At 47.3% G+C, this 71,483-nt stretch overlaps 1 protein-coding gene across 1 annotated transcript; it reads left to right on the top strand.

Moving 5' to 3' along the window:
* The first annotated feature begins 13,336 nt into the window (after positions 1-13,336).
* PLK1 (polo like kinase 1) lies at positions 13,337-54,331 on the top strand. The gene is made up of 10 exons (XM_030213106.1): positions 13,337-13,849; positions 14,582-14,750; positions 19,711-19,855; positions 24,230-24,323; positions 36,829-37,048; positions 37,128-37,280; positions 45,271-45,348; positions 45,898-46,052; positions 50,201-50,383; positions 53,418-54,331. Exons 1-10 carry the CDS (start codon positions 13,448-13,450, stop codon positions 53,622-53,624), a joined length of 1,806 nt encoding a protein of 601 aa, XP_030068966.1. The 5' UTR covers positions 13,337-13,447; the 3' UTR covers positions 53,625-54,331.
* Positions 54,332-71,483: the final 17,152 nt, after the last annotated feature.

Below are 71,483 nucleotides of genomic sequence, written 5' to 3'. Positions count from 1 at the left end.
CGTGGGTATTTACTTGGTGTAAATGCCGGCGACTAAGGCACAGACCGGATGTACTCTAACAGTGCGCATAGCTTTCTGAACCATCCATGAACTTTGCAGAATATGCTTAGCAACTTTTTTTTTTATTTTTTGTTACATTTGTACCCCGCGCTTTCCCACTCATGGCAGGCTCAATGCGGCTTACATATTGTATACAGTTGGGCGCATAAATTCTGATTAATGACAATTAGTGTCAATAATTGCTTTGAGAGGCAATTATCGTTGCTGACTGGCTTGTTAAGATAATTGGGTCACGTGCGCAAATCAGAATGCAACCTGATTTGCGCAGCGAACTCTGGTCACACTATATAGAATCCGGGAGATAACATGACCAACAATGAGGGTTCTGATTCAGCAGTGCTCAGCGTCCTGAGGTTTTCTGCATCTCCTTCCACCCTTCCAACATTGTTGCTATTCTCCCTAGGGCCCACTTGAGAGGAAAGGCCTAATGGTCAGTGCAGCAGGTTGTGGACCTGGGGAACCAGGTTCAATTCCCGCTGCTGCCTGATGGTTGGCAGTGGGTTGAGATCCTGAGGAACCAGGTCCAATTCCCTCTGCAGCTCTGTGTGACCCTGGGCAAGCCACCTAGCCCTCCATTGCCCCAGCTACAATATATATTAGGGACAGTGCAAAGTACCTGTAATAGAAATTATAAACCACATAGTTACCTCAGGGATCACTTGCAGTATATCAAGTGCCAAAAATAAATAAATGTAATGTATTTAAGCTGGTAACAAAATATCAGAAAACAAAAAGGTGAAAATTTTTAAGACTAAGAGGCGTATTTTCAAAGCACTTAGCCTTACAAAGTTCCATAGGTTTCTATGGAACTTTGGAAGGCTAAGTGCTTTGAAAATATGCCTCATAATCTCTTAAGACAGAAATAGTTTAAACTAATAAGTCTTCAGATTCTTACAACATTGCAAATAATTGAAAGAACTTTGAAGTGTAACAGGAAGAGAAAGCCAAAACTGAGGAGCTAAATAGCAGAAAGACATCCCTAAAGTTTTCTTGTATTTAACTCCTGAAAAAGATGGCATCAGCAAACACAAAGGGTATCTAGATTTAGATAAACCATGAACATTGGGAAATTAGATCAGATTTAAAAGGTACTGTGGAGATGAACCATCAAACAGTCAAAAAAAAAAAAAAACAAGCTACCTTGAAAAGAGTTCTACAATTAATAGGAAGCCAGTGCAAAGATGTCAGAGCAGCAGTAGAACTACCATATCTCAAGTCCCAAAACAAGTTTGGCTGCTGTGTTCTGTGGTAATTGTCATTTAGATTTGAGACACATGCACGAACCAGAGTGGCAAAATGTGAGCTATCAAAGAACCAACTAATGTGGCGCAGCTGAGGTAATTAAAACAAATTATTTGAGTTAAGTGATTTGTGGTATCAATGTAAGTGAAGGGTCGAGTATAATTCTAAAAATCTTAGAAGTCAAATAACATTTCTGCAAATCCTTCTTAGCTAACCACAATAATTTGGTTTTATCAGTGTTTAGCTGAGGAAAGGCTAAAGCGGCTAGGGCTCTTCAGCTTGGAGAAAAGGCAGCTGAGGGGAGATATGATAGAGGTCTATAAAATAATGAGTGGAGTTGAATGGGTAGATGTGAAGCGTCTGTTCACGCTTTCCAAAAATACTAGGACTAGGGGGCATACGATTAAGCTACAATGTAGTAAATTTAAAACGAAACGGAGAAATGTTTCTTCACTCAACGTGTGATTAAACTCTGGATTTCGTTGCCAGAGAATGTGGTAAAGGCGGTTAGCTTAGCGGAGTTTAAAAAAGGTTTGGACGGCTTCCTAAAGGAAAAGTCCATAGACCGTTATTAAATGGACTTGGGGAAAATCCACTATTTCTGGGATAAGCAGTATAAAATGTTTTGTACTTTTTTGGGATCTTGCTGGGTATTTGTGACCTGGATTGGCCACTGTTGGAAACAGGATGCTGGGCTTGATGGACCTTTGGTCTTTCCCAGTATGGCAACACTTATATAAGTACATAAGTAATGCCATACTGGGAAAAGACCAAGGGTCCATCGAGCCCAGCATCCTGTCCACGACAGCGGCCAATCCAGGCCAAGGGCACCTGGCAAGCTTCCCAAACGTACAAACATTCTATACATGTTATTCCTGGAATTTTGGATTTTTCCAAGTCCGTTTAGTAGCAGTTTATGGACTTGTCCTTTAGGAATCCGTCCAACCCCTTTTTAAACTCTGCTAAGCTAACCGCCTTCACCACTTTCTCCGGCAACGAATTCCAGAGTTTAATTACACGTTGGGTGAAGAAAAATTTTCTCCGATTTGTTTTAAATTTACTATACTGTAGTTTCATCGCATGCCCCCTAGTCCTAGTATTTTTGGAAAGCGTGAACAGACGCTTCACATCCACCTGTTCCACTCCACTCATTATTTTATATACCTCTATCATGTCTCCCCTCAGCCGTCTCTTCTCCAAGCTGTATAGCCCTAGCCTCCTTAGTCTTTCTTCATAGGGAAGTCGTCCCATCCCCGCTATCATTTTAGTCGCCCTTCGCTGTACCTTTTCCAATTCTACTATATCTTTCTTGAGATGCGGCGACCAGAATTGAACACAATACTCAAGGTGCGGTCGCACCATGGAGCGATACAACGGCATTATAACATCCTCAAGCCTGTTTTCCATACCTTTCCTAATAATACCCAACATTCTATTCGCTTTCTTAGCCGCAGCAGCACACTGAGCAGAAGGTTTCAGTGTGTTATCGACGACGACACCCAGATCCCTTTCTTGGTCCGTAACTCCTAACGTGGAACCTTGCATGACGTAGCTATAATTCGGGTTCTTTTTTCCCACATGCATCACCTTGCACTTGCTCACATTAAACATCATCTGCCATTTAGCCGCCCAGTCTCCCAGTCTCGTAAGGTCCTCTTGTAATTTTTCACAATCCTGTCGCGATTTAACGACTTTGAATAACTTTGTGTCATCAGCAAATTTAATTACCTCGCTAGTTACTCCCATCTCTAAATCATTTATAAATATATTAAAAAGCAGCGGTCCTAGCACGGACCCCTGAGGAACCCCACTAACTACCCTTCTCCATTGTGAATACTGCCCATTTAACCCCACTCTCTGTTTCCTATCCTTCAACCAGTTTTTAATCCACAATAGGACATTTCCTCCTATCCCATGACCCTCCAATTTCCTCTGTAGCCTTTCATGAGGTACCTTGTCAAACGCCTTTTGAAAATCCAGATACACAATATCAACCGACTCCCCTTTGTCCACATGTTTGTACTTATGTAGCTTAAAGCCATGAATTGAGCTATGATATTTAACCAGCTCAATACACTGAACTATCTTAGAGGCAGTATCCAGCCAATTCTCACTAACTGGGACCAGAAACTCCTATTAAGCTTCAAATGGTCTGCTGAACTGAGCACACCCTTTGATGACCTCTCTGACTGTGAAGAACAAGCTGAAAAAAAAAATCCCATACAAAACAAAAATACAATCACCTATAGGTTGTGTAATGATGTGGAAAATGGATCAGCAAAGACATCAGTCTTATAACCTCCCCAGTCCATCAAGTTGTTGACAGCACTGTCTCCCTCACTGTGTACTTATGAAAACATAACAATTATGTCCTACAGAAGGCTGGTCTGTAGATCTATATGTGTGCTTAATTTTGATAGCTGTCGGGGAGAAAGATTTATCACCCTCACTGCAGCGGTTCTCAACCTTTTTTTCAGTTGGGACACACCTGCTGGGACACTGTTCACATATGTGACACACTTCATACATGACCCTCATGGAGCTTTACTTTGGCAGGTCTAGGTTTTCTGAAAGCTTTTGACAAAGGTCCTCAAGAAAGACTCCTGAGAAAAATTAAGAGTCATGGGATAGGAGGTAATGTTCTGTTGTGTATTACTGGTTAATGAATAGAAAACAGAGGGTAGGGTTAAATGGCCATTTTTATCAATGGAGGAGGGTGAATAGTGGAATGCCGCAGGGATTTGTACTAGGACCAGTGCTATTTAACATATTATAAATGATCTTTCCTATTTTGTAAATATGTTGTACCTGGAGCCGAATTAGATTATTGTTTTTAGTTTGTTTTTTTGTTTGTAGTAAGCAGTTTTGTTTAGCTTCTTGAAGAAATGGTTCAATTTTTGTTAAATCTTATTATCTTTAGTGAACTATTTCGGTATCTGTGGGCTATACGCTTTCTATAATATAATGGAATGATCTGGAAGTTGAAATGACAAGTGAGGTGATTAAATATGCAGATGACACAAAACTATTAAAAGTTATTAAAACATATGTGGACTGTGAAAATTGCAGGAAGACCTTAGGACGTTGGAAGATGGCAGATGAAATTAATGTGGATAAATGCAAAGTGATGCAGATTGAGAAAGGGGAAAAGGAATGGGACTTGATATCTCACCTTTCTGGTTTTTTTTTTTTTTTTTGTTGGCAACTAAAAGCAGTTTACATAGTATGCACTGATACGTATTTGTACCCAGAGCAAAGGAGGGTTAAGTAACTTGCCCAGAGTCACAAGGAGCTGCAGTGGGAATTGAACCCAGATCCCCTTGATCAACATCCACTGCACTAACCACTAGGCTACTTCTCCACTAGCAACAAACTTCTTCAGGTATATTAGTGAAAGGAGAAAGACTAAAAACGGAATTGTGAGACTAAAAGATACAGCGAAACGCTATGTAGAAAATGATGAAGAAAAAGCCAATTTGCTTAATAGATACTTTTCTTCTGTTTTCACTGAAGAAAATCCTGGAGAAGGACCGCGAGGGACTTGCAAAAGTACACCTGAGAATGGAGTGGACAGAGCACCGTTCACGGAAGAGAGTGTGTATCAGCAACTTGGAAAGCTAAAGGTGGACAAAGCCATGGGACCGGACGGGATTCACCCCAGGATACTGAGGGAGCTCAGAGAGGTTCTGGCGGGTCCTCTTAAAGATTTGTTTAATAAATCCTTGGAGACGGGAGAGGTTCCGAGGGACTGGAGAACGGCGGAGGTGGTCCCTCTTCACAAAAGTGGTGATAGGGAAGAAGCTGGAAACTACAGGCCGGTAAGCCTCACTTCGGTTATTGGAAAAGTAATGGAAGCCATGCTGAAGGAAAGGATAGTGAATTTCCTGGAAGCAAATAAGTTGCAAGATCCGAGACAACATGGTTTCACCAAAGGGAAATCGTGCCAAACAAATCTCATTGAATTCTTTGACTGGGTGACAGGAGAATTAAATCAAGGACGTGCTATGGACGTAATCTATTTAGATTTCAGCAAAGCTTTTGACACGGTTCCCCACAGGAGGCTCTTGAATAAACTGGATGGGCTGAAGATAGGACCCGAAGTGGTGAACTGGATTAGGAACTGGTTGACGGGCAGACGCCAGAGGGTGGTGGTGAATGGAGTTCGCTCGAAGGAGGAAAAGGTGAGTAGTGGAGTGCCTCAGGGATCGGTGCTGGGGCCGATTCTGTTCAATATATTTGTGAGTGACATTGCCGAAGGGTTACAAGGTAAAGTTTGCCTTTTTGTGGATGACACCAAGATTTGCAACAGAGTGGACACCCTGGAGGGAGTGGAAAACATGAAAAAAAGATCTGAAGAAGCTAGAAGAATGGTCTAACGTTTGGCAATTAAAATTCAATGCGAAGAAATGCAAAGTGATGCACTTAGGGAGTAGAAATCCAAGGGAGACGTATGTGTTAGGCGGGGAGAGTCTGATTGGCACGGACGGGGAGAGGGATCTTGGGGTGATAGTATCTGAGGACCTGAAGGCGACGAAACAGTGCGACAAGGCGGTAGCCATAGCGAGAAGATTGCTAGGCTGAATAGGGAGAGGTGTGACCAGCAGAAGAAAGGAGGTTTTAATGCCCCTGTATAAGACGTTGGTGAGGCCCCACCTGGAGTATTGTGTTCAGTTTTGGAGGCCGTACCTTGCGAAGGATGTAAAAAAAATGGAAGCGGTGCAAAGAAAAGCTACGAGGATGGTATGGGAGTTGCGTTCCAAGACGTATGAAGAGAGACTTGCTGACCTGAACATGTATACCCTGGAGGAAAGGAGGAACAGGGGTGATATGATACAGACGTTTAAATATTTGAAAGGTATTAATCCGCAAACAAATCTTTTCCGGAGATGGGAAGGTGGTAGAACGAGAGGACATGAAATGAGATTGAAGGGGGGCAGACTCAGGAAAGATGTCAGGAAGTATTTTTTCACGGAGAGGGTGGTGGATGCTTGGAATGCCCTCCCGCGGGAGGTGGTGGAGATGAAAACGGTAACGGAATTCAAACATGCGTGGGATATGCATAAAGGAATCCTGTGCAAAAGGAATGGATCCTCAGAAGCTTAGCTAAAATTGGGTGGCGGAGCAGGTGGGGGGAAGAGGGGTTGGTGGTTCGGAGGCGAGAATAGGGGAGGGCAGACTTGTATGGTCTGTGCCAGAGCCGGTGATGGGAGGCGGGACAGGTGGTTAGGAGGCGGGAAAAACTGCTGGGCAGACTTGTACAGTCTGGGCCCTGGGAGAGACAGGTGCAAATCAAGGTAAGGTAGACACATGAGTTTGTCTTGGGCAGACTGGATGGACCATGCAGGTCTTTTTCTGACGTCATCTACTATGTTACTATGTAACATTCTGTGTAGAATCTCCAGTGGAGAAAGGGGATGGGACTTCATATACTGCCTTTCTGTGGTTATTTATGTATTTATTTATTACATTTGTATCCCACGCTTTCCCACTCAAAGCAGGTTCAATGCGGCTTACATAGTAATAGTTAAATATAGATAGAATGATAGAAGAGATGAGTAGGTAGAGATAGGCAATGGAGAAGGGAGTAAGGTAGGAGATACAGTCTAGGTCAGTGTCGTTGTCGTTACAATCAAAGTGGTTTACATATTATATACAGGTACTTATTTTGTACCTGGGGCAATGGAGTGACTTGACCAGAGTCATAAGGAGCTGCAGTGGGAATCAAACCCAGTTCCCCAGGATCAAAGTGTGCTGCACTAACCACTAGTTACCTGATGATAGGGTCCATCTTGGGAATCATCACCCAAGAAAAAGATCTAGGTATAATTGTAGACAATATACTAAAATCTTCTGCTTATTTGTGGTGGTGGCCAAAAAAGCAAACAGGACACAAAGAATTATTAGGAGAGGGATGCAAAATAAGACCAAGAATATGATTATGCCTCTGTATTGCTCCATGGTGCGACCTCACCTTGAGTACTTTGTAAAATTCTGGTCGCTGTAACTCAGAAAAGAAAAAGTGGAATTAAAAAAGGTTAAAAGAAGAGCGACCAAAATGATACAGGAGATGGAACTCCTCTCATATGAGGAAAGGCTAAAGAGGTTAAGGTTTTTCAGCTTGGAAAAAAGATGGCTGAGGGGAGATATGACTGAGGTCTACAAAATCCTGAGTGGTGTAGAATGGGTAAAAGTTAATTGATTTTTTACTCTTTCAAAACGTACAAAGACCAGAAGACCAGAGGACACTCAGATTACATGGAAATACTTTTAAAACAAATAGGAGCACATTTTTTTCCCACTCAGTTAATAGTTAAGCTTTGGAACTCATTGCCAGAGGATGTAGTGACAGCAGTTAGCGTATCAGGGTTTAAAAAAGGCTTGGACAAATTCCTGGAGGAAAAGTACGAAGTCTGCTATTGATATAGACATGGGAGAAGCCAGTGCTTGCTGTGGGATTGGTAGCATGGAATGTTGCTACTATTTGGGTTTCTGCCAGGTACTTGTGACCTGGATAGGCCATTGTTGGAAGCAGGATACTGAGCCATTGTCTCTGACCCAGTATGGCTGTTCTTAGGTTCACATATTCTGGTCATATTCTGAACAGTAGGAAGTTTCCTAAGCCCACTATGGAGAATATTACAGTAATCAGTGTGGGAAATAAAAAACTTAGGAGCAGTAGCACAAGAGCATCCCTGTTCATAAACAATTGAAGAGATGGAATTTGTCTAAGAGTTGTTGTGAGGCAGCTCCTGTGACAGTAGTGTGTGTGTGAGTATTTGTGATCGCACTGTTTATAGGTGGGAGTGTCTTGTCTGACAGTAGTGTGCATGTACTAGTGACTGCACTGAGTGTATGTGTGGGACTGCCTTGTGTGAGACACTAGTGTGTGTGTGTGTGTGTGAGTACTTGTGACTGCAGTGTTTGTAGGGGGGAGTGCCTTGTCAGACGCTAGTGTGTGTGTACTAGTGACTGCAGTGTGTGTGTGTGTGGGACTGCCTTGTGTCAGACACTAGTGTGTGTGTACTTGTGACTGCACTGAGTGTATGTGTGGGACTGCCTTGTGTCAAGCAGTAGTGTGTGTGTACTTGTGACTTCCTTGTGTGAGACACTAGTGTGTGTGAGTACTTGTGACTGCAGTGTTTGTAGGTGGGAGTGCCTTGTCAGACAGTAGTGTGTGTGTACTTGTGACTTCCTTGTGTGAGACACTAGTGTGTGTGTGTGAGTACTTGTGACTGCAGTGTTTGTAGGTGGGAGTGCCTTGTCAGACGCTAGTGTGTGTGTACTAGTGACTGCAGTGTGTGTATGTGTGGGACTGCCTTGTGTCAGACACTAGTGTGTGTGTACTTGTGACTGCACTGAGTGTATGTGTGGGACTGCCTTGTGTCAGGCAGTAGTGTGTGAGTACTTGTGATTGCACTGTTTATAGGTGGGAGGGAGTGTCTTGTCAGACAGTAGTGTGTGTGTACTAGTGACTGCACTGAGTGTATGTGTGGGAGTGCCTTGTGTCAGGCAGTAGTGTGTGTGTGTACTAGTGACTGCACTGTTTGTAGGTGGGAGTGCCTTGTCAGACAGTAGTGTGTGTGTACTTGTGACTTCCTTGTGTGAGACACTAGTGTGTGTGTGTGAGTACTTGTGACTGCACTGTTTGTAGGTGGGAGTGCCTTGTCAGACACTAGTGTGTGTGTACTTGTGACTGCACTGAGTGTATGTGTGGGACTGCCTTGTGTCAAGCAGTAGTGTGTGTGTACTTGTGACTTCCTTGTGTGAGACACTAGTGTGTGTGTGTGTGTGAGTACTTGTGACTGCAGTGTTTGTATGTGGGAGTGCCTTGTCAGACACTAGTGTGTGTGTACTTGTGACTGCACTGAGTGTATGTGTGGGACTGCCTTGTGTCAGGCAGTAGTGTGTGTGTACTTGTGACTTCCACATGTGAGACACTAGTGTGTGTGTGTGTGTGAGTACTTGTGACTGCAGTGTTTGTAGGTGGGAGTGCCTTGTCAGACACTAGTGTGTGTGTACTTGTGACTGCACTGAGTGTATGTGTGGGACTGCCTTGTGTCAGGCAGTAGTGTGTGAGTACTTGTGATTGCACTGTTTATAGGTGGGAGGGAGTGTCTTGTCAGACAGTAGTGTGTGTGTGTGTACTAGTGACTGCACTGAGTGTATGTGTGGGAGTGCCTTGTGTCAGGCAGTAGTTTGTGTGTGTACTAGTGACTGCACTGTTTGTAGGTGGGAGTGCCTTGTCAGACAGTAGTGTGTGTGTACTTGTGACTTCCTTGTGTGAGACACTAGTGTGTGTGTGTGAGTACTTGTGACTGCACTGTTTGTAGGTGGGAGTGCCTTGTCAGACACTAGTGTGTGTGTACTTGTGACTGCACTGAGTGTATGTGTGGGACTGCCTTGTGTCAAGCAGTAGTGTGTGTGTACTTGTGACTTCCTTGTGTGAGACACTAGTGTGTGTGTGTGTGAGTACTTGTGACTGCAGTGTTTGTAGGTGGGAGTGCCTTGTCAGACACTAGTGTGTGTGTACTTGTGACTGCACTGAGTGTATGTGTGGGACTGCCTTGTGTCAGGCAGTAGTGTGTGTGTACCTATGACTTCCTTGTGTGAGACACTAGTGTGTGTGTGTGAGTACTTGTGACTGCAGTGTTTGTAGGTGAGAGTGCCTTGTCAGACATGAGTGTGTGTGTGTACTAGTGGCTGCACTGAGTGTATGTGTGGGACTGCCTTGTGTCAGGCAGTAGTGTGTGAGTACTTGTGATTGCACTGTTTATAGGTGGGAGGGAGTGTCTTGTCAGACAGTAGTGTGTGTGTACTTGTGACTTCCTTGTGTGAGACACTAGTGTGTGTGTGTGAGTACTTGTGACTGCAGTGTTTGTAGGTGGGAGTGCCTTGTCAGAGACTAGTGTGTGTGTACTAGTGACTGCACTGAGTGTATGTGTGGGACTGCCTTGTGTCAGGCAGTAGTGTGTGTGTACTTGTGACTTCCTTGTGTGAGACACTAGTGTGTGTGTGAGTACTTGTGACTGCAGTGTTTGTAGGTGGGAGTGCCTTGTCAGAGACTAGTGTGTGTGTGTACTAGTGACTGCACTGAGTGTATGTGTGGGACTGCCTTGTGTCAGGCAGTAGTGTGTGTGTACTTGTGACTTCCTTGTGTGAGACACTAGAGAGTATGTGTGTGTACTTGTGACTGCAGTGTTTGTAGGTGGGAGTGCCTTGTCAGAGACTAGTGTGTGTGTACTAGTGACTGCACTGAGTGTATGTGTGGGACTGCCTTGTGTCAGGCAGTAGTGTGTGTGTACTTGTGACTTCCTTGTGTGAGACACTAGTGTGTGTTTGAGTACTTGTGACTGCAGTGTTTGTAGGTGGGAGTGCCTTGTCAGACACTAGTGTGTGTGTACTTGTGACTGCACTGAGTGTATGTGTGGGACTGCCTTGTGTCAGGCAGTAGTGTGTGTGTGTACTAGTGACTGCACTGAGTGTGTGAGTACTTGTGATTGCACTGTTTGTAGGTGAAGTGCCTTGTCAGACACTAGTGTGTGTGTACTTGTGACTGCACTGAATGTATGTGTGGGACTGCCTTGTGTCAGGCAGTAGTGTGTGTGTACTTGTGACTTCCACATGTGAGACACTAGAGTGTGTGTGTGTGTACTTGTGACTGCACTGAGTGTATGTGTGGGACTGCCTTGTGTCAAGCAGTAGTGTGTGTGTACCTATGACTTCCTTGTGTGAGACACTAGTGTGTGTGTGTGAGTACTTGTGACTGCAGTGTTTGTAGGTGGGAGTGCCTTGTCAGAGACTAGTGTGTGTGTGTACTAGTGACTGCACTGAGTGTATGTGTGGGACTGCCTTGTGTCAGGCAGTAGTGTGTGTGTACTTGTGACTTCCTTGTGTGAGACACTAGTGTGTGTGTGAGTACTTGTGACTGCAGTGTTTGTAGGTGGGAGTGCCTTGTCAGAGACTAGTGTGTGTGTGTACTAGTGACTGCACTGAGTGTATGTGTGGGACTGCCTTGTGTCAGGCAGTAGTGTGTGTGTACTTGTGACTTCCTTGTGTGAGACACTAGAGAGTATGTGTGTGTACTTGTGACTGCAGTGTTTGTAGGTGGGAGTGCCTTGTCAGAGACTAGTGTGTGTGTACTAGTGACTGCACTGAGTGTATGTGTGGGACTGCCTTGTGTCAGGCAGTAGTGTGTGTGTACTTGTGACTTCCTTGTGTGAGACACTAGTGTGTGTGTGAGTACTTGTGACTGCAGTGTTTGTAGGTGGGAGTGCCTTGTCAGACACTAGTGTGTGTGTACTTGTGACTGCACTGAGTGTATGTGTGGGACTGCCTTGTGTCAGGCAGTAGTGTGTGTGTGTACTAGTGACTGCACTGAGTGTGTGAGTACTTGTGATTGCACTGTTTGTAGGTGGAGTGCCTTGTCAGACACTAGTGTGTGTGTACTTGTGACTGCACTGAGTGTATGTGTGGGACTGCCTTGTGTCAGGCAGTAGTGTGTGTGTACTTGTGACTTCCACATGTGAGACACTAGAGTGTGTGTGTGTGTGAGTACTTGTGACTGCACTGAGTGTATGTGTGGGACTGCCTTGTGTCAGGCAGTAGTGTGTGTGTACCTATGACTTCCTTGTGTGAGACACTAGTGTGTGTGTGTCAGTACTTGTGACTGCAGTGTTTGTAGGTGGGAGTGCCTTGTCAGACGCTAGTGTGTGTGTGTACTAGTGACTGCACTGAGTGTATGTGTGGGACTGCCTTGTGTCAGGCAGTAGTGTGTGAGTACTTGTGATTGCACTGTTTGTAGGTGGGAGTGCCTTGTCAGACACTAGTGTGTGTGTACTTGTGACTGCACTGAGTGTATGTGTGGGACTGCCTTGTGTCAGGCAGTAGTGTGTGTGTACCTATGACTTCCTTGTGTGAGACACTAGTGTGTGTGTGAGTACTTGTGACTGCAGTGTTTGTAGGTGGGAGTGCCTTGTCAGACACTAGTGTGTGTGTACTTGTGACTGCACTTAGTGTATGTGTGGGACTGCCTTGTGTCAGGCAGTAGTGTGTGTGTACTTGTGACTTCCTTGTGTGAGACACTAGTGTGTGTGTGTGTGTGTGTGTGTGAGTACTTGTGACTGCAGTGTTTGTAGGTGGGAGTGCCTTGTCAGACGCTAGTGTGTGTGTGTACTAGTGACTGCACTGAGTGTGAGAGTACTTGTGATTGCACTGTTTGTAGGTGGGAGTGCCTTGTCAGACACTAGTGTGTGTGTACTTGTGACTGCACTGAGTGTATGTGTGGGACTGCCTTGTGTCAGGCAGTAGTGTGTGTGTACCTATGACTTCCTTGTGTGAGACACTAGTGTGTGTGTGAGTACTTGTGACTGCAGTGTTTGTAGGTGGGAGTGCCTTGTCAGACACTAGTGTGTGTGTACTTGTGACTGCACTTAGTGTATGTGTGGGACTGCCTTGTGTCAGGCAGTAGTGTGTGTGTACTTGTGACTTCCTTGTGTGAGACACTAGTGTGTGTGTGTGTGTGTGTGTGAGTACTTGTGACTGCAGTGTTTGTAGGTGGGAGTGCCTTGTCAGACGCTAGTGTGTGTGTGTACTAGTGACTGCACTGAGTGTGAGAGTACTTGTGATTGCACTGTTTGTAGGTGGGAGTGCCTTGTCAGACACTAGTGTGTGTGTACTTGTGACTGCACTGAGTGTATGTGTGGGACTGCCTTGTGTCAGGCAGTAGTGTGTGTGTACCTATGACTTCCTTGTGTGAGACACTAGTGTGTGTGTGTGAGTACTTGTGACTGCAGTGTTTGTAGGTGGGAGTGCCTTGTCAGACACGAGTATGTGTGTTGTACCAGCCACATCCCTGAGAGTTCCTTCGCTCGCTTCCCGCACTTTCTCTGAGCGCTGCAGTGTCCGTTTTGTGTCCGAAGCTGTTGTTAATAAAGTTGCTGCGGACTGAGCAGAGGTTTGTACTCGGGCCCCTCCCTCCCTCTAAGTTTGTGTATTTAAACTCTGGAGTCCCATGATGCCTTGCGGCGGTGGCGGGTTGGATTTTTAAATCATACGGACCAATCAGGAGCGCGCTGTCTGCTCTGAACTAACGGCGGCAGAGTCGGAGTCAGAGACAGAGTCAGTCAGCGCTGGGCGGGTTTCAGCCATGACCTCGGTGGCCGGTAAAGCGTTACAGAAGGGGGGGGCGGTGGCTCCACCGGCGGAACCGGCCAAGGCAGCAGCGTCGTCGGCGGGGGGAGGGACCCCCTGGAAAGAGATCCCCGAGGTGCTGTTGGACCCCCGCAGTCGCCGGCGCTACGTCCGCGGTCGGTTCCTGGGCAAAGGCGGCTTCGCCAAGTGCTACGAGATCACCGACGCCGACAGCAAAGAGGTTTTCGCCGGGAAGATCGTTCCCAAGAGTCTGTTGCTGAAGCCCCACCAGAAGGAGAAGATGTCCATGGAGATCTCCATCCACCGCAGCCTGGGCCACCGCCATGTGGTGGGTTTCCAGGGCTTCTTCGAGGACAACGACTTCGTCTTCGTCGTGCTGGAGCTCTGCCGAAGGAGGGTGAGTGAGTGGGGGTCTGCACTTGCTCCTTCCCTCCTCATCTCTCTCTCTCCCCTCTCACCTCCTGACCTCTCACCTCCTGCCCTCTGATCTGTCTCCTGACCTCTCACCTCCTGCCCTCTGATCTGTCTCCTGACCTCTGATCTCTCTCCCCCCTCTCATCTCCTGCCCTCTGATCTCTCTCTCCCCCCCTCACCTCCTGCCCTCTGATCTCTCTCTCCCCCCCTCACCTCCTGCCCTCTGATCTCTCTCTCCCCCCCTCACCTCCTGCCCTCTGATCTCTCTCTCCCCCCCTCACCTCCTGCCCTCTGATCTCTCTCTCCCCCCCTCACCTCCTGCCCTCTGATCTCTCTCTTCCCCCCTCACCTCCTGATCATACTCCCTGACGTTTTCTCTGATCTCTCCTCTTGCGTTCTTCCTCGCTTCCCTCTGACGTCTCTCTTCTCTTTTTCCCTTCCTCCTCCTCTCCTGATCTGTTCTTATTGACTTTCCTCAAATGTTTGTTTCTCATCTGGTCTCTCTCCCCTGCTGATTCCCCCTGCTGCTCTCCCACCCCTCTCCTTCTGACTTCGTCCCTCTCTCCACTCCTGATTTCCCCTTGCTGCTCTCCTCCTCCCCCTTCTCCTTCTGACCTCTCTTCCCTTTTTCCCCTCCTCCTCTCCTAATTTCCCCCTGCTGCTCTCCTCCCCCCCCCCCCCCGCCTTCTGACCTCTCTTCTCCCTTCCCTTCCAGTCTCTCCTGGAGCTGCACAAGCGCAGGAAGGCGGTGACAGAGCCCGAGGCTCGCTACTACCTGCGCCAGACTATCCTGGGCTGCCAGTACCTGCACTCGAACCGGGTCATCCACCGTGACCTTAAGCTGGGCAACCTCTTCCTTAACGATGACATGGAGGTGAAAATAGGTACAATCTCTATAGCTGGCTACAGGAGCTTGAAGGCAGGGAGGTTGCACCCTGGATCCTTAGCACTGACCCCTGGAAGCTAAAATATAATGATTACTACCCTCAAACTCAGACCACCACCACCACTTTGAGCTAGGATCTGTCATTACTTTGAAAGATAATGCAGGAGCTTAAACGTGTACCCAAGACACGAGTAGCAGTTGTGCTGTGTTCACAAGCTATTGATTTAAGGGTGGGGAGGAATATCTAGTCTTCAATAAGTGGCTGAGGGATCAGCACCAAAAGCCCCTTTTGCAATGATGTGTCCCATCTTTCTAAACTAATAGTTATCTACATTGACTTCTCATCTCTAGGATTTAACCACGCGTGCCCCTGGCTGCAGTAAAGCCCAGCATAACCCATCCAGTCTCTCTGTGCTCTGCTACTTTTCATGCTTTCTTGAATTCAATACCATTCTTGTCCCCACGCCCCTAGGGGAGGGGGCTCTTTATGTGGTCATCGTTTTTAGACAAGTCTTCAGTTCACCCCGTTTGCCTGTGTGTTTATGCTGTGGAGGTATTTATGTTTCAATATTTTTTTATTGGAGAAATCACACAGTAACATTTCCATCCGATATCATGGCAATTTGGTTATCTAACAAGAATTACTGCAGTAACTTCCACAGAAAGCACTGCTGTGGAGGTATTTATAGGTCTTTTGCATATCCATTTTTCTTTGTGTACACAAGGAGTGCTTAAGTCTGTCTCTTATGTGCTTTAAGACGAAGTCTGTTTGATATCTACTCAGCTCAGGTCAGTTTTTCCCTATTGATCAGACTATAGCTGAAATTGAAAGCTTCCTATTTAGCGCTCAGCAAATCCTAGGCATCGAGCTGCCATGGTAACTATCAACGTGCTTCTGCTATCTGGGATTTTTCTGCCCTCTTGCTGCAGCCACTGTTAGAGCAGGAGCTTCTCTGTGCTCAGCATGGCTCGGAGTTAGAGCCATTCTGGAACTTTTCATGTTGGTTTTGAGACCAACATAAAAGCTCATTCACCGGAAGGTTCAGGCTCACACAGCAGTACAGTGTAGAAAGGAGGAAGTTCTCCTCTGGTGGCTGCCAAATAAAGAAAAATGAGGACTTGTTGGGGGAGTGGCTGACTGGTTTGAGGCAGTTGACTGGCTTGTTTGGGATAGAGGATGACTGACTTAAGGGCAGAGGGAGACTAGACTGGTGGGATGGGATACGACTTGAGTACTGTCTGGGTGGGGGTTGAGGACTGCTGACTGTTTGCTAGTGGCCTGCAGGGCTGTGCTAAGGGCCTGATTTTATTAAGCTGCCTCCTTCAACCCAGAGGAACCAATGTACAAAGGCTCATGGTAGAGCCAAGTGCAGATGTCGGAGTGTGTGTCTTCACACCATGAGTGCAGTACAGTGCGGTACAGAAAGCTAATGGCATGCAAACTGTATGCATGGAAAACTTACAGCTAATTGAGACAGATCACAGAAAAGTTTTGAAGTGCAGCTTTTGTGCCTGTTTGCTATTAAATGTTTATAAAAATCTTGATCATACCACCATTTCTTAAGATCAGTGGTTATGTTGGGCTACTACAACTACTTAGCCTCAGGTAGAGGTTAGGCAATCGGGCTGTATGAAAAGTAGGAAAATATATGAAAAAATTTTATTTTATAGGATAATTGGCCCAGTACTGACCCCTGAGGCACTCCAGTAACCACCTTCCTTTCCTCTGAGCGGATTCCATTTTTTTAAGCTCTTCCTGCAATGTTTCACAGTTCGCATGTGGTTTGACAACTTTGAATAGTTTTGTGACATCTACAAATTAATCACCTCACTTGTTCTGATTTCCATATCATTTATAAATACGTTAAATAGCACCAGTCCCAGTACAGATCTCTGTGGCACTCCACTATTCACCCTCCATTGAGAAAAAGGCCACCCTACTATTTTCTGTCCAGTAATGGATTCCTAAACCACAGGAGATTGCCTTCTATCCCATAGTACCATAGTAGATGATGTCAGAAAAAGACCTGCATGGTCCATCCAGTCTGCCCAACAAGATAAACTCAATATGTGCTACTTTTTGATTTGTATCTGTCATTTTCAGGGCACAGACCGTAGAAGTCTGCCCCGCCTCCCACCACCGGCTCTGCCACCCAATCTTGGCTAAGCTGAGGATCCCTTCCTTCAGAAGCTTAGCCATGACTCTAAATTTCTCAGGAGTCTCTCATGAAGAACTTTGTCAAAAACCTCTGAAAATCTAGATACACAACATCAACTGGCTCACTCTCTTTTTTTTTTTTTTTTAAATCCACATGTTTGTTTACACCTTGGAAGAAATGAAGAAAACTGGGGCAAAGGCTTCCCTTGGCTGAATCCATGTTGACTCTGTCCCATTAAATCACGCTTGTCTGTGTTCTGTAATTGTATTCTTTTATAATAGTTTCAGCTATTTTGCCCGGCACTGAAGTCAGGCTTTTACTGTTCTGTTATTTCCCAGATCATCCCTGTAACCCTTTTTAAAAATTGATGTTACATTGGCCACCAGGTACTATGGATGATTTTACTACTACTATTTATAATTTCTATAGTGCTACAAGGCATATGCAGTGCTGTACACCATACACAAAAAGAGAGAGTCCCTGCTCAGAACTTACAATCTAGATAGACATGTTACATATTTACTACTCTTTAACTTGTCAGTTTGGCTCAGTACGTCTTCCATGTTTACTGAGATTGTTTTATCACCCTTGAAAACCATAAAGACTGAAGCAAGTCATTCAATTTCTCCGTTATGGCCTTGTCCTCCCTGAGTACCCTTTTGCTCCTTCATGATTTAACAGACCCACAGATTCCCTCACAGGATTTCTGTCTGAGGTTACTGTGACTTGCTCTGCAGCAAGTTTCTCTTCGTATTCCTATCTTGCTCTAGGATTGAATACAACTGAATCGTGGACTGCACCACCCATCCGGGAAATTCTGATGCATCTGAATAACATCCCTAATGTCCTGATGGATGTGGAAAGACTTGGTGGACAGGGTTCCACAGCTTTGGGGATCTTTCTTGAAGCGTAAGACCATTGAAACCTGTAAGATGAGCTTCTGCAGCTCCTCCCTATGGAAAATATGGACTACAGAGGAGTCTTCTGGGTACAGCTCTTCCTTCTATGAGACCTCGCCGAGACCTTCCTTTCGTCCAACCCCTGCTCTCTTCTGAAGGCAAAGCCAGATTCTATAAACACCTCTTCCTCCCAGTCCAGTTTCTGTTTTTGTACTGCAGATCTGTCTTGGGGACACTCTGAAAAGGGCTGGGAGGCAGCCAGTCAGTTCTGGAGCCAAACAAAATACCCTATACAAAACCAACCCCATAAGGCATCCCCTTGTTTACCACTGCTTGCTTGACCCATGAGGAGGGATGTGGCTTTCAACCACAGGGGCTGATCTGGAACATGTCAGGAGAGTCATTTACACTGCAGGTCTCTTGCTCTTTTAGGGAATGCAAAGCCGCAACTGCCAGTGGTCTGTCTGGCATCCTTAATGCCCCTGTAGTACTTGCAAGTTCTGGAACATCCACGGCACTGACAAGCCGAACATCAGTGGAGTCTTTCAGTGCTCATAGTACTTCACTCAGCTTGGTGCAGACGCTGCTGAGGCAGAGCAGAGACACTCCCTGCTGGTCTGCCATGCATTGCCTCACTGGACCAACCAACCAGACACACCAACAGTCTTGTGCACCCCTCCCCTGAGACAGCCTCAAAGAACCAGCATTGTGAGGAGACAAAAACAAATATTCTCCTAGGGAAAGGAGCAATAATCCACTCAGGAATCCTGGGTGTCTCTTTCTTACCCCCTCCCCCCACCACCTACCAGACTGCCCAGGCTTATCATATCCACCTCCTTTTGGACACTGAAAAATATTGACTGTTTATGGGGACTGCACAGGACAGTTGTAGGCTTGCTTAAAAATCAGGAGTTCTCCGTTTCCATCTGCTGGTAGGAGTGCATAACCCATCAGTCTGGGTTTCTGGAGGGACTAAAGGAAAGCAAATTAGCAGGTAAGACCAAATTTTCTTGACCTAATTTCCTTTCTTGGAGTTCTGCTAGACCAGTCCAGGTCACTGCCAGAAATAACCACAGTCTGTTTCTGTGGTGGTTTTTTTTGTTCTTTGGTTGTAAAGAGAAGCTCTTGAAGATCTCAGGCCTTAACCAAAGGGAAAAAAGCTGCTCTGTTGAGTTGTCTTGCTGTTGAGTTTGTGAGTTTTGGCAAGCCTTATAGTGGCAGCAATGTTTGCCACTGTTCAGTGTTTGCTTTTTTTTTTTGGGGGGGGGGGGGGGGCACATCCCACTAGTTTGGACTCGAGAAAAGGTAATACTAAGTAAGAGCAAACCACCTTTTTAAATTTTATTTTGGTCTACTGTTAGCTGAAACTTTCATCTGTGTTTTGTTTCCTATTTCAAGTGTTGAACAAAAAAAAACAAAAAGGCACACAACTGCTTACAAAACAGTAGATAAAAAACAACAAAGCAGTGGAATCAAATGCATTTATTGGAACAATACCCGACGTGGCCACGTTTCGCCCTCCGATAAATGGAACTAGATTTTTGGAACTACTAGTGTGTATGATATATTTACATACACTTTTGATAGTTTGTACCCTTGACGCAGCCTGAGGGCGAAACGTGGCCACGTCGGGTATTGTTCCAATAAATGCATTTGATTCCACTGCTTTGTTGTTTTTTATCTACTATTTCAAGTGTTGTACTTGGTATTCCATTTAAGTGGGGGGGGGGGGGGGGGGGGGGGAGGGATGAAAATTGTGCTTTACAAATTTACTGCTATGCCCCTCCACTCAAGTCCATCTCAGCTTCCACAGCGTCAGACATGCTGATCCCTTAAACTGTTGTAGACAGAAATAATTTAGTGACTTTATCCATAAACATGATAAATCTATTCATACTAGGTGACTTTGGCTTGGCAACAAGAGTAGAATTTGATGGGGAACGTAAGAAGACACTCTGTGGAACTCCAAACTATATTGCTCCAGAAGTGCTGGGAAAGAAGGGACACAGTTATGAAGTTGATGTTTGGTCCATTGGCTGCATTATGTAAGTGTGTGTCCGTCCGTTTCTCCCCCTCATGTGCAGTGATTAATTGGAGTTGATACCTGTAACTTTGCTTGAGACTTTAGTTCTGCTAACTTCATGTGATGCTACAGTACCTTGATTTAAGGCTTCTTGTGATTCATAGACCTTATGCCCAGATCAATATTAGGTTGTACTCGTTTGAATCCAGGAATCCATCAGATGTGTCCCAGTAAACCTGGAAGTCTTAAGTTGTGGCTAGTCTTTGTTACAACAGCTGGTCATTTTGAAGTTTTATCAGAATTACAGTATTCTCTTGTTTAATGCCAGAGACTTGTGGGTTGTGTTCATCTACCAGCAGGTGGAGACATAAAGCACTAAACTCTTATAGGATAGGATGCTCCTTGGTCAGTAAGTATCTCCAGCAGGTGGAGGAGTAGCCTAGTGGTTAGTGCAGTGGACTTTGATCCTGGGGAACTGAGTTCGATTCCCACTGCAGCTCCTTGTGACTCTGGGCAAGTCACTTAACCCTCCATTGCCCCTGGTACAAAATAAGTACCTGAATATATGTAAACCGCTTTGAATGTAGTTGCAAAAAAACCTCAGAGAGGTGGTATATCAAGTCCCATCTCCCTTTCCTTTCCCTTTTAGAAGCTCCTGTTCTAGGTTCCCCAGTTCATGTAGTTTGGGGATGTCCTGGCTGTTCGGCACCAGCTTTAGGGGTATAACTGCCTCCCCCACCCCTAACCCATCTCCAGTCGGTCTCTGTGTTCCTCCTCACAGCAACCTTTAACAAAAATAAAAAGGCAAAAGGGGAGGTATCTGGATTTTCAGCGGTGCCTCTTGCTGTTAAAGTGGGAATCACTCTACTTTAAGCTGATTTGGCTGCTCTGGATACAGCAGCTGGCTGCAGTTTCTAGCATGAGGGTGTGTGTCTTGGAGGTGGGGGACATATGTTCTCTTGGGTTCCCCCCCCCCCCCCTCAAAACTGATGTTGACAAAGTTTGTTTAGCGAGGCTCCCAATGGGGGTAGTGGGAAAAGCATCAGGTTTTGGTCCGGGGGGGGGGGGGGGGGGGGAGTGGTTTGGAGCTGGTAGCACAGTAGAGGATTTTTTAAGATTGAACCTTAACAGGTTCTTGTGTGGCAGACGTGGGCACTCTCTTTTGGACTTTGGTGGCCATTTTATAACCTGCAATGCTGAGCATGCGGCTTTCTGGTCTGTCATCTGGCACAGTGTTGGGGAGCCCTTTGTTGGGGGGGGGGGGGGTCCTCTGAAGTCGTTCTCTGAGGTTTCTGCTCCCTTTCAATCTAGCATGGTGGATGTTGCCCTCAGGTCTGGGAGTGCTGTCGACCCCTTTCCTAGGTATTGGGCAGGTTGGTTTATGCACATGCTCATATCTACAGTAGGTATTTGCGATGAAAGCAATGCTGGAACGTCCCCTACAGTTGGGGCCACTTGTTCCAGTTCCTTGGGTGGAGCAGGGAAACAGCAGATACTCTAGTTATTTGTAGTGCCCAAGAATGTGGATTTGTTTCACCCCATCGTATATCAAGTGGGTGAACAAGAATCTATAATTTCAGTTGGAAACTTTGTCGGAGTTAGTGGTGATCTGCCAGGGACAGTTTAACTTCCTGGATCTTGGATAAGTCCAAGTGAGCTTCTGCCCACTTAAGCATGTCACGGGAGTACAGAATCTCTGCTTTTTTAGTATCTGGATCTAGTAGAGTGGAGTCTGGACAAGCTCTGATCGTGTTGTGACAGCAGCTGGCCTTACGGAGTTTAAAGGGGGTTTAGACAGATTCCTGAGGGAACAGTCCATTGAACATTTATTAAAAATTATTTTTTTAATGGGTTTTGCCGGGTTCTTGAAGCCTGGATTGGCCACAGTCTGAGACAGGATGCTGGGCTTGATGGACCCTTGGTCTTTTCCCAGTATGGCGGTGCTTATGTTCATTGAGGGGGGCCAGGAATGGACTTTATGGTAATGGTTGAGAATGTGAAGTTTCCCAGGTTTACGGAAAGTAAGATGGCAGCAGCTGTGAAGGGAGGAGTTTGTGTTCAGATGCTGCCCCTTACTAGGCAGCATCATATAAGTCATATTGGTGGGCCTAGATTGGCCAAGACGACCTTGGTGCAGGGGATCACATGTAGTTGAAAGTGGAAGATTGGTGGTTCAAGAATCGAGGGCCTCCTGGCTCAGTTCAGTTAAAATTCTAGACCCAACTCAGTTTTATGTTGTGGCTTGGCTATTGAGAGAGCAAGCTTCCAGAAGAGTATTTCAGTTATAGCTACACTTTTTGCAGTATTAGCCTCCTTAGTCTATATTAAAGCTTGGAGATTTGTGAGGCATGTCACGACAGGATCATAAGCTTTGCCATACTGGGACAGACCGAAGGTCCATCAAGCCCAGCATCCTGTTTTCAACAGTGGCCAATCCAGGTTACAGGTACCTGGCAAGATCCCAAAACAGTACAATACATTTTATGCTGCTTATCCTAGAAATAAGCAGTGGATTTTCCCCAAGTCCCCATGTACTTTTCTTTTAGGAAGCCATCCAAACCTTTTTAAAAACCCGCTAAGCTAACCTCTTTTACCACATTCTCTGGCAACGAATTCCAGAGTTTAATTACATGTTGAGGGAAGAATATTTTCTCCGATTTTGTTTTAAATTTACTACTTTGTAGCTTCATTGCATGCTCCCTAGTCCTAGTCTTTTTGGAAAGAGTAAACAAGTGCTTCACGTCTACCCGTCACTCTGCTCATTATTTGATACGCCTCTATCATGTCTCCCCTCGGCTGTCTTTTCTTCCAAGTTGGAAGAGCCCTAACCGCTTTAGCCTGTCTTCCTAGGGAAGTTGTCCCATTCCCTTTGTTTCCGTCACCCTTCTCGGTACCTTTTTCTAATTCCACCATTTATTTCTTTTTTTTTGAGATGTGGTTGATGGTTTGAACAAGGGATTGGCCTTGGTCCTTTGAAGGTATAGACTGTGTCCATTATATGCTATAGGAGGCTGGTGAAGGGTTACTTCTTAGTGTATCATTTTTTTTGGTGAAGGGGTGAAACTTTTGAGACCTCCTCACTCAACAGTGTTGCTGCTGTTGAATTTGAATGCAGGTTCCACTTCAACCACTTTTAAGTATGTAACCCTGAAAACAGTTCTTCTAGTCCATTTGTTCAGCTGGGATTTCAGAATTGCAGGCCTTGTCCTTGTCAGGGACCCTTCCTAGTAAAGAAGCTTAGGTTTATGTTGTATGGGATAACCCAGTGCATACTGTCTTTAATGTAAACTCCTCCAGGATTAAGCAGCATCTTGGACAGAGCATAGTGTGGTTCCACCACAAGATGTTTGCAGAGGTGTTGCATTCCTTTGTGCAGTACTATAAGTTGGATGTTCAGGTTAGCAGCATGCGGTCTTTGCATCTCTTGACAGCTGGGGTGTCTTTCCTTTTGGTACTTCCCACATGTCTGGAGGGACAATGAGGAAGGAGAAGTTAGGTCTTACCGATTAGTTTTCTTTCTTTAGTCCCTCCAGAACATGCCCATATTTCATTTGGGAGTGTGGGAATCTGTCAACTTCAGGAGAGAAAGAATGTTGAAGTAAAACTATAAATAGAATTTTAAATAGTCAAGTGTTTACTATGGTAAATTAGTTCCTGGATATGTGGTGACTGTTACCTCTGTTTTGTTATGGAAATGATGATTGACTAGAGGCTAATAATACAGAGGATACATATAAGGTGATATCCTTGAGTCAGTGGGACTGTCTCCATCTGCTGGCAGGAGAGTGCATATCTTTTCTGTGTATAGAGTTGTCTGGGGAGATTTAAAACAAAACCCCAAAACTAGCAGGTAAGATCTTAATTTTTCCATATCCTCTACAGAGAAAAACAGCATTAAAACCAAGAATTGGTGGTTCTGTAATTCATAATTTTTATTAATGTCTCACATTTTTCAATCATTTGTGAGCATCTTTGGGGAAAGATGACTAAAGTCACCAGAAACAAAAACATGTTTTAATGAATTGTTAGAGCAAAAAAAAAAAAAAGTTGTAATACAACAGTCCAAATGCCATCCTTTTATATGAAAAATAGTTGTAGAATTCAAAACGTATAACTTGGACTATGGCCCAATGACATGAAAAATTAGGCCATTCTACTACTACTACTTATCATTATGGATCTGCTACTTTTATTCACCTTTTCCCAGAGTCACATTTATGTATTTGACACTGATAACTCACTTGAGCTTGGATTTCAAAATGTAATTCTTAAAATCAAAAGGTAAAAAGAAGTAAACTGCAGGAGTCAAATAGTGATCAGCACTTCCATGTAACTCGCTTACCAGACACGATGGAAGTGGTGCCTGGGCCATGGTAACGTGTAACTTTTCCTGCAGGTACACATTACTAGTGGGAAAGCCACCTTTTGAGACTTCCTGCTTAAAAGAAACCTACATGCGGATTAAAAAGAATGACTACAGTATCCCAAGGGTAAGAATCTTGCTGCCTTCTTCATCACACTCCTGGATTTGATATGTGCAGTTACCAGACAGAGAACATAGACATGCCAGTATTTTCTGTTCTGGTTTAACAGAAGTGGGTCTGTTGATGATCTGCAGGTTTAGTGACACCCAGCCTGACTCTTGGGGCAGCAGCCTCCATGTTGGGGGGGGAGGTATTTACACTTCTGTTCCCCTTTTTGAGTGGGCCATGGGGTTTCCCAAGTCAGCAGTCGTAGGGCTGTCTTCTTGGTAGAGCCTCTATTAAGTTTCCTGATGGCAACACTCAAGAAGTTTTTTTTGTTTTTGCCTTTGAAGTAGGGAGCAGCCCAGACTGGGGGGGGGGGGGGGGGGGGGGGGGTCAGCTGATTAGATGCATTTGGGCCATCACTGGCCAGCCCAGAGCTCTAAGCCAGGTACAGGGCCTTTGTCTTCTGAATATTTGCTGTGTGGCCCCCTAGCTATGGTGGCTAGTGGTGGTCTTGGCTGTGTTGCTTGCCAGGAATTCATGGAAAGCAGCTTAGGCAAAATATACAGCAGGTGAACACCAGTGGGGGGGGGGGCTAGGCCTTGTGGGGGCATGTACATAGGACTGCTAGAGAAACCCCCTGCAACAAGGGAGTCTGTGCTTAAGCTGAGAGCTTCTTCCTTAGTTCTCATGTGTGCAGGAAGCTGTCGGTGGACAAGGTCCTCCTCACACAGCTGAGGCATTAATGGTGGTGTCACAAAACACCTAGGCACCTGCCTGGGGTTACCGTGTGGCCACTTAGAGGGTGTATCCCCAGCACAGCTTAGGTTCACCTGCACCTGCTGCTCATTCTCTACACTAGCACCCTCCTCCCACTGACTGGGTCACATCCACCTCTGGGTGAGTCTTCCACTCTCAAATTATCCCCAGTGACTTCTAGGTTACTGGAGGCCACACTCCCAGTGGTCCCACAGTTCCCAGAAAGCAGTCACAGACCCAGCACACAAACTACCAGGATTCCTTATCAGTCCAGACAGAGGCAATAAACTAAATTGTTTTTTTTAAATACAAAAAATGTGTAATCAGCAAATAACTGAAATATGGATCAATTATAACACTAAACATTTGTTTACTTTCTAAAAAGTACCTGGGAAGATCAGGACGTATAACTTTACTGAGTCTCAACAGAGTTCTTGCTCTGTTTTCTTCTGTTATGCCTTTGTATCACTCCATGGTGCGACCGCACCTTGAATACTGTGTGCAGTTCTGGTCACCGCATCTCAAAAAAGATCTAGTGGAATTAGAAAAGGTATAGAGAAGGGTGACGAAAATGATAAAGGGGAATGGGACAACTTCTCTATGAGGAAAGGCTGAAATGACTTGGTCTCTTCAGCTTGGAGAAAAGATGGCTGAGGGGGGAAGTATGATAGAGGTACTGAGTGGAGTGGAACAGGTAGACGTGAATCGCTTGTTTACTGTTTCCAAAGATACCAGGACTAGGGGGCACGAAAAGAAGCTACAAAGTAGTAAATTTAAAAAGAATCTGAAAAAATATTTCTTCACTCAGTGTGATTAAACTCTGGAATTCGTTGCCAGAGAATATGATTAAAAACAGCAGGGTTTTACATCTGGTAAACACATTTTTTTCAAAACCTAGAGATAGCGGGAATGACAGTTTCAACCCTATACAGAGCACTAGTGTCACACTATCCCCAAAATAATTTGGGATATATCATACAAAAATGGGAAAGAGACTCGAGGAGGTCATTAAGAGGATGGGACATCAGGGCAACACTGGGACGCATTCCGTCACTCACCATAGATGAGAGATTAAGAGAGTGTGGATATAGGGTGTTTATGCGGGCATATATGTCAGGGCAACAATGGGGACACATGAGGGCCACAAATGATACTAAATGTGTAAAATGCAATTATGCACCTCACAACTTATACCATGCTTTTTGGAGCTGCCCAAGGGTACGTGCCTTTTGGAGACAAATCCAGAATTATCTAAGTAAAATAACACAGGTCTCAGTAAGTGGAACCTGGGATCACTATGTCTTAGATACACAAGCAGCTTTTGCGACACAGGCGAAAGGAAATAGAGTTTGGTGTCGCAAGGTATGTTTAGTGGCACGCAAGACTATCCTACAGAAGTGGATAGACCCGGATCCACCGGTGTATTGGCACTGGAGGAACCAGATACATGAGTTGGCCACCTGGTAAGCCAGAGAGGTGACGGGAACCCCGAAAAGGAAAAAACAGTTCATGTCAATATTGGGCCACTATATACAAGGACTTAGTCCACGGGGGCGAAGTTTGCTCCTCAATCTATTGTGAGTTACCTTGGCAGTACACATGGTCTGAATGTTTAAATCCACTATCCCCAATATTGTTTGGCACACACAGAAGTAAGGGGGGGAGGGGAATAGAGGGTAGGGAGGAGGGGAAGAGGGAAGTATACAAAAAACTTGATGATGGTCTGTTCAATACTTATAAGTGAAGTTCCACTGTACTGTTGAAGTTTTTATATTTTATGGTATCTGTTATACCATATTTCATCATCAATAAAAACGTTGAAACATAAAAACAGCAGGGTTTAAAAAAGGTTTGGATAGCTTCCTAAAAGAAAAGTGCATAAGCCATTATTAAAATGGACTTGGGGAAAATCCACTGCTTGTTTCTGGGATAAGCAGCATAAAATGTATTATACTGTTTGGGATCTTCCCAGGTACTTGTGACCTGGATTGGCCTCTTGGAAAGAGGATACGGGGCTTGATGGACCTGTGGTCTGTCCCAGTATGGCAACAATTATGGAGCAAAAGCCAATACTCACCAAATGAACTCCTGGACCAATCAGAGCCCAGAACAAGAAAATTTCAAATGATTTTACAAAGTTTATACTGCTTCCTGTTTATGTGCTAAAACTAAAGAAAAGAGCATTTGTTTACAGCAAAGAAACACCACCTGCTTGCCAAATAAGAGAGAGACACTTCAGGACATAATGCAAGAAGCTATCAGTACATTTTACAGGCTTATAACACACTGTTTCTTTACAGGTTGGAAATCCCCCTCCATTTCAGATCTTCCTTGTGGTGCCTCTTGTATGGCAGCAGAGAGGGCTCCAGTTTGTGTGTCAGGGTTTTCTACTCCTCACCTTCCCCCCCCCCCCCCCTCTTGTTTTCTGGTGCTTGAGTGTGGGGGATGGGAGCAGAGGGGGTGGGAGCTCCAGTGCTTAGTTCTGAGTTTTTAGGGTCTCCCCCCCCCCCCCCCCCCCAATCTTTGTCCTTGTCATGCACTAGGCCTCAGGAAAAGCAAGAGCCATGACAAGCTTTACTTCCACAGGCAGCAAGGAACGCCTTTTTCCAGGTCTGAAGACGAATGCGTGGCTTTAGTTACCTACAAGACTCAAGTCTTTGTGAAGGGATGTTTTAAAGAACCCCAGGATAGGAGGATTAAAGTTTTCTTAAAGGTGTCCAATATTCTCTTGGGCAGTGTAACCAGCAACTGCAGAGATTACATGGCTCAGGCCCCACTGTCCCAAATTCAGCAGCTTCCAGAGAGCACAGAGGAGGCACTGTAGGAATTGCAGCCTTTTGGCAGATGCTATGGTATGATCTGAAGCAAAGAAGAGGGTACCAAGTACACCAATAGAGCAAGAAGAAAACAAAAGCATAAACTGGCCTCCAGGAACAGGACAAAGGAAATCTTTATCATAAAGACCCTCAGGCCTTGTTTCGGCATCAAAGCGCCTGCATCCAGGGGTCTGATGGGATACAAAACATGAACAAATTTACATAAACATTAAAATCAACATATAATATAAACATAGATGAATAATAAAATATAAAATCCACATGAATTTAACCCATAAAATTGATAATATAGAAAAACAATATAAAAACTATGAATGGAAAATAGAGAAGCAAACTGTCATGGATTACTACTTTTTGAGTAGAAAAAAAAACAGCTAAGTGCTTACTGCAGAAAAACTGATGATAAAAAAAAAATACAGCTAAAAAGAAGAGAATTACAAAAGGGTAATTACAGAGAGACTTTGTGCAAATTAATGCAACACTCAAAAATTTAGAGGAAATACGGAAAAGAAGTAGCAATCCAGAGTCACCCATAAGAAAAATAAAGATGGCGATGCCTGCTTGGTCCTAAACTTAGAAACTCCATTGGAAACCAGAGGTATATACTGAGCATGTTATCAATCTACGTATACATAGCTCCATGCCTTCAGAGAATCCCAAGGTGTTTACTGCAAACGACAGTGAATCATAAAGCATTTCGACAGTCTGAATATGATTGTGCATGAATCAAGATACAAGTACCTACTACTACTATTTAGCATTTCTATAGCGCTAATGTGCCTAAGTTGAAAAATAGATGAATAATGTACCCTACGAGCTGTATTTTATCGGAAAGGTGCCATGCAACAATGCTATGTCTTTGTAATTAGTGAAACCAACCCCCAAAAAAGATAATAGAGAAGTAAAAAACTGCTTACTATATATCAATAATGATGGGGAAATCCCGCCCAAATGCCTCCAATTGGTGATGGTGTCAGTGAGGCTGGGGAAACTTCTGACCTCCATGGATCTGAAACAGTATGAACTTGCTGTTTTCTCTTGAGTACAACTAATTCTACTATAGATATTACCATAAGCTGCCCTTTCAATTGCTCAGCCTATTTACCTTGTGGATTCAATTTGAACACTTAACAAATATATGTGCATGCAATATGCACGTTTTCCAAAGTTCAACAGTTTAAAATTTTGTGTGTATACATTTCACTATTAAGTGCCTGCTGATCTTAGCAAGCACATTTATATCATGTTGACATTAGTTCCATAATCATACTTTCAATAATTTTATTATACTTGTTTTTTGTTTTTTAAAGCAGACTTGTCCACTTAACAGGATTTCAACCATTGACATGATCATGTTTCAATGAACTGCCTCAGTATGCGGAAAAATCCTGAACTTAAAACTTTCTCCATCTTAGAAAAGTGACAGCGTTTTCAATGTTCACTATATATTTGTCAATTGTGGCATCTGCATGAATGCACCAATCCATCACAACATACGCCATCCGGATATACTGTCCACGATGCCTTCTGTTGTAGATCCTCTTCAACAAGAAATGGACACCTTTGAATCAATAATAATCTCCATTTATCAGAAAACTACCCTTTTCTCTTATTGAGTGCAGCTAATTCTATAATCCCAAAAAAAAAATTTTTTCAAAATATTTTGCATTGAAAATAAATACATTAGTATAGTGGTATTTTCTTAGTTAATTCATAACTTGTGTTCACTTCTGGGGTTTCATGAATAGGAGCTCATCTGTTTTGAGAGCTCCATGTACTGGAGCCAGAGTTTAATTATGCGTTGAGTGAAGAAACATTTTCTCAGATTCGTTTTAAATGTAATACTTTGTAGCTTCATTGCATGCCCCCAGTCCTAGTATTTTTTTGAAAGAGTAAACAAAACGCTTCCTCCACGACCCTCCAGACCGGTCAAGACGCGTGGGTTATGTACTCCTACCAGCAGAGGGAGACTGAGAAAACACTGAGCTTTTGGATACTGTATATATAACCTGTGCAGTACACCCACTAACCAGTATTGTCTCAGCAGAGGTAGGACAGCCTGTGCAGTCTTCAATAGTCTGGTGAGGTAGTTTGGATAATAAGTACATAAGTAGTGCCATACCGGGAAAGACCAAAGGTCCATCTAGCCCAGCATCCTGTCACCGACAGTGGCCAATCCAGGTCAAGGGCACCTGGCATGCTCCCCAAACGTAAAAACATTCCAGACAAGTTATACCTAAAAATGCGGAATTTTTCCAAGTCCATTTAATAGCGGTCTATGGACTTGTCCTTTAGGAATCTATCTAACCCCTTTTTAAACTCCGTCAAGCTAACCGCCCGTACCACGTTCTCCGGCAACGAATTCCAGAGTCTAATTACACGTTGGGTGAAGAAAAATTTTCTCCGATTCGTTTTAAATTTACCACACTGTAGCTTCAACTCATGCCCTCTAGTCCTAGTATTTTTGGATAGCGTGAACAGTCGCTTCACATCCACCCGATCCATTCCACTCATTATTTTATACACTTCTATCATATCTCCCCTCAGCCGTCTCTTCTCCAAGCTGAAAAGCCCTAGCCTTCTCAGCCTCTCTTCATAGGAAAGTCGTCCCATCCCCACTATCATTTTCGTCGCCCTTCGCTGTACCTTTTCCAATTCTACTATATCTTTTTTGAGATACGGAGACCAGTACTGAACACACTACTCCAGGTGCGGTCGCACCATGGAGCGATACAACAGCATTATAACATCCGCACACCTGGACTCCATACCCTTCCTAATAACACCCAACATTCTATTCGCTTTCCTAGCCGCAGCAGCACACTGAGCAGAAGGTTTCAGCGTATCATTGACGACGACACCCAGATCCCTTTCTTGATCCGTAACTCCTAACGCGGAACCTTGCAAGACGTAGCTATAATTCGGGTTCCTCTTACCCACATGCATCACTTTGCACTTGTCAACATTGAACTTCATCTGCCACTTGCACGCCCATTCTCCCAGTCTCGCAAGGTCCTCCTGTAATCGTTCACATTCCTCCTGCGACTTGACGACCCTGAATAATTTTGTGTCATCGGCGAATTTAATTACCTCACTAGTTATTCCCATCTCTAGGTCATTTATAAATACATTAAAAAGCAACGGACCCAGCACAGACCCCTGCGGGACCCCACTAACTACCCTCCTCCACTGAGAATACTGGGGATCATTGGATTTTTTTCCAAGGTTTCTATTCTTTGAGTACCCTGTACGTGTTTAAAAAAAAAAAGAAGTGCTTTGGGGCCTGGTGGGGCCCAGTATTCCCCCTGGGGTGTTACACCTGTTATTCGGGTCCCTCCCCCTGTGCTGCTCTCTATTTCTGTTTTAGTGGCAGCTTTGTTCCTCGGCTGCTTTCTATGTACTGTAGCCTTGAGTGCCTCACAATTTTCAGCTGCCAGAATTATGTTGCTGGGCCTTTAAGAGCAAATATATGTTTTGCACGGAACGAGCGGAGTGTCTGGTTCCTTGTCAGAGCGGGAGAGCAGTGCGATGATTGGTCGTGAGTGAAGGTAGCTCCGTTTCGGGGCAGCATTTTATTTTTTTCTTACCTTCAGGGATTATGTTCAGCAAGCTCCTCTGATGTCGCTCGTGCCGGGGTATAGATGCGCCGGGCGGGCAGTGTCGTCTTTGCGGCGAACCTAAGCAGTCGGCGGCGGTGCCCCCCCCCCCCCCCCGAGTTGACCGGAAGTTCCGACCGGGTTTGGGCGTTTCTGGGATAGCGGGTACGGCGTTGGCGATTCTAGTTTTGGCGGGAATGGCTGCCATTTTGGATTCAGTGCGGCCGCGGAGTCAGCTGTGTTTGGGCCTGCTGCCCCCGTTTTAGCACAAAGAGTGCCTACTGAAGGTCCAGGAGGGGTTGGTTTTCCTCCGGATTTTGTTTGGACCCTTTATCAGGCCTGGAGGAGAGGGCTAGTCCATGCTGGCTAAGAGGCCCCGGTTAGAGTGGACAGATGACGGGGAGTGTTTCTCTCCTATAGGTTCGGACGGTGCACTTAGTGATCTGGGTGATTCAGAGGGTTTGGAAGGCTCTCAGGGTCCAGATTCCTTTGTGCCTGGAGAGGCAAAAATGGCTGTCTACAAGACAAAGCATGGAGCTCCGAAACCCTTCGTGCAGAAGTAATACCCACCAAAAAGACTGTCTTTAAGGAAAGGTCCTTGCCAGAGGCCGAAACCAAGGGCTCAAACGGAGGCCTAACCAAAGCATCCAAAACGAGATTCAAATCCCACGGAGGCACCACCCGCCGTCGAGGCGGTCGCAGCAAAAACGCCCTTCAAAAAATGAACTACCTCAGGAATAGAAGCTAAAGACTTCCACTGAACCTTCCCACGAAAATACAACAAAGCTGCCACTTGCACTTTTTTCAAAGTAGACAAGGCCAGACCCCTGTCCAAACCATCCTGCAAAAACTCCAATACGTCCGCCACCGAAGAGCGAAAAGGCAGAACATGTCGATCTTTGCTCCAGTGCTCAAAGAGTCTCCAAACCTGGATGTACACCAAGGAAGTGAATTTCCTACGAGAACTCAACATCGTAGTGATAACTCTGGAAGAGAATCCTTTCTTCTTCAACCTGTGCCTCTTAAGAGCCAAGCCATAAGCGAGAACCGAGCCGGGTCTGGCATAATTATCGGGCCCTGATACAGCACTACTGATCCTGACTACAGGAGAGGCTCTACTACTGCCAACCGCACCAGATCTCTGTACCACGGCCAGCTTGGGGCTATCAATATCACCCAACCAGAGTGACGTTCGATGCGCTAGATTACTCGGCCGACTAACGGCCATGGAGGAAAAACATACAGCAACTCCTGAGGCCAGGGCAACAGCAGAGCGTCGATCCCTTCCGCTCGAGGGTCTCTCCAACGACTGAAAAACCTCTGAACTTGCGCATTGCGGGCCATTGCCATAAGATCCACTACTGGCAGTCCCCAGACCGACACGATGCGATCGAACACCGACCGATGCAGGGACCACTCTCCAGGGTCTAGAGTATGTCTGCTCAGATAATCTGCATCCACGTTGTCCACCCCGGCCACATGTGCCTTAAGATGAATTTCCGCCCAACGGAACAACCGTGCTGCCTCCTCCGTGACAGCCTGGCTCTTGGTGCCCCCTTGACGGTTGACATAAGCTACGGCTGTGGCGTTGTCGCAGAGCACTTTTACTGCCTTGTGGCCCAACAGAGTCTGAAAGGCCTGAAGCGCCAACCGAATGGCCCAAGTCTCTAACCGGTTGATGGACCACTCAGCTTCTGTCTGAGACCACTGGCCTTGAGCTACCTGATCGAGACAATGAGCTCCCCAGCCTTGCAGGCTGGCGTATGTGACAAGGACCATCCACTGCGGCATTCCCTTTTCCAGATTGTACGGGTTGAGCCACCAGCGGAGGCTGAGACGAGGGATTGCTGACAGCGGCAGACGCATGTCTAACTCCTGCGACAAGGGTGCCCAACGACTGAGAAGAGCTGACTGCACCTGACGCATGTGCACCTTGGCCCACGGAACTACTTCTATGGTCGCCGCCATCGTCCCCAGCACCTGAAGGTAAGCACGGGCCATCGGTGACGTCTTCGCAAGAAACAGATGAATCTGATGCTGCAACTTGCGAATCCGCGGATACGGCAAGACTACTCGACCCTTCCTTGTATCGAAGAGAACCCCCAGGTATTCCAGAGACTGCTACGGAACCAGATGACTCTTGCTGAAATTCACTACCCAGCCCAGAGACTGTAGAAAAATGTACCACTCGAGAAGTAGCCACCTTACTTTCCGTCCTGGATTTGGCCCGAATCAGCCAATTGTCCAGATACGGGTGCACCAAAATACCCATTCTCCACAACGCTGCCACCACTACCATAACCTTGGAAAAGGTGCGGGGAGCTGTTGCCAGACCGAAGGGCAGGGCACAAAACTGAAAATGCTTCCCTAAGACTGCAAAGCAAAGAAAACGCTGATGAGCCACATGAATGGGAATATGAAGATAAGCTTCTGTCAAGTCCAGCGAGGTTAGGAACTCTCCCTTCCAAACCGCGACAATGACCGACCGCAACGTCTCCATGCGAAAAGAGGGAACCTTGAGCGCTGCATTGACTCTAGATCTAAAATAGGCCGAAAGGCACCCTCCTTCTTTGGAACCACAAAATCAAGTAGCACCTTGAGCGTTGCTGAGTGGGAGGAACAGGAACCACTGCTCCCAGGTTGAGGAGACGACACTGCTGCTCTCTTGAGCCTCGGACGACAAGGGGACTCCAGAAACACTTTGGGAGGCGAACTTTCGAATTCCAGCGCATACCCGTCTCGAATCACCTCAATAACCCAACCCACTGATCCAATGTGATCTGGGCCCAGCTCTGGTAAAACTGACTCAGTCGAGCCCCTACACGCACCAGAGCTTGGACCCGCACACCTTCATTGGGAATTGCGTCCCGAAGACTGACCTCCCACGGAAAAGTCACGCCCTCCGCGACGACTCCCCCGAAAGGACTGGGTGCACTGGAAGAACCGACCTCTAGAAGTTCCACTAGACTTCCCTGGCCTATACCGTCGAGCCTCCCTAAAACGGCCTCGAGATTTCTTGGCAGCTGTTGATGTTACTATAATTTCAGACTCCGTTTAACAGATTTCTGTTGGTATGAGTCTGGGGCAGCTGTTCAGATTTCTTGGCAGCTGTTAATTGTTACTATAATTTCAGACTCCGTTTAACAGATTTCTGTTGGTATGAGTCTGGGGCAGGTGAGACCGTGACTTGGTAGTCCACCTGTGGAAGCACACAAGAAAAGGAAACAGTAAGAGAAACGAAAAAGGTTTCCAGTTGGCAGTGACCACGTACAGGGTTGCTGGTTAGAGTTAGTGTTTTTGTTCTCTGCTTTGTTAGTGTTATATTGGCTAGTGGGTGTACTGCACAGGTTATATATACAGTATCCAAAAGCTCAGTGTTTCTCAGTCTCCCTCTGCTGGTAGGAGTACATAACCCATGCGTCTTGACCGGTCTGGAGGGTCTAGAGGAAAGAAAATTAGCAGGTAAGATCTAATTTCACCTTCACGTCTACCCGTTCCACTCCACTAGTTATTTTATAGACCTCTATCATACCTCCCCTCAGCTGTCTTTTCTCCAAGCTGAAGAGCCCTAGCCGCTTTAGCCTTTCATCATAGGGAAGTTGTCCCATCCCCTTTATCATTTTCGTCGCTCTTCTCTGAAACTTTTCTAATTCCACTATATCTTTTTCTGAGATGTGACCAGAATTGTATGCAGTATTCAAGGTGTGGTCACACCATGGAGCAATATAAAGGCATTATAATATTTTTATTTTCCATTCCTTTCCTAATAATACCTAACATTCTATTTGCTTTCTTTGCTGCCACTGCACACTGAGCAGAGGATTTCAAAGTATCATGAGGACGACTCCTTGATCCTTTTCCTGGTCGGTGACGCCTAATGTAGAACCTTGCATCACATAGCTATAGTTCGGTTTCCTCTTTCCCATGTGCTTCACTTTGCACTTGTTCACATTAAACATCATTTGCCATTTGGATGCCCAGTCTCCGTCTCGTAAGGTTGACTTGCAAGTATGTTAAAAAGCAGCGGTCTCAGCACAGACCCCTGGGGAACCCCATTATCTACCCTTCTCCATTGGAAATACTGACCATTTAACCCTATTCTCTATGTTCTATCCTTTAACCAGATTTAATCCACAGTACAACATTACCTCCTATCCCATGACGTTCCAGTTTCCTCTGGAGCCTTTCCTGAGGTACTTTGCCAAATGCCTTTTGAAAATCCAGATGCACAAAATCGACTGGTTCACCTTTTATTCACATGTTCACTTCTTGAAAGAAACGTAGATTGGCGAAGCAAGATTTCCGTTCACTAAATCCATATTGGGTTTGTCTCATTAATCCATGCTTTTGAATATATTCTGTAATTTTGTTTTTTGTACGATTTTGCCCAACACAGATGTCTGGCTCACTGGTCTATAATTCCCTGGATCACCTCTGGAACCTTTTTAAAAAATCGGTGTTACATTGGCTTCCCTCCAATCTTCTGGTACCATGCTTGATTTTAAAGATAAATTCATGTTGCTAACAATTCTTATGCAAGTTAATTTTTCACTCTAGGATGAGTACCATCTGTTCCAGGTGGTTTGCTACTCTTCAGTTTGTCAAATTGGCCATTACATCTGCCAGGTGTACAAAGATTTGATTCAGTTTCTGTGACTTGTCAGCTTTGAATGCCATATCTATAAAAAAAAAAAAAAAAAATTCATGTAGCACTCCAGCAAGGGCTGTTCGGTAACACTTCTGAAAACCTGATTGAGGTGACATTAGTGGTATTGCAAAACCTAATAGCTTATCCCACCGCATTCTTCAACAGTCTGTACTCTTGTGTTTTATTTTTTTTGTTTTTTTTTATTCCACTGTGCTTTGGTACGAGATATTGGGAGCCTCTCGCTTGTGGACAGTTCCTTTTAAAGTTGTGCTCTGTGCCCCCATCTGCTGGCAAGGTGGTAAAAACCCATCAGTCTGTAAGATTCAAGGAAAGGAAGTCTTAACAGTTATGACTAAATTTCAACTTCGTGAAGAGGGAGGACACTTGAGGTGGCAAAAATTCTTATCACCATGATGAGCTGGTAACTGGGATTTTCAGTTTATTTTATTTTCATGTTTTGGTCACATTTAAAGTTATAACGTGGCTTGTTTTGTGTCCCTGCCTTGCCTTTTACTTTTGTCTGCTCGGATATCCAGCTTTGTTTGTTTTCCTGTGGGTAGGCTGATTTTTTTGGTTGCTGATTACAGCAAGTTTTCCCAGTACTGGGAAGCTGCCTTTCTTTCAATTGCAAGTGCAGCATGTTTGGCTTCTGTTGTGTAATGCAACTTTTTTTTTCTTCTTTCTTATAGCATATTAACCCTGTAGCTGCTGCGCTTATCCAGAAGATGCTGCGATCAGATCCCACCACTCGTCCCACAATTGAGGAGTTATTGAGTGACGATTTCTTTGTTTCTGGCTACATCCCTACTCGGTTACCTACCACTTGCTTGACTATTCCTCCACGGTTCTCTATTGCCCCCAATACCATTGACCCCAGCATACGGAAACCTTTAACTGCTCTGAACAAAGGTGAGGGCACCTGGTGGCTGAGCTATTATTTAAGCTAACTTTTTCTCCTTGGAAATAACTCGGCTTCTCCCTGCTTCAGGGCCTGAAAGTCCATTGGAGAAGCAGCCTGAAGCCGATGAGGTCATACAACAAGAACTGACCGAGCCCGCTGATTGTTACCTGTCTGAAATGTTACAGCAGCTGAACAGCGTCAACATAGCCAAACCCTCTGAAAGGACACTTATTCGGCAAGGTGAGGTGGTCAAAATGGAAGAGGTGTCGCTTCCCCTTAAGATGGGGAATTCTATCAAAGATTATGTAGTTAGTTGATGCTGTAGAGAAATATACTACAGAATGATATTTAGCAGACATCTAAATATTAGGTAGCCAAGGGCAAAGAAATGCACATAAGGGAAAAATAACCCAAATCAAAGGCATATAATGTTGGGTTCCATATTAAGAGGCAGCATTCATGAAAAAGGTATTGGGATCCTTGTGGCAAGCAAACTGGAACAGCGTGATAAACAAATGGAGTAAATAGTCTCAGGTTTCTTTAGTAATTTGGGAAAGAACTCAAATTATTGACCAGAACTAGTGGGTTATGCTCAGCAGATGTTGTGAGCAAGAGTACTGTGCAGCTGCTGCTTATCTGTATTCTGTTTCCAGCAGATTCTGACCATGTACTTTTGGTTCTGGATTGATCTGGAGAGCTGGTTCCATAGCTGAGCTAGCCCATTCAGGGGAAGAATCCATGTCTAGCTTTAGTGGATCACTAGCTTGGGGAATTTCTGGAAGAGTCTAGCTCTTCTTTTTGTTTTCTCCTCACTTTCACTGTTTGAATGCCTCTTCTCTCCCCCCCCCCTAAAGTGTCTATCTAAGGACTGAAGTAACAAGTGGCAGGAGGGGAGCTTCTGTGGCCACCGAGCTCACAAGCAGTGTGGAGGTAGCATTGAGAGTGGTGCCAAAGAAATGAGCTACATGTCTTCAACAGTAGTGCTGTTCAGTTCATTAGGACTTGCCCTTCTAAAGGGAGCCTCATGGATGCAGACAGAAGCAAAGCCAAGAGCTGGCTAGACCACAGGTCACAGGTGCCTATCCATGGTAGTCCCCCCCCCCCCCCCCCCCCTTCAGTGGAGCATGGAGGAGACTGCAATTCAGGCTCATTAGAGGTGTGTCCAGAAGGGACAAAGTCACTATAGGCAATGCTGTTGAAAAATACCATCCTGGAAGCCTAGACCAGATATATTCTGTGTATTAAAAAAAAAAAAGTGAGATGAAGGAAGCTATTGGAGCTATTAAAAAAAAAAAATCCTTCAGAAAATGGAAAAAAGATCTGACTGAAAATAATAGGAAATGGCAAAGTCAAATGCAAAGCGCTGATGAAGGCAAAGAGACTTTAAAAAGATTGCTTTTGGGTATATTAGAAGTAAAAAGCTGTTAAAAGAATCGGTTGGACCACTAGATGACTGAGGGTTAAAAGAGGTACTCGGGGAAGACAAAGCCATAGTGCAAGATCAGTGGCTAGAGGAGCTGCCTCAGGATCAGTTAAGGGTCTGTTTGCATATTCTACATGGAAGAGCTGCAGCAGGTGGAGATTGAGAACGTCAGACAGAGCCTATATTTCTGTATAGTCCCCAGTAAGTACTTCTCATTCTCCAGCAGATGGTTTTCATGGCAAACTTGTGCAGTCTGGGTTAGTTGGTAGACTCGGTGGGGGCTAGGAAAGTTTTCAGGGGACTTTGAATGATGCCATATAAAATAAATCTGGGCTAGTTTCTCTTGTCTGAGTAGTTTTGAGACTTTGGCCCGTGAGGGGAGGAGGAGGACTCTGCTCTGGTGTCATACCCAGGGACCATGTCCCTCACCCTCCTTTGCATTTTCCTTCCAGATTTGGGGGGCAGGGGGTTGCTTTGTGCCTCGGCTCCTTTCCCCTGTATTGGGAGGTGAACCTTTACTGCCTTGCTGGAGAGCAGGCAACAGATGAGAAAATAAAAAAGGTGGAGATCTTGGTGGTGGAACACATTTTCCCCAGGGACAAATTGCAGAAACTTCCTCAGCGACCCTCCAGACCGGTCAAGACGCGTGAGTTATGTCCTCCTACCAGCAGAGGGAGACTGAGAAAACACTAAGCTTTTGAAGCCTGTATATATAACCTGTGCAGAACCTCCACTAGCCAGTATTTTCTCAGTCTCAGCAGAGGTAGCAGTTGACAGCCTGTGCAGTCTCCAATAATCTGGTGAGGTAGTTTGTCATTGGGTCGTAGGATTTTTTCCTTCCAAACTTTATTCTGTTGCAGTACCCTGTACGTGTGTGTAAAAAAAAAAAAAAAAAAAAAAAAAAAAGTGCTTTGGGGCCCTGGGTCTGGTGGGGCCCAGTTTTTCCCCCTGGGGTGTTACACCTATGTTTGGGTCCCTCCCCCTGTTGGCTTGGCAGCTTTGTGCCTCGGCTGCTTTCTCAGTATTGTAGCCTTGAGTGCCTTACAATTTCCAGCTGCCAGAGTTGGAGTACTGTGCCTTTAAGGGCATTTATTTCTTTATTTTCAGCGGACCGAACGGGGGTTTTGATTCCTTGCTGGAACGATAGAGCAGCGCTTTCTCCAGTGCTTTTGCAGTGTGAGTGAGTTTTTGGTTTGGCGCGTTTGCGGAACAGCTTTTCCCTTCCCTCGTGGTTTATGGCGGCCCAGCTCCTCCGATGTCGCGCGTGCTCGTGGCGAGGGGTAGAGGCGCCGGGCGCTCAGTGTAGCTTTGCGGTGCACCTATAAAGGTGGCTGCGGCACCCCCCGACTTGACCGCGGAGGGATCGATGGTGTCGGGAGTCTCCGGGTCAGCGGGAGCGTAGGCAGGGCCGCTGTCAGCGGGAACAGTTTCGGCGGGAACAGCCGCCATCTTGAGTCTGACGCGGCCCATGGAGCCGGCTGGTTTTGGGCCTGCGGCCTCCGTTTTTGGCACAAAAGGGCCTAATGACGGTCCAGGAATGGTGGGTTTTCCTCCAGATTTTGTCTGGACGCGGTATCAGGCCTGGAGATCGGGGCCCCCCCCCTCCCCCCCCCCCCAATTGGAAGAGGGGGCTATTTCCATCTTGGCTGAGAGACCACGGTTAGAGTGGTCAGAGGACAGGCAATGTTTTTCTCCTGTAGCTGCAGAAGCTGCGCTTAGTGATCTGGGGGAGTCAGATGGAATTGACGGCTCTCAGGAGCAGGATTGTTGGATTCCTGGAGAGGATCCTTCAGTAGTGCGGATTTTCCATAGAGATGAGCTGTCAGAACTCATAGATCAGGTGTCGTCCACCCTTCAGTTTGGTCCTGAGGTGGCGTTGGGGGAAACTGTCCAGGATACGTTGGTGAAGGGCATTCAGCGTCAGGCGTGATCCTTCCCTATGAACAAGGATCTCCGGGAGATGATTTGTCAGGAATGGGATTTGCCGTGTAAGGTGGCAAAGGCAATGGCGAGGCTTTATCCCCTCCCTCAGGACGATAGGGATTCCTTTAAGGCTCCCACGGTAGATGCAGTAGTGACGGCAGTAATTATAGCTACGGCTATCCCGGTTGATGGAGGAACGGCTCTCCGTGATCCTCAGGATAGGAAGTTGGGATCTTTTCTCAAGCGTAGTTTTGTTTTGTCGGCTCTAGCCCTGCAGGCCTCGGTTTGTGGGGGTCTGGTAGCTCGGGCATGTTTTCGTTGGGCCGAGAAGCTCCTGGATGATTCGGTAGATGTTGGTTCTTCTGGGGGTCAGGAGTTAGCCGACTTGGACATGGGTTCATCCTTTTTGTCTGAGGCTTTTATGATTTGTTGCCTACTTCAGACAAAAAATATGGCTATGGTTGTGGGTCTCTGCCACTTAAGGGAGCTATGCTCTTTGGAGAAGATTTGGACAAGTTAGTGTGAGGTCTTAGTGATACCAAGGTTCTATGGCTTCCAGATTTTCGGTTCAAGGCAGGGGCCAGAACTAGTTCCTCTCGGGGACGGTTTAGGGAGGCTCAGCGGTATAGGCCGGGCAGATCGAGTGGGACCTACCCCTAGCTGTCTGTTTGTCCAATTTAGATTGTAAGCTCTGTTGAGCAGGGACTGTCTTTTCATGTTAATTTGTACAGCGCTGCATAAGTCTAGTAGTGCTATAGAAATGTTTAATAGTAGTAGGACCTCTAGGGGTCGGTTTTTCCAGCGCACACAGTTCTTTCATGAGAGTCGTCGCGGAGGGCGTGGCTTTTCCGCGGGAGGTTAGTATTCAGGCCACAATTCCCAATGAAGGTGTACGGGCTCAGGCTCTGGTGCATGTTGGGGCTCGGCTGAGTCTGTTTTACCAGAGTTGGGCCCAAATCAGGTCAGATCAGTGGGTTCTCAAGGTGTTTCGAGGCGGATGTGCGCTGGAATTCGAAAGCTGTTCTCCCGAAGTGTTTCTGGAATCCCTCTGTCGGTCTTGGAGCAAGAGGGCAGCAGTGAGGGACACTCTGCGGTGGCTGCTCGCGTTGGGAGCCGTGGTTCCTGTTCCTTCAGATCAGCAACGCTCAGGGTGCTATTTGATCTATTTTGTGGTCCACAAGAAAGAGGACACTTTTCGTCACATTTTAGATCTCAAAAGGGTCAATGCGGCACTCAAGGTGCCCTCTTTCCGGATGGAGACGTTGCGGTCGGTCACTGGTGCGGTCAGGAAAGGAGAGTTTCTCACTTCCCTGGATTTGACGGAAGCTTATCTTCACTTTCCTTTGTGCAGCCTTTTGGTTCCAAGTTACAGGGTCCGATTCGTCGGTTCCTTGCAGAGAAGGCGCCGACGGCCCGTACTTATCGTCAGGTCCTGGGCCTGATGGCGGCGACCATAGAGGTAGTTCCGTGGGCCAGGGCGCACATGCGTCAGGTACAGTCAGCTCTGCTCAGTCGTTGGTCCCCTCTGTCGCAGGACTTGGAAATGTGTTGTCCGCTGTCGGTGGCCCCTCGTCTCAGTCTCCGCTGGTGGCTCAGTCCGCGCAATTTGGGAAAGGAATGCCGTTGGAGTCCCCACAGGGGCTGGTAATGGTCACGGATGCCAGTCTGCAAGGTTGGGGGGCACATTGTCTCAGTCAGGTAGCTCAAGGCCGGTGGTCTCGGGCAGAAGCAGAGTGGTCCATCAACCGGCTGGAAACTCGGGCCATTCGGGTGGCGCTCCAGGCCTTGACGTCGGTGGTTCGCCACAAGGCAGTCCGAGTGCTCTGTGACAATGCCATGGCAGTAGCATATGTCAACCGTCAAGGGGGGAACAAAGAGCCTTGGCGGCGCAGTTGAACTCATCTTCAGGCTCTCTTGGCAGCGCATGTGGCCGGGGTAGGTCACATAGATGCAGATTATCTCGGCAGGCACACTCTAGATCCCAGAGAGTGGTCTTTTCTTCGGTCAGTGTTCCAGTGAGTTGTGTCGGTCTGGGGACTTTCGGTGATCTTAGGGCAACGGCTCGCTATGCGCAAGTTCAGAGATATTTTTTTTTTTTTCAGTCGCTGAAGAGACCCTTGAGCGGAGGAAATCGACACTCTTCTGTTGCCTTGGCTTCGGGAGTGACTGTATGTGTTTCCTCTGTGACTGTTAGTCGGTCGAGTAATATAGCGCATCGAACATCACTCCGGTCGGGTGATTCTGGTAGCTTCGGATTGGCAGCGTCGACCATGGTATGGAGACCTGGTGCGGTTGGCAGGGGCGGCGGCCCTGCCTTTGTTGGGATCAGTTCTGTGTCAAGGCCCGATAATCATGCCGGATCCGGCTCGGTTTTCGCTTATGGCTTGGCTCTTGAGCGGCACAAGTTGAAGAAGAAGGGGCTTTCATCCAGTGGCTTTGCTACGATGTTGAGTTGCCGTAGACGATCCATTTCCTTGGCGTATGTCCGGGTTTGGAGAATCTTTGAGCACTGGTGTGAAGACCATCGAGTTCGGCCGTTTCACTCTTCGGTGGCGGAAGTTTTGGAATTTTTGCACGATGGTGTTGATAGAGGTCTGGCCTTGTCTACACTGAAGGTTCAGGTGGCAGCTTTGTCATGTTTTCGTGGGAAGCTTCAGTGAAAGTCCTTCGCGTCTGTGCCTGAGGTAGTGCGTTTTTTGAAGGGTGTTAAGTTGCTGCGTCCACCTCAGTGACGGATGGTGCCTCCGTGGGATTTGAAGCTAGTTTTGGATGCTTTGATCAGGCCTCCGTTTGTGCCTCTGGTATCGGCATCTGGTAAGGATTTATCTTTAAAGGCGGTCTTGTTGGTGGCGATTACTTCAGCACGGAGTGTTTCAGAGCTTCAGGCTTTGTCTTTTAGGGAACCATTTTTGTCCTTTCTGAGGGAAAGGTTTCGTTGCGGACGGTGCTTTCCTTTTTTGCCCAAGGTGGTTTCCGAGTTCCATGTTAATCAGGTCATCTCTCTGCCAGTGTTGGGTGATATGGCTGGAGATTCGGAGCAGCGTGGTATTGCCAAGCTGGATGTCAGGAGAGTTTTGAGTTGTTATCTCTCTGGAACTCAGGACTTCAGAGCCTCTGACCGTTTGTTCGTTCTTCATGGTGGCCCAAAGAAGGGTGCAGCGGCTCCTAAGGTGACCATAGCACGGTGGTTGAAGGAGGCGGTTGCATCTGCTTACTTGGTGAAGGGTCCTGTGGTGCCTAGGGGCTGGTCTGCTCATTCCACTAGGGGAATGGCAGCCTCGTGGGCGGAGAATAGTATGATTTCTCTGTTAGATATTTGTCGGGCTGCGGTTTGGTTTTCGTTGCATTCCTTTGTGAAGCATTATAGGATTCCTGTGCATGCAAAGGACGAGGTGCGCTTTGGGGCAGCAATTTTGACCTCTGGCCTTAGTAGGTCCCTCCCATAAGTTAGTTACTGCTCTGGTACGTCCCACGCGTCTTGACCGGTCTGGAGGGTCGCTGAGGAAGGTGAAATTAGATCTTACCTGCTAATTTTCTTTCCTCTAGACCCTCCAGACCGGTCAAGAGCCCGCCCTGTCTGTATTGGAGGCCAGGAGGTGTGTTTGTTGGATAATTCTTGGCTGCTGTAAATTGTTGTTTCTCTAATTGCAGACTGTTTATTTCTGTTTTGTGATAGGAGTCCGGGACAGGTGGGGCTCTTCTTTGATAGTCCACCTGTAGAAGCCCAACTGTTTTATCAAAGGCAAAGGAACATGTTTCCGTAAGAGCAAGCGGAAGATGTTTCTTGTTTTTGCAGTTTACTGTGACCACGTACAGGGTTGCTAGTTGTTGTTAGTGTTTTTTGTTTCTCTGCTTTGTCAGGGGTATACTGGCTAGTGGAGGTTCTGCACAGGTTATATATACAGGCTTCAAAAGCTTAGTGTTTTCTCAGTCTCCCTCTGCTGGTAGGAGGACATAACCCATGCGTCTTGACCGGTCTGGAGGGTCTAGAGGAAAGAAAATTAGCAGGTAAGATCTAATTTCACCTTATCTCTCAGGTTTCCAGTCTTGAATTTTGAGGATGCTGCTGCAGTGGGCAAACCCTGTAAGGTGGCTCCACTAGTGAAAGAGCTCCATAAGCGCACTATCTTTTCCTATGCATTGGCATATTAAGATAATCATTCAGGCGCAGTGGTTGGCTCATTTACCATACATGGTGGAACTTCCAGAGTAGGATGTGGAGTCCTTGAAGCTCACTGCAGGTCTCTGTGGAACCAAAGACTATGCCAGTGGATGGTGGAACAGCCTTGAAGGTCCTCATGCGGCCTCATGGGCAGGGAGCTGCTTTATAACAGTTGAGTTGTATTGCATGATCGGCATTATGAGGAGTTGAGTTGTATTGCATGATCGGCATTATGAGGAGTTGAGTTGTATTGCATGATCGGCATTATGAGGAGTTGAGTTTCGATTGTTCATGTTGGCTATTTACAGAAACCCTTTATTTTTAAACAAAGCCGTTGTAGCAGAAGGACACCTAGGCAGACAATTGAGAGGAGACTGCTTCAGGTCCTTGGTTTTCTGCTTTGATGTGGAAATATTGACAGTCTGGGAACCACATAGGACAGTTATAGGCTCACTTAAGTCTGTTCTCAGTCTCCATTTGCTGGTAGGAGTGCATAACCCATCAATCTGGCCTGGAGGAACTAACAGAAAGCAAATTAGCAGGTAAGATCCCATTTCTCTTATATCAGGGGCGCATAAGTCTGGACTGGTCTGGCAGGCCGATAAGAAAACACCCCTGAGACACAGTTAACTACAGTCTTAAGGCATTAGAACGGATGCATAACTAGGGATAAACCGGTCTGTTGTTGCTTCTTTGCCTTAAATCTATTTTTATTTTATTAGAGGAAGCCGAAGATCCAGCCTGTAATCCCATCTTCTGGGTTAGCAAATGGGTGGATTATTCAGACAAGTATGGCCTGGGTGAGTACAAGTGATTTGGATACAACATAGTATTGTCATTATAATGGAGATTAATCCACTGTACACAACCACCAATTTACAACCTCCAGTACTGAGAGGAAGAGGAAATAGTGTACTTGTTGATGCAAGAGGTGAAAAACCTTAGGGAAATGTTTTTTTGGGTGAGCACTAAAAGGGGTTTTCCCTCAACAGCTAGATTGTGCTGCATTAAATGCTAAACCAAGTTTCGGTCCAGAATGATGAATCGCTCTGTGCCCAGCTAGAATGCTAGGATCTTATTTCTCTTGTGCACTGTATTTATTTAAACATTTAACACTAAACTCATCTCTCCTCTAGTAACTGCTGTTAAGAGGAGACGGGTACTAATATAAAGTGCTTGTAGCTGAGTTGGTCAGCATAAAAATGCCAGCTTTAGCTTCTGTGCTTAACCTTTCTGCCTGGCAGGGCATGTTATAACAAGAACTGAGCTCACCAGATCTGTTGCTGAAAAGCTTAGGCAAGTCAGTAGATGATTCTTACTGACTGTACTTTGTTTACATTCTATTCTAGGGTATCAACTATGTGACAACAGCGTTGGTGTTCTCTTCAATGACTCCACACGATTGATTATGTACAATGATGGTGACAGTCTGCAGTATATAGAAAGAAATAATACAGAATCCTACCTCAACATGCGATCCTATCCTCCTGCACTTACCAAGAAGGTTAGCACTTCAAAACTTCTCGCTCACCTTGAGTTGGCAAGCAATTAGATATTGATCTTGACACATGGCTTTACTTGGGAACATGTGGCCTGTGTGAAACACTCATAAAATACAGAGGGGAGAGCTGGCAGGTTGAGATCAGGGCTAATGTTTAACATGTATCTATCCTGGGCTATCTTCAGCTTTGGATATGCACAGGGTAATGGACCTCTGCATCCATCCAACAGCAGCTCTGAGAGGAAAGAGGTTCACCAGGAGAGTGCATGCTGTGGGTGCAGACAGCTGATTGCAGTGTGGATGGACTGCCAATCAGTGCCATGTACTCCCATCTTTGCTGTCCACTGTACACTTGAACATGTAAGAGATGGTTCCTGCTCGACAGAGCTTACATTCTAATTGGGACAGACAAACAGAAAAAATAAAGGATAATGGAATTAAGCTGTGATTTATTTTTACTGCTGTAATTGTATTGCTTGTTTGGTTTATTCTTACTGTACACTGCCTGGAATGAATTCTTTCAGAAAGGCAGTAAATAAATAAAAGGTCAAAATTATAAAACAGGCATGGGTAGTGACCAAGTGAATAGGGGTTGAGTTAAAAACAGCCTCAAAAAGGTAGGTTTTAGCCACAGATGGAGCTTGATGTGCTGACTCAGGAAATCTATTCCAGGCATATGGTGCAGCAAGATAAAGGAACAGAGTCTGGAGTTCGCAGTGGAGGAGGAGAAGGGTACAGATTAGATAGATTTACCTAATGAACAGAGTTCCCAGGGAGGAATGTAGGGAGAGATAAGTGAAGAGGTACTAAGGAGCTGCAGCATGAATGCACGTGTAAGTCAAGAGGAGTTTGAACTGTATTCGGAAACAGGAAGCCAATGAAGTGACTTGAGAGGGCTAATATGAGCATAGCGGACACTGGTGGAATATAAGTGGTGCAGCAGAATTTTGAACAGATTGAAGGGGAGCGAGATGGCTTTATTAGGAAACTTGCGAGAAGCAAGTTGCAGTAGTCTAAGCAAGAGGTGATAAGAGGATGGATAAAGGTTTTGGTAGTGTGCTCAGAAAGAAAGGGATGAATTTTGGCAATGATATATAGATAGAAGCAACAGGGTTTAGCAGTCTGTTGAATATGTGCAAAGAGAGGAGTCAAAGATGACTCCAAGATTACCAGCTGACGAGACAAGGGAGTATATGAGTATTATCCATAGAGATAGAGAATGGGGGAAGAGGAGAGATGGGTTTAGGGGAAAAGATTAGAAGTTCAGTCTTGGTCATGTTTACTTTCAGATGGCGATGAGACACCAATGTCAGATAGGCAGGCTGATACTTGGCCTGGATTCCTGCTGATATTTCTGGTGTGGAGAGGTAGATCTGAGAGTCATCAGCATATAGGTGGTAATTGAAAAACATGAGATGAGATCAGACCAACAAGGGATTATGGAGAAAACAGGTCCCAACACAGAGCCTGAGGTACACCAACCAATAGTGGGATAGAAGTGGAAGAGGATCCACCAGACAGCATAGGCCAGAATCTGTGAAGGGAGGTTTGAAGGTGAAGAGAGTTTAGTGTGGGAAAGACGTTGAGGGTTTGAGGCGATAGTTTAGTGTGGCAAAGAGACGTTGAGGGTTTGAGGCGATAGTTTAGTGTGGCAAAGAGACGTTGAGGGTTTGAGCCAAGAGTTTTTGTCAAGCGGATGTAGTCCTGTTTGGCAAGTGAAAGAGCAGACTGGAAGGAGGTCAGCAAGAATTGAAATGTATGAAGTCAGCATGGGCACAGGATTTTAGCCAGAAGAGCAGGATCGGGCACAGGAACATAGGTGGTGAATTCTAGAGGTCAGCCAAGGCTGGGGTTGGTACGCCATACAGAATGGGAGGAGCAAGGGTATCTAGGGCAGAGGAAGAGAGAGCCTCATTGACATAATATAGTGGTTGAGGACAACTCTGATAGAGAGGGTGCAAGAGTCAATAGCCTGAAGATTCCTAAATGTATAGGTGGAGACTGGATGGGACTGGGGGGAAGGTGTTTAAGTAAGTGGGAAAGTTATCTGAGCAGAGAGGAGAACAGATGAGGTGCAGAAACTGGAGAAGAAAAGTGGAGCACAATTGAAGTTGAGGAACTGAGAAGCATAAGAGTCAGAGGGCTCATTGCCATGATTGTGTGCTGTTTTGGTATTTGAAATTGACAGGGGATAAGACTCCAGTAATTGAGGCATTAACAGTAGTGTGAGCCAAGTTGGTTGTGATCAAGTAGTTTGCATAATATGACTTTGTCTGGTTTGGACTTTTGCTCTGGTGTGGCACAGGGCTTGTGGGAAAAAACTGCTGGGGGATTTGTGAGCAGTTCAAGATCAGATTATATTAGTTTTAAGAAGCAGTTAACCTAGTGGTCATCTTACAAAGACGCGCTGAAAAATGGCTTATGGTAGTGTAAGTGCGGGTTTTGGCCACACGCTAATCCATCTTTCAGTGCGCCTGTGAAAAAGGCCTTTTTTAAATGTTTGCTGAAAATGGACGTGTGGCAAAATGAAAATTGCTGCGCATCCATTTTGGGTCTGAGACCTTACCGTCAGCCATTGAACTAGTGGTAAAAACTCACACGGTAACCGGGTGGTAATGACCGTGCGCCAAATACCAAATACGCACACCCGAAAAAAAAATATTTTTCAGACCCATGCCAAAAATGAAATTACTGCAAGAGCCATACGGTAGTCGGGCGGTACCTAGCTTAATAAAAGGACCCCCTAGTTTTTTACTTCATATATTTTGTTGATTCCTATATACTCTAAGCTTCACTTTTGCATTAACCTGAAAGGTGTGGTCGTGCTGCGGGCGGTAAGGCACTCAGCATGCGCGTTGGTGCGCTGCGCGTCTCTAGAAAGCTTTCGTCCCTTTTCTATGGTATTCTACTGACCCAGGCAATGCGAGGTCGTGTACCTAGCAAAAAAAATCCTATAATTGTGGATAAGAATCCACATAGAAATTGGGATGGAATTGAAACATAGCACAATAATAAAACTAAGGACCCAGTAGTAGAAGGTAGACTAAATTGGAGGGAACAAGTTGGTGTTTATAAAAATGCTATCTCAATGGCTAAAAACGTTTTATTTTGGGAAGTTGATTGGGGAAGGAATAGTGAATCAAAAATGTCTGTAAGATTTTTTAATAAGCTTACTCAAGTATCACCAGAGGAGTGACCTAATGGTTAGTGCAGTAAGTTGTGGACCTGGGGAACTGGGTTCAATGCCCACTGTAGGCTGAGATCTTGGGGTACCAGGTTCAATTTCTTCTGCAGCTCTATGTGACCCTGGTCAAGTCACTTAGCCCTCCATTGCCCCAGGTACAATATAATACTAGATTGTGAGCCCATTAGAGACAGTAGCAGTACCTGAAAAAGAAAATTGTAAACCACTTAAGCATCTTTTAAAACTTAATGCAGCGAAGACAAAATTGTTATTTTTGTAACGTTGTTGCTCTGATTCCTTGTGTGTAAATATAGCTTCAGGAGTTATTAGGATTTCCATCTGTTAAAAACGTTTGCAGTAAGAGGATCCATGATGGCTTTTTCTTTTCAATTCTGTACCTGTTAAAATTTTGTAAAGGATTGAAAACAACTTTTTAGTAAGGATCTGAATGAATAACTCTTTAGGGCACTCCTGATCCTTAATTGTGAGTTTTAAACTCGTGTAACCCACTTAGATTCTTTGATATTAGCAGGATATAAATAACCTTGAATAGATAGATGTAACATCTGATGGTTTTCTGAAACAATAATGATGCTATCATAAATAAATCTCTTCACGTCCCCTAATGCAGTTATCTTCGAATAGTATAATCGTTTAGCCTGCTTTTTAAAAATTCTTATAAAGATTGATGCTTTCTCTCCACTTGAATCTATCACAATCCAATCGGAATTGAGCCACAGTCTTTCTGTTTTCTAAGATTTAAACTGGGTTGAAAGGGATTGGTTTGGGAGTGGGGTCAAGAGTGGGTAATTTATTTTTAATTACCCAACTGTACCCTGTACTGTGTGACGTTTTCTGTTGAAAGTTGCAGGTTATAAGACCTTGTGTTAAATTGTCAACACTAATATTTTCCGCAAACCTGCTGTGTAGAAGAATGTGTTAACAGACTTTACATTTCCTCTTACAGATAACTCTACTGAAATATTTTCGTAACTATATGAGTGAGCACCTGCTGAAGGCTGGTGCCAATATTCCACCTCGTGAGGGGGATGAGTTAGCACGCCTCCCATTCCTCCGCAGCTGGTTCAGGACCAGAAGTGCTATCATCCTGCACCTCAGCAATGGCACAGTTCAGATTAACTTTTTCCAGGTGAGGAGTTCCTGTGGATGAGGGGGGAATAATGCTTCATACATGAATGCTAGAAATTGCTCTCTGAGAATTGAATGCATATGTAACCCTGGTTTCACCAGTTAAGCTCTTTGGGTAAGGTACTTGACTTCAATAGTTCTGATTTTACTGAGCTAGGCTTCATCCCAGTCACACTCGTACATAAGTGTTGCCATACTGGGACAGACCAAAGGTCCTGTTTGCAACAGTGGCCAATCCAGGTCACAACTACCTGGCAAGATCCCCAAACAGTACAATACATTTTATGCTGCTTATCCCAATAATAAGCAGTGGATTTTCTTTTTTATCATTTATTTATTTATTTTATTGCATTTGTATCCCACATTTTCCCACCTATTTGCGGGCTCAGTGTGGCTTACAATACATTGTGAATGAAGGAAATACAATGTGTTACAGTACAATTATGGGTTACATTATGAGGAGTTATGGGAAGACAAAGTCAAGTCAAAACATTTGGAGCGTAGAAACTATGGAATATACTCAAAGGAGCAGGAACAATATGCATGTATATACAAACATGAAGAAAGCGTAGAACAGTCAGCAGCAATAGAGGAATTCCAAACATTAGAATGAACCACCAAGACAGAACATCACAAATTTTGATACCACCCCCCCTCCCCCCCCAAAAAAAATTTTTTTCTTAAGCATTTATTATTAATTTGATATCAAGGCAGTGTACGTACAATTGTGCAGGTACTTGCACTCTCCCTGATGGGCTCACAATCTATTATATTCCGAGGTTACGTGGATGAGCAAACGCCAAAAGGGTTAACATAAGAGTAGCCGTACTGGGTCAAACCAATGGTCCATTTAGCCCAGTATCCTGTTTTCCAAACAGTGGCCAAGTCAGGTCACAAGTACCTGGCAGAAACCCAATTAGTAGCAGGATTCCATGTAGAACCCCAAAGAATAGCAAGATTCTGGAATCCTAAAGAGCGACAAGATTTCATGCAGAATCTGAGTAGCAACATTCCATACTACAAATCCTAGGGCAAGCAGTTGCTTCCCATGTCTGCCTCAGTAGCAGACTATGGACTTTTCCTCCAGGAATTTGTCCAAACCTTTTTTTAAACCCAGATGTGCTAACCAAGTGTGATGAAATTGTTCTCCCTGAGGAAGTCCAGGTCCATAAAATAGCACCGTTCTGTGGAAGCCTGTGTGACCATATGTGATTCTACTGGGACAAAGTAGGCGGTTCTGCCAGCAACTACTGGTGCAGAATAAATTTTTTTTTTTTTCCTTCTAAAAACTTTTAAAGCCTTTCGGTGCCAGAGCCAAAACTTTAAGAATCAAAAAGCATAAGGCGATGAGGTAACCAGTGAATTTGCCACAATGAAGACACTTGCACACAAATAGTTGTCCAAAATCAATGTACCAATGTGACAGGAGACAGCGAATCCCAAAGAGAGAGATGGTAGGGAGCTTTGACGTACACAGACAGGCAACGTTTAATCTGATCACCTGCCAGTATAAGCTGAAGATCAGGTTCCCGCTTCTGAGCAAGAGGCACAGTTGAAATCAGGCAGTTATTCCTGAAGATATTTATGGTGGAATCTTAAAGGCACAGGCAAAGATATAGGAGACCCTTATTAGACCAATATCTGGTAACATTTCTTCACCCTGGCTGTCTTTGCGTGGGGTGCCCCAGGGTTTCCACCTTTCTCCCACTAGGTAGATTATTGGAATCAAATGGCTTTAATATCTTTATTTACGCTGATGTCACTATTTACATACCATGTAAATAAAGTTTGGATGGAATCTTGCCTAGAATTAAGCCCGACTTTCATATGATGAATTTGGGCAGCCAACTATAAATTAAAACCGAATCCTAACCAATTCTGCCCACTTAATGACTAATAAAAACTTCACTATTGATAGTGTGTTCTACCCTTTTCTACTACCATGAAAATCTTGGGCATACCTATCACTTGAACCTCATAAGTATTGCCACACTGGGATAGACCAAAGGTCCATCAAGCCCAGCATCCTGTTTCCACAGTGGCCAACTCAGGTCACAAGTACCTGGCAAGATTCCAAAACAGTACAATGCATTTATGCTGCTTATCCTAGAAATATAACAAAATATTTAAACACACATGAATACAAGTGTATTGCTTCTTCAGCTTATTGAGAGTGGAGTAGTCTCATATATAACACACGATAAAGATTATTTGATTTTTCACCCAATGACTGGGTGTATTATCTGTGTGTATTGTCTAATCATTGACTTAACCTCCACCACCCTTTGCTAATCTTATATATGAAAATATATTTCTGTTTATCAATATGCTATCATCTAATTTTATGCAGCACTTAGCTTGAACAAGTTGGTGCTCTTAAAACTCTTAAGAGCACCAACTTGTTCAAGCTAAGTGCTGCATAAAATTAGATGATAGCATATTGATAAACAGAAATATATTTTCATATATAAGATTAGCAAAGGGTGGTGGAGGTTAAGTCAATGATTAGACAATACACACAGATAATACACCCAGTCATTGGGTGAAAAATCAAATAATCTTTATCGTGTGTTATATATGAGACTACTCCACTCTCAATAAGCTGAAGAAGCAATACACTTGTATTCATGTGTGTTTAAATATTTTGTTATATTTTGATGCTCGACAGAGCACAGGCACAATTGTTTGTTTTATCCTAGAAATAAGCAGTGGATTTTCCTCAAGTCCATTTTAATAGCTTATGGACTTTTAGGAAATTACCCAAACCTTTTTTAAACCCCGCTAAACTAACTGCTTTTACTACATTCTCTGGCAACAAACTCCAGAATTTAATTACACGATGAGTGAAGAAATATTTTCTCAGATTCATGTTAAATTTACTACTTTTGCACCAGTCTTATAGACAGCCCTTACCAAACCATGCAATTAAGCTACAGACAGCTGCACTCCTTACCTGTGGACCTAAGGAATAGTGAGGTTTCTCAAAGCTGCTAGGTAGGAGTTTGACTCTTACACAGTTTTCATTTTCCTTCTAGGACCACACTAAGGTCATTCTGTGTCCGCTTATGGCTGCTGTCACCTACATTGATGAGAAACGGGACTTCCGCACATACAAGCTTAGCCTAGTAGAAGAGCATGGCTGCTGCAAGGAACTGGCCAGTCGCCTTCGCTATGCCCGCACCATGGTGGAGAAACTTCTCAGCTCGAAATCTGGCTCTGCACGTGTGAAGCCATCAGCATAGCAACTGTGCTAAATGGTGTTCTGCAGAGCGTGATTATGCCCTTAAACTGGTGGTGGCAGGTCTGCTTTCTGTGAACACTAGGGCATGGAGATCTACCACCACAGAGACTGGCCTTCATCTGATCTACTTCTAATGCAGGTTCCAACTTTTGCAAATGTCATTCACTGGCTTCAGTACTTGAAGCTGTTTTTAACCCAATCACGAGTCGGGTGATCATGTAAGTTACTGTGTACATTGGCAGTGGTCTAGTTGTGTGTTCTCCTATTGTCTTATCTATCGTATGTGATATTTTAAATGTTGCTGAGCAGGAGTAGATACTGAGATGCTGAGCAGATACTAAAACTCTTCTCAGATCATTTTGTATAACTACAGATTAAAGACTTTTTTTTGCTAAGTTGTTGATCAGCCTCTGTAAACTCCTGCAGCTTTTACCATATGGGAATGGGCTGACCACTTTCTGCCTAAAATGCATCATGTAGGTGAAGGTCCCTTGAAGAGACTTCGTTTTCTTGCAGTAGAGGTGAAAAGGCAGAGATATACAATACAGCTAATCTAGTTTTCTTTCCTGGAGCCAGTTGCTTAAAAATACATTTCATAGGCAGTCACTTCATGGGCATGACCTGAAGCCCTTCACTTATACAGCAATAAATGGACACCTACAGCATGCACTACAGGGGTGAATGAATCAAAAGCAGCTTAATATTTGATGGTAAGAACTATTCTCCGAGGACAAGCAGGCTGCTTGTTCTCACGACTGGGGTGACGTCCGCGGCAGCCCCCACCAACCGGAAAGAAGCTTCGCGGGACGGTCGGCACGCAGGGCACGCCCACCGCGCATGCGCGGCCGTCTTCCCGCCCGTGCGCGACCGCTCCCGCCAGTTCCTTTTTTTCCGCGCCTGGAGAGAGTCGTGCCTTGCCGCTCTCTCTACTTCAGCCGCCGGATTTTGCGATCGCGTTTACGCGGATCGTGCTTTTTTCTACTGTTTTCGGTTTTCGTAACCGCCCGGTTTCCTTTTAAAAAAAAAAAAAAAAAAAACAGAAACCCTGCGCGTGTGGGACACGCGCTCCCTTTTTTCCCTCGCTTCCAGCGGGGACGCCACGTTGCGGCCTAGTGGCCGCTCGGTCGTTTGTTTTTCGTGGTGTGATTTTAGCCACCATTGACGACTTTGACTTCGCCGACGCGATTTTTCCGTCGATGTCCTCAAAGGTCCCGAGTGGATTTAAAAAGTGTGGTCGCTGCGGCCGGCCGATCTCGCAGACCGACACCCACGCTTGGTACCTCCAGTGCCTCGGGCCGGAGCACAATCTCAAGTCGTGTTCTTTGTGTCTCGAAGGCATCGGTATCGACGCCCGGCCCTTCGGTACCGGTATCGATGCCCGAGACATCGGCACCGATGGCAGCAACCCCAGGAGAACAGGTCCCGTCGGCCCGCCGGTCCTCCGGTGAGAGTGGGGGTGAGAGGCCGCGTGGGCAGTCGGCCCCGGTCACGCCCTCAGCTCGTGGCCCACGGGACCGAACCCTGTCTGACCCGGTACCTCGAGACCGAGGGGGATCGACCTCCTCCTCCTCCATGCCCTCCGGCGCCGGTGACGTGCATCGGAAGAAAGACAAGAAGCGCCGTCACCGGTCGCCTTCGGTGCATCCCGATGTCGGAGAGGAGGCGACGCCGAAGCGTCATCGTCGTGAGGAGAGGTCTCCGTCGGTTGTGGAGGTACCGACGCGTCGGGGTTCCGGCACCTCGGTGCCATCTCCTGGCCCCCAGCAGCTTCCGGCACCGACACCCTTACCGGCCCCACCGCCTTTCCCGGCAGCGGGCCTGGACGAGTGCCTCAGAGCCATCCTTCCGGGGATCCTGGAAGGGCTGATGCGCCAGGCTGTGCCGGCGCCGGGGGTGCTTGCGCCCTCGGCGCCGATGACTGTGGCGCCGGCGAGCTCTAGCCCGGCGCCGGGGCCGTCGACACCGCCGCCGCTTGCGGTGCCGGTCTCCACCGCCACGCAGGTGGAGTCCCCGTCGACGTCGATGGAGGGAGCTCCGTCCCCGCCAGCGCGGGAGTCCACCGCTCGACGACACCGAGACGGGCCCGGTACAGGACTCAGCTACATGAGCTAATGTCCGATACCGAGGATGAGGACTCGTGGGGGGAAGAGGAGGACCCTAGATATTTCTCCTCAGAGGAGTCTACGGGCCTTCCCTCGGACCCCACGCCTTCACCGGAGAGGAAGCTCTCACCTCCTGAGAGTCTCTCTTTTGCCTCCTTTGTGCGGGATATGTCTATCAGCATTCCCTTCCCCGTGGTCTCTGTGGAAGAGCCGAGGGCCGAGATGCTCGAGGTCCTCGACTATCCATCACCAGCTAGAGAGTCCTCCACGGTGCCGCTGCACAATGTCCTGAAGGAGACGCTGCTTCGGAACTGGGTGCGACCATTAACTAACCCCACCATTCCCAAGAAAGCAGAGTCCCAGTACAGGATCCACTCTGACCCAGAGCTCATGCGGCCCCAATTGCCCCATGACTCAGCGGTCGTGGATTCTGCTCTCAAGAGGGCACGGAGTTCGAGGGATACCGCCTCGGCGCCCCCGGGGCGGGAGGCTCGCACTCTGGACTCGTTTGGGAGGAAGGCCTACCAATCCTCCATGCTCGTGACCCGCATCCAGTCATACCTGCTCTATATGAGCATCCACATGCGGACCAATGTGCAACAGCTGGCGGACCTGGTCGATAAGCTCCCGCCGGAGCAGTCCAGGCCTTATCAGGAGGTGGTCAGGCAGCTGAAGGCGTGCAGAAAGTTCCTGTCCAGGGGTATTTTTGACACCTGTGACGTGGCATCTCGTGCAACGGCCCAAGGTATAGTGATGCGCAGGCTCTCATGGCTGCGTGCATCTGACCTGGACAACCGCACCCAGCAGAGACTGGCCGACGTCCCTTGCCGGGGGGATAACATTTTCGGTGAGAAGGTCGAGCAGATGGTGGACCAACTGCATCAGCGGGAAACCGCTCTCGACAAGCTCTCCCACCGGGCGCCTTCAGCATCCACCTCCACAGGTGGACGTTTTTCCCGGGCCCGGCAGGCTGCACCCTATTCTTTTGCGAAGCGTAGGTACAACCAGCCGGCCCGAAGGCCTCGTCAGGCACAGGGACAGCCCCAGCGCGCTCGTTCTCGTCAACAGCGTGCGCCTAAGCAGCCCCCTGCGCCTCCACAGCAAAAGCCGGGGACGGGCTTTTGACTGGATCCACGGGAACATAGCCGCCCTACAAGTGTCCGTACCGGACGATCTGCCGGTCGGAGGGAGGTTAAAATTTTTTCACCAAAGGTGGCCTCTCATAACCTCCGACCAGTGGGTTCTCCAAATAGTGCGGTGCGGATACGCCCTGAATTTGGCCTCCCTGCCTCCAAATTGTCCTCCGGGAGCTCAGTCTTTCAGCTCCCATCACAAGCAGGTACTTGCAGAGGAACTCTCCGCCCTTCTCAGCGCCAATGCGGTCGAGCCCGTACCACCCGGGCAGGAAGGGCAGGGATTCTATTCCAGGTACTTCCTTGTGGAAAAGAAAACAGGGGGGATGCGTCCCATCCTAGACCTGAGAGGCCTGAACAAATTCCTGGTCAAAGAAAAGTTCAGAATGCTTTCCTTGGGCACCCTTCTGCCAATGATTCAGAAAAACGATTGGCTATGTTCCCTGGATTTAAAGGACGCATATACTCACATACCGATACTGCCAGCTCACAGACAGTATCTCAGATTCCGCCTGGGCGCACGGCACTTTCAGTATTGTGTGCTGCCCTTTGGGCTCGCCTCTGCCCCACGAGTGTTTACCAAGTGCCTCGTGGTGGTAGCGGCCTACCTACGCAAGCTGGGAGTGCACGTGTTCCCATATCTCGACGATTGGCTGGTCAAGAACACCTCGGAGGCAGGAGCCCTCCGGTCCATGCAGTGCACTATTCAACTTCTGGAGCTGCTGGGGTTTGTGATAAATTACCCAAAGTCCCATCTCCAGCCAACTCAGTCTCTGGAATTCATAGGAGCGCTGCTGAATTCCCAGACGGCTCAGGCCTACCTTCCCGAAGCGAGGGCCACCAATCTCTTGGCCCTGGCTTCGCAGACCAGAGCGTCTCAGCAGATCACAGCTCGGCAGATGTTGAGACTTCTGGGTCATATGGCCTCCACAGGTCATGTGACTCCCATGGCTCGTCTTCACATGAGATCTGCTCAATGGGCCCTAGCTTCCCAGTGGTTCCAAGCCACCGGGAATCTAGAAGATGTCATCCGCCTCTCCACCAGTTGCCGCACTTCACTGCTCTGGTGGACCATCCGGACCAATTTGACCCTGGGACGTCCATTCCAAATTCCGCAGCCCACGAAAGTGCTGACGACGGATGCATCTCGCCTGGGGTGGGGAGCCCATGTCGATGGGCTTCACACCCAGGGTCGGTGGTCCCTCCAGGAAAAGGATCTGCAGATCAACCTCCTGGAGCTCCGAGCGATCTGGAACGCACTGAAGGCTTTCAGAGATCGGCTGTCCTGCCAAATTATCCAAATTCGGACAGACAATCAGGTTGCAATGTATTACGTCAACAAGCAGGGGGGCACCGGATCTCGCCCCCTGTGCCAGGAGGCCGTCGGGATGTGGCGTTGGGCGTGTCGGTTCGGCATGCTCCTCCAAGCCACGTACCTGGCAGGCGTAAACAACAGTCTGGCCGACAGACTGAGCAGAGTCATGCAACCGCACGAGTGGTCGCTACATGCCAGAGTGGTACGCAAGATCTTCCGAGCGTGGGGCACCCCCTCGGTGGACCTTTTCGCCTCTCAGACCAACCACAAGCTGCCTCTGTTCTGTTCCAGACTTCAGGCACACGGCAGGCTAGCGTCGGATGCCTTTCTCCTCCATTGGGGGACCGGCCTCCTGTATGCTTATCCTCCCATACCTTTGGTGGGGAAGACCTTACTGAAGCTCAAGCAAGACCGCGGCACCATGATCCTGATCGCGCCCTTTTGGCCCCGTCAGATCTGGTTCCCTCTTCTTCTGGAGTTGTCCTCCGAAGAACCGTGGAGATTGGAGTGTTTTCCGACCCTCATTTCGCAGAACGACGGAGCGTTGCTGCACCCCAACCTTCAGTCTCTGGCTCTCACGGCCTGGATGTTGAGGGCGTAGACTTCACTGCGTTGGGTCTGTCTGAGGGTGTCTCCCGGGTCTTGCTTGCCTCTAGGAAGGATTCCACTAAAAAGAGTTACTTTTTCAAGTGGAGGAGGTTTGTCGTGTGGTGTGAGAGCAAGGCCCTAGAACCTCGTTCTTGCCCTGCACAGAACCTGCTTGAATACCTTCTGCACTTATCGGAGTCTGGCCTCAAGACCAACTCAGTAAGGAATCACCTTAGTGCGATTAGTGCTTACCATTATCGTGTGGAAGGTAAAGCCATCTCTGGAGAGCCTTTAGTAGTTCGATTCATGAGAGGCTTGCTTTTGTCAAAGCCCCCTATCAAGCCTCCTACAGTGTCATGGGATCTCAACGTCGTCCTCACCCAGCTGATGAAACCTCCTTTTGAGCCACTGAATACCTGCCATCTGAAGTACTTGACCTGGAAGGTCATTTTCTTGGTGGCAGTTACTTCAGCTCGTAGGGTCAGTGAGCTTCAAGCCCTAGTAGCTCATGCTCCATATACCAAATTTCATCACAACAGAGTAGTGCTCCGCACTCACCCAAAGTTCCTGCCGAAGGTGGTGTCGGAGTTCCATCTTAACCAGTCAATTGTCTTGCCAACATTCTTCCCCAGGCCGCATACCCGCCCTGCTGAACGTCAGTTGCACACATTGGACTGCAAGAGAGCATTGGCCTTCTACTTGGAGCGGACACAGCCCAACAGACAGTCCGCCCAATTGTTTATTTCTTTCGACCCTAACAGGCTAGGGGTCGCTGTCGGGAAACGCACCATCTCTAATTGGCTAGCAGATTGCATTTCCTTCACTTACGCCCAGGCTGGGCTGACTCTTGAGGGTCATGTCACGGCTCACAATGTTAGAGCCATGGCAGCGTCAGTGGCCCACTTGAAGTCAGCCACTATTGAAGAGATTTGCAAGGCTGCGACGTGGTCATCTGTCCACACATTCACATCACATTACTGCCTCCAGCAGGATACCCGACGCGACAGTCGGTTCGGGCAGTCGGTGCTGCAGAATCTGTTTGGGGTGTAAATCCAACTCCACCCTCCAGGACCCGAATTTATTCTGGTCAGGCTGCACTCTCAGTTAGTTGTTCTTCGTAGGTCAATTTCCTGTTGTACCCTCGCCGTTGCGAGGTTCAATTGACCTGGGTTCTTGTTTTGAGTGAGCCTGAGAGCTAGGGATACCCCAGTCGTGAGAACAAGCAGCCTGCTTGTCCTCGGAGAAAGGGTATGATACATACCTGTAGCAGTTGTTCTCCGAGGACAGCAGGCTGATTGTTCTCACCTACCCTCCCTCCTCCCCTTTGGAGTTGTGTTTCATATTTTATTGCTTGTCATTCAACTGGCGGGAGCAGTCGCGCACGGGCGGGAAGACGGCCGCGCATGCGCGGTGGGCGTGCCCTGCGTGCCGACCCTCCCGCGAAGCTTCTTTCCGGTTGGTGGGGGCTGCCGCGGACGTCACCCCAGTCGTGAGAACAATCAGCCTGCTGTCCTCGGAGAACAACTGCTACAGGTATGTATCATACCCTATTTGGGTGCAAGGGAATGATCGCTGCAGGATGAGACTAATGCTAGAAATCTTGGTCTGATATTCTGTATCTATGTTCTCCAAGAAACAAGCAGGATGTGGTGATCTGATGAAGCCCTGATGCAGACACACTAGTGTTCCATTTCTAGAAGCTTGGAGAAAGCAAGTTACTTACCTGTAGCAGGTGTTCTCCAAGAACTGCAGGATGCTTGTTTTGACTGCTCTACTGACCTCCCCATAGAGTTGCATGCTATTAGCCTGCCTGGTCTTATGTGATCACACAGATGTGCAAAAGGATGTTTCTAGAAATATAAGGCTGGGAACTCTCTGTGCATTGGGTTGTGGTGATACCCGTCAGTCAGAATAAGCAGCCTGCAGTCCTTGGAGAACAGCTGTTATAGGTAACTGCTTTATCTGACCGTGTTCAGCTGATCCACTGAACAGAAAAATTTGAGTTGCTCAGTGGTCAAATGGTGTGGGTACTGGGAGCAGAACTGCAGCAGGACAGATGCGTGCAGCTGTAGTGATGTGGATTTAGTCGGTGTTGCTTTGGTACTTACAGTAGCCTCTGCATATGCTACCTACTGAAATATTTGGTCTGATTTCAGCAGTAAATTCCTAAAGGCTGAAGCTTATCAGTCAGCTGTATTTTTTTTCTAGACTTCTGTTTTGATATGTACTTTCCTAGGCTTTGTAAGTTTCTTTAAATTGTTTTTGCTATTTTTCAGCACAAATGAATTCCTAAACTTGTTACAAACATATGAAACAGCTCAAACAATCTAACAACTTTGGCTGTCTCATTCTCCTTGTTAGAGGCAGCTCTTGTCTTGTATAACTCCATACCATACCAGTCTCGGTTGAACTCCTCCACAGATACCAAGGTTTTAAATGTCCTGCCTTCCAGGTACTTCTGTATGTGCCTGTTGTAGGTAGGGATTCCACATCCTCAAATATTTAGCTGCACAACCTCTTTGAGTGGCTGTCAGGCTATGCAACAGATATATGCTTTGGCTAAGCTGTATGAAAAAGCTGCTATTGCAGGCTCTGCTCACTTCCTTGTCAGCAGCAGGATGAATCCAGAGAGCTGTGGGTTGTGGTCATCTACCAGTAGTTGGCAATAAGAGGACAAAACTGAACTCTTGTCCATGGGCTGCTCCTTAATCAGTCTGTACTCCTCTCTCCAGTAGGCGGTGGATGGTTTCTCACAAGCTCCTGGCCTACAGATCAATTGGAGAAGAATAGGCTATGTCCATCTACCAGCAGTTAAGAGATAGAGAAGGTCAGAGCTCTGCCATGAAGGATACTGTGCGGCAGCCTCTCTTTATCTCAGCAGGTGGATAAACATCCTGTGCAGCTCTGTGAATAGTGCTTTCTCCGAGGACAAGCAGGCTGCTTGTTCTCACGACTGGGTGACGTCCGCGGCAGCCCCCACCAACCGGAAAGAAGCTTCGCGGGACGGTCGGCACGCAGGGCACGCCCACCGCGCATGCGCGGCCGTCTTCCCGCCCGTGCGCGACCGCTCCCGCCAGTTCCTTTTTTTCCGCGTCTGGAGAGAGTCGTGCCTCGCCGCTCTCTCGGATTCAGCCGCCGGATTTCGATCGCGTTTACGCCGATCGTGCTTTTTTCTTTGTTTATTTTGGTCTAGTTACCGTCCGGTTTCTTTTTTTCAAAAAAAAAAAAAGAAACCCTGCGCGTGTGGAGCACGCGCTCCCCTTTTTCCCTCGCTTCCAGCGGGGACGCCGTTTTTCCTTTTCGTGGTGTGATTTCAGCCACCATTGACGACTTTGACTTCGCCGACGCGATTTTTCCGTCGATGTCCTCGAAGGTCCCGAGTGGATTTAAAAAGTGTGGTCGCTGCGGCCGGCCGATCTCGCAGACCGACACCCACGCTTGGTGCCTCCAGTGCCTCGGGCCGGAGCACAATATCAAGTCGTGTTCTCTGTGTCTCGGTCTCTGGAAACGGACTCAGGTTGCGAGGCAAGTTCTGCGGGACCGTCTTTTTGGAACTTGCGCCGGCCCCTCGACGTCGACCTCGAAGGCATCGGTATCGACGCCCGGCCCTTCGGTACCGGTATCGATGCCAGAGACATCGGCACCGATGGCAGCGACCCCAGGAGAACAGGTCCCGTCGGCCCGCCGGTCCTCCGGTGAGAGTGGGGGTGAGAGGCCGCGTGGGCAGTCGGCCCCGGTCACTCCCTCAGCTCGTGGGCCACGGGACCGAACCCTGTCTGACCCGGTACCTCGAGACCGAGGGGGATCGACCTCCTCCTCCTCCATGCCCTCCGGCGCCGGTGACGGGCATCGCAAGAAAGATAAGAAGCGTCGTCACCGGTCGCCCTCGGTGCATCCGGATCTCGGAGAGGAGGCGACGCCGAAGCGTCATCGTCGAGAGGAGAGGTCTCCGTCGGTTGTGGAGGTACCGACGCATCGGGGTTCCGGCACCTCGGTGCCGTCTCCTGGCCCCCAGCAGCTTCTGGCGCCGACACCCCTACCGGCCCCACCGCCTTTCCCGGCAGCGGGCCTGGACGAGTGCCTCAGAGCCATCCTTCCGGGGATCCTGGAAGGGCTGATGCGCCAGGCTGTGCCGGCGCCGGGGGTGCTTGCGCCGGCGAGCTCTTGCCCGGCGCCGGAGCTGTCGACACCGCCGCCGCTTGCGGTGCCGGTCTCGACCGCCACACAGGTGGAGTCCCCGTCGACGTCGATGGAGGGAGCTCCGTCCCCGCCGGCGCGGGAGTCCACCGCTCGACGACACCGAGACCTTGGTGCCTCGACGTCGAGCCGGGCCCGGTTCAGGACTCAGCTACATGAGCTTATGTCCGATACCGAGGATGAGGACTCGTGGGGGGAAGAGGAGGACCCTAGATATTTCTCCTCAGAGGAGTCTACGGGCCTTCCCTCGGACCCCACGCCTTCACCGGAGAGGAAACTCTCGCCTCCCGAGAGTCTCTCCTTTGCCTCCTTTGTGCGGGATATGTCTATCAGAATTCCCTTCCCCGTGGTCTCTGTGGAAGAGCCGAGGGCCGAGATGCTCGAGGTCCTCGACTATCCATCACCACCTAGAGAGTCCTCCACGGTGCCGCTGCTGCTTCGGAACTGGGTGCGACCATTAACTAACCCCACCATTCCCAAGAAAGCAGAGTCCCAGTACAGGATCCACTCCGACCCAGAGCTAATGCGGCCACAATTGCCCCATGACTCAGCGGTCGTGGATTCTGCTCTCAAGAGGGCACGGAGTTCGAGGGATACCGCCTCGGCGCCCCCGGGGCGGGAGTCTCGCACTCTGGACTCGTTTGGGAGGAAAGCCTACCAATCCTCCATGCTCGTGACCTGCATCCAATCATACCTGCTCTATATGAGCATTCACATGCGGACCTATGTGCAACAACTGGCGGACCTGGTCGAGAAGCTCCCGCCGGAGCAGTCCAGGCCTTATCAGGAGGTGGTCAGGCAGCTGAAGGCGTGCAGAAAGTTCCTGTCCAGGGGTATCTATGACACCTGTGACGTGGCATCTCGTGCTGCGGCCCAAGGTATAGTGATGCGCAGGCTCTCATGGCTGCGTGCCTCTGACCTGGACAACCGCACCCAGCAGAGACTGGCCGACGTCCCTTGCCGGGGGGATAACATTTTTGGTGAGAAGGTCGAGCAGATGGTGGACCAACTGAATCAGCGGGAAACCGCTCTCGACAAGCTCTCCCACCGGGCGCCTTCAGCATCCACCTCCATAGGTGGACGTTTTTCCCGGGCCCGGCAGGCTGCACCCTATTCTTTTGCGAAGCGTAGGTACAACCAGCCGGCCCGAAGGCCTCGTCAGGCACAGGGACAGCCCCAGCGCGCTCGTTCTCGTCAACAGCGTGCGCCTAAGCAGCCCCCTGCGCCTCCACAGCAAAAGCCGGGGACGGGCTTTTGACTGGATCCATGGGAACATAGCCGCCCTACAAGTGTCTGTACCGGGCGATCTGCCGGTCGGAGGGAGGTTAAAATTTTTTCACCAAAGGTGGCCTCTCATAACCTCCGACCAGTGGGTTCTCCAAATAGTGCGGTGCGGATACGCCCTGAATTTGGCCTCCCTGCCTCCAAATTGTCCTCCGGGAGCTCAGTCTTTCAGCTCCCATCACAAGCAGGTACTTGCAGAGGAACTCTCCGCCCTTCTCAGCGCCAATGCGGTCGAGCCCGTACCACCCGGGCAGGAAGGGCAGGGATTCTATTCCAGGTACTTCCTTGTGGAAAAGAAAACAGGGGGGATGCGTCCCATCCTAGACCTGAGAGGCCTGAACAAATTCCTGGTCAAAGAAAAGTTCAGGATGCTTTCCTTGGGCACCCTTCTGCCAATGATTCAGAAAAACGATTGGCTATGTTCCCTGGATTTAAAGGACGCATATACTCACATTCCGATACTGCCAGCTCACAGACAGTATCTCCGATTCCGCCTGGGCGCACGGCACTTTCAGTATTGTGTGCTGCCCTTTGGGCTCGCCTCTGCCCCACGAGTGTTTACCAAGTGCCTCGTGGTGGTAGCGGCCTACCTACGCAAGCTGGGAGTGCACGTGTTCCCGTATCTCGACGATTGGCTGGTCAAGAACACCTCGGAGGCAGGAGCCCTCCGGTCCATGCAGTGCACTATTCAGCTTCTGGAGCTGCTGGGGTTTGTGATAAATTACCCAAAGTCCCATCTCCAGCCAACCCAGTCTCTGGAATTCATAGGAGCTCTGCTGAATACCCAGACGGCTCAGGCCTACCTTCCCGAAGCGAGGGCCACCAATCTCCTGGCCCTGGCTTTGCAGACCAGAGCGTCTCAGCAGATCACAGCTCGGCAGATGTTGAGACTTCTGGGTCATATGGCCTCCACAGTTCATGTGACTCCCATGGCTCGTCTTCACATGAGATCTGCTCAATGGGCCCTAGCTTCCCAGTGGTTCCAAGCCACCGGGAATCTAGAAGATGTCATCCGTCTCTCCACCAGTTGCCGCACTTCACTGCTCTGGTGGACCATCCGGTCCAATTTGACCCTGGGACGTCCATTTCAAATTCCGCAGCCCAAGAAAGTGTTGACGACGGATGCATCTCGCCTGGGGTGGGGAGCCCATGTCGATGGGCTTCACACCCAGGGTCTGTGGTCCCTCCAGGAAAAGGATCTGCAGATCAACCTCCTGGAGCTCCGAGCGATCTGGAACGCACTGAAGGCTTTCAGAGATCGGCTGTCCTGCCAAATTATCCAAATTCGGACAGACAATCAGGTTGCAATGTATTACGTCAACAAGCAGGGGGGCACCGGATCTCGCCCCCTGTGTCAGGAGGCCGTCGGGATGTGGCGTTGGGCGTGTCGGTTCGGCATGCTCCTCCAAGCCACGTACCTGGCAGGCGTAAACAACAGTCTGGCCGACAGACTGAGCAGAGTCATGCAACCGCACGAGTGGTCGCTCCATGCCAGAGTGGTACGCAAGATCTTCCGAGAGTGGGGCACCCCCTCGGTGGACCTTTTCGCCTCAGACCAACCACAAGCTGCCTCTGTTCTGTTCCAGACTTCAGGCACACGGCAGGCTAGCGTCGGACGCCTTTCTCCTCCATTGGGGGACCGGCCTCCTGTATGCTTATCCTCCCCTACCTTTGGTGGGGAAGACCTTACTGAAGCTCAAGCAAGACCGCGGCACCATGATTCTGATAGCGCCCTTTTGGCCCCGTCAGATCTGGTTCCCTCTTCTTCTGGAGTTGTCCTCCGAGGAACCGTGGAGATTGGAGTGTTTTCCGACTCTCATCTCGCAGAACGACGGAGCGTTGCTGCACCCCAACCTTCAGTCCCTGGCTCTCACGGCCTGGATGTTGAGGGCGTAGACTTCACTGCGTTGGGTCTGTCTGAGGGTGTCTCCCGGGTCTTGCTTGCCTCTAGGAAGGATTCCACTAAAAAGAGTTACTTTTTCAAGTGGAGGAGGTTTGTCGTGTGGTGTGAGAGCAAGGCCCTAGAACCTCGTTCTTGCCCTGCACAGAACCTGCTTGAATACCTTCTGCACTTATCAGAGTCTGGCCTCAAGACCAACTCAGTAAGGAATCACCTTAGTGCGATTAGTGCTTACCATTATCGTGTGGAAGGTAAAGCCATCTCTGGAGAGCCTTTAGTCGTTCGATTCATGAGAGGCTTGCTTTTGTCAAAGCCCCCTATCAAGCCTCCTACTGTGTCATGGGATCTCAACGTCGTCCTCACCCAGCTGATGAAACCTCCTTTTGAGCCACTGAATACCTGCCATCTGAAGTACTTGACCTGGAAGGTCATTTTCTTGGTGGCAGTTACTTCCGCTCGTAGGGTCAGTGAGCTTCAAGCCCTAGTAGCTCATGCTCCATATACCAAATTTCATCACAACAGAGTAGTGCTCCGCACCCACCCAAAGTTCCTGCCGAAGGTGGTGTCGGAGTTCCATCTTAACCAGTCAATTGTCTTGCCAACATTCTTCCCCAGGCCGCATACCCGCCCTGCTGAACGTCAGTTGCACACATTGGACTGCAAGAGAGCATTGGCCTTCTATCTGGAGCGGACACAGCCCAACAGACAGTCCGCCCAATTGTTTATTTCTTTCGACCCTAACAGGCTAGGGGTCGCTGTCGGGAAACGCACCATCTCCAATTGGCTAGCAGATTGCATTTCCTTCACTTACGCCCAGGCTGGGCTGACTCTTGAGGGTCATGTCACGGCTCATAGTGTCAGAGCCATGGCAGCGTCGGTGGCCCACTTGAAGTCAGCCACTATTGAAGAGATCTGCAAGGCTGCGACGTGGTCATCTGTCCACACATTCACATCTCATTACTGCCTCCAGCAGGATACCCGACGCGACAGTCGGTTCGGGCAGTCGGTGTTGCAGAATCTGTTTGGGGTGTAAATCCAACTCCACCCTCCAGGACCCGAATTTATTCTGGTCAGGCTGCACTCTCAGTTAGTTGTTCTTCGTAGGTCAATTTCTGTTATACCCTCGCCGTTGCGAGGTTCAATTGACCTGGGTTATTGTTTTGAGTGAGCCTGAGAGCTAGGGATACCCCAGTCGTGAGAACAAGCAGCCTGCTTGTCCTCGGAGAAAGTGAATGATACATACCTGTAGCAGGTGTTCTCCGAGGACAGCAGGCTGATTGTTCTCACCTACCCTCCCTCCTCCCCTTTGGAGTTGTGTGTTTCATCTTTTGCTAGTCATTCAACTGGCGGGAGTGGTCGCGCACGGGCGGGAAGACGGCCGCGCATGCGCGGTGGGCGTGCCCTGCGTGCCGACCGTCCCGCGAAGCTTCTTTCCGGTTGGTGGGGGCTGCCGCGGACATCACCCAGTCGTGAGAACAATCAGCCTGCTGTCCTCGGAGAACACCTGCTACAGGTATGTATCATTCACTTACTCCTAGCCTGGTCCTTCAGGCTTAGTTGAGCTGGGGATCTTGGCTTTGCCAGTACACCTGCTGGTGCCAAGTCCCTCCACCACCTCATCCTCACCTCTCTGTCCTTCCAGTATGGCTATATTGTGTGTTCCTTTGTTTGTCATTATAGATTAGCTCTAAAGTGTTGAAAGTGGGGCTTTAAGGGTCCCTGCTTTGGTACTTCCAATCTGTAACAGTCATCACCAAGACTGAGCTTCTTATCTTCCCCCTAGGCCAATCTCTCCCTCCCCCCCCCCCCCCCATTCTCTATTGCTGTGGATAACACTCTCATCGTTTCTGTCTCATCAGCTTGTAACCTTGGGGGGGTCATCTTTGACTCCTCCCTCTCCTATGCACATAATCAGCAGACTGCTAAAACCTGTCGTTTCTTTCTCTATAATATCACCAAAATTTGCCCTTTCCTTTGAACACACTACTAGAACCCTCATCCACACTCTTTTCACCTGTCGCTTAGATTATTGGAATTTGCTTCTCACAGGTCTCCCACTTAGCCATCTCTCTCCTCTTCAATCTGTTCAAAATTCTGCTGCACGACTAATATTCCGCTAGTGTCATTACACTCATATTAGCCCTCTCCTCAAATCCGTTCTCTCTTATCTGCACCCTCCTCCACTGCTAACTCCAGACTGTTCCTTTTATCTTGCTGCACCATATGCCTGTAATAGACTTCCTGAGCTGGTACGTCAAGCTCCATCTCTGGCCGTCTTCAGATCTAAGCTAAAAGGCCACCTTTTTGATGCTGCTTTTAACTCCTAACCCTTATTTTATCATCCTCACTGTAATATTCCCTTATCTCTTGTTTGTCCTAATTAGATTGTAAGCTCTGTCGAGCAAGGCCTGTCTCTTCATGGTCAGGTGTACAGCGCTGCATATGTCTAGTAGAGCTATAGAAATGATTAGTAGAGGAAGGTGATGGAAGAGGAAATGAAGCTAATTTAGTTCCTCTACATTACGGAGCCCACCCAGCTGTATCTGTCTTTAGCATAGAGTTGTTGGCTGTGTTCTTTGTGTGTGTTTAGTTTTGGTTGCTGGCTGGCTTTGTCTGAAGCAGGAGTCTTTTGTCCTTGGTACAGTATTAGAAACAGCAAAAAAATCACCCTGGGTGGGGGTCCCTAAGTGCTATCCAAGGAGCACATTTCATTGATCTGGGGAGAACGCATTTCTGTGTACCTACATCTTCAGGTGTACCATCCCTAAACCAACTCTAGTCTTCCTTTAGCCTGCTGGGGTTTTAGGATAACCACAATGAAAACTCACCTGTTCAAGAAGGCATACCCCCCACCGTATCTGACAAACACTGAATAATGAAATATGGCATTTTAATCAGGTAATGGACAGTTTTCAACCCTGATGCATGATCACACCCTAACATTTTGTTTGAATCACCCCAACCTATTTACTGATACTTCTTTACTGTACTTGTCACTGTAATAGGACCCCATACTGTATTCACAACGGAGTCCGTAACCACCTCTCCAGAACTGTGTAAGCCACTTTAAGCCTACTAAGAAGTGGGGAAAGGTGGGATACAAATGCAATGAATAAATATTCAGAGCTATGCAGTTAATATATACCACCACTTAACCCATTCAAATGGTTCTCTTCAGTGACCCCTTCAATGAGTAGTTTTTTTTTTTTTTTAATACGTTCCAGTTTTTATCTCCTGCTTAGGACTGCAATGAAACTCATTAAACAAAGAGCAGGAATTTACAAGAGTGGGATTGGAGGGAGGAAAAGTTCTGAGCAATAGCAATAAACAATACTGGATAAAACATACTTGCTCTCTTCCCTCCCCCCCCTCCCCCCCCCCACATGACAGTTGCAAAATAAAAGAAAAAAGCGACAGCACAAGAAAACAATCATATAGTAGGGATGATACTGATCACCTTTTTCCCAGGGGAAAGGCAGGAAGCTCTTTTGCGATGCTCTCCTCTGCTGGCTGCAGTTGTCCAATCACTGCAGGCTGAGCGTGACATGCAGTCATCTGGCTTCCTTCTGCTGTGTTTTAAATGTGGTGGCAAGCAGTGTTCCTCTAAGCCACCACAAAACCTACTTAAAGCAGGGGCGTAGCCAGTATGGGGGCCCTGGACCCCCCCTACCTTTGCTAGCCGAGGTCCTCTTATTCCCAATCCCGTGCAAGGCTTCGTTCTAGTCTGACATCCTGCACATTGTACATGCAGGACGTCACACCCATAGAAACAGAACAAAGCCTTGGGTGAGTTTGGGAAGAAGAGGACCTCAGCTGGCAGGGGTTGGGGTCCCCTGCCAGCAAAGGTAGGCGATGGGGGAGGGGGGGTTAGCAATGGTGTGGGGGGGGGGCTAAAATGTGCCCCCTCCCCTCAGGCTCTGGACCCCTCCTCCCGCTGAAGTCTGGCTACGCCCCTGAGAACTGAAGGAAGCTGGAAGACTGCACGTCACATTTGGCATGATGCAAGGCGGATGAACACCGCTCCAGAGGAAAGGGCATCATGAGTCGTGAGACAGTGAGCGAACATTGACCCTACTAAGTGCTCTGTTTATGTGAGCAATTGTGCTCTTAGGGAACACTTCTCATGGGGTCAGGTGGGTAGTGACCCTTTTTCGTGCTGGGATCGTTCTGACGCTAGGCAGCAGCAGTAGGAGATGGTATTGGACCCTGTTGCCCATGTACATGTTGTAGGTTTGCTAGGGCGTTGTGGGGTATGTTTCTTTTCTTTCTTCAGTAGTTCTGCTCGACTATTTCTAGGCTACTGGTAGACTGATTTTCATGGGACTGCACAGCTCATTTATACCTATATGTGACATAGTGGTTCTCTCTCTCCATCTGCTGGTAGGAGTGCATAACCCATCTGTGATGGTCTAAAGGATAGTAAATTTGCAGATAAGATCTAATTTCCCTTTTTGAGGTTCTTGATTGACTCTCCTGGAGCAGCATTCGCTGTTCTACTACATACAATTATGAAAAACACTCAAAAACTGGGACATTGCACTGACAGTTCAAGTTGCCCCAAATAAAATTGATACCATGTATAGGATACAAAAGTCCACTGGCTTTGAGATAAGTTACCCCACCATTCCCTAGTTGTGGAAACTGCTTTAAACCGCACACTGGACACTCTGCAGAAAAACATTTCAAGCCTCAATGCTAACGCTCACCTGTTGGATTATCAACTTTATTCCACAATTTACTTAAAATCTCTAATATAGAGTACTCCTGTCTTTTGTGGAATTCCTTCCCCCGAGAAAGCTGAGGAATTCCATAAACTGCACTGGAAACTTCAATATTATTGTAAATATCTAGCAAGATAGGCCTTTGAAGCCTTTGTGTCTCCACATCTTTCTGCCTTAGCAGTAGCAATGTGACATTGCTCCTGGTTTAAGGTCTCTGACCTTAAATCTGCTGCCCAGGAGCATCCAGCAGCTGTCCCTTGTGATGACAAAGTTGAGGAAGTGGCTGACCTAATTAAAAAAAAAAAAAAAAAACCTCTCTAGGCCACTCAGTTCTACTCCTTTCAGAAGATTTCCAGGAAGCTATTGACACTCAAATTACTATGTCTAAGCGTCATTATGCTCCTACTCCACCTCAACACTCATATCAAAGACAGTAGCAGGGTCAAAATTCCCAGACACTCTGCCAGTCTAAGCAGGCCAACTTTTGACTCTTTCCTAGGAGTCCATGCCAAGCGACTTACCAATCAAAGAGAGGCTCAAAACAGAGATGGCCTCTCATAACCCCTGACCATTGGTTGCAACACACCATCTGGCATGGCTACACTCTGAGTTGTAGAGTG

This window comes from Microcaecilia unicolor, chromosome 8 (genome assembly GCF_901765095.1).
Source record: "Microcaecilia unicolor chromosome 8, aMicUni1.1, whole genome shotgun sequence".
In the NCBI taxonomy this organism is placed as follows: domain Eukaryota; kingdom Metazoa; phylum Chordata; class Amphibia; order Gymnophiona; family Siphonopidae; genus Microcaecilia; species Microcaecilia unicolor.
The sequence above is the reverse complement of the archived record's forward strand: the minus strand, read 5'-3'. Positions and strand labels throughout refer to the sequence as shown.

Excerpts from the sequence above, each read along its gene's own strand:
- PLK1 (XM_030213106.1), top strand. The coding sequence starts at position 13,448 with ATGACCTCGGTGGCCGGTAAAGCGTTACAGAAGGGGGGGGCGGTGGCT. Across the intron at positions 19,856-24,229 it reads TGGTCCATTGGCTGCATTAT|GTACACATTACTAGTGGGAA; the intron begins GTAAGTGTGTGT and ends CTTTTCCTGCAG. Across the intron at positions 45,349-45,897 it reads TTCAGACAAGTATGGCCTGG|GGTATCAACTATGTGACAAC; the intron begins GTGAGTACAAGT and ends ATTCTATTCTAG.